The 64743-nt window shown below is 36.5% G+C and overlaps 2 protein-coding genes across 3 annotated transcripts; both read right to left on the bottom strand.

Annotated features, from left to right (window-relative positions):
- Window positions 1-4489: 4489 nt before the first annotated feature.
- LOC148201143 (uncharacterized) lies at window positions 4490-14882 on the bottom strand. Its single transcript, XM_088111920.1, has 5 exons — window positions 14250-14882; window positions 13942-14165; window positions 13685-13842; window positions 5110-5209; window positions 4490-5008 (listed from the first exon to the last, which is right to left on the bottom strand). Exons 1-5 carry the CDS (start codon window positions 14880-14882, stop codon window positions 4495-4497), a joined length of 1629 nt encoding a protein of 542 aa, XP_087968046.1. The 3' UTR covers window positions 4490-4494.
- A 2416-nt stretch (window positions 14883-17298) lies between these two features.
- LOC148201142 (protein ZINC INDUCED FACILITATOR-LIKE 1-like) lies at window positions 17299-32380 on the bottom strand. Of its 2 annotated transcripts, none has more exons than XM_088112273.1 (18): window positions 32201-32380; window positions 31905-32095; window positions 31228-31268; window positions 30869-30929; window positions 30672-30774; window positions 30485-30587; window positions 30323-30376; window positions 30178-30240; window positions 29795-29844; window positions 29610-29685; window positions 19859-20047; window positions 19639-19726; window positions 19057-19142; window positions 18852-18959; window positions 18688-18732; window positions 18503-18591; window positions 18102-18145; window positions 17299-17736 (listed from the first exon to the last, which is right to left on the bottom strand). In XM_088112273.1, the coding sequence occupies exons 2-18, from the start codon at window positions 32059-32061 to the stop codon at window positions 17624-17626; spliced, it is 1470 nt and encodes a 489-aa protein (XP_087968399.1). In that variant the 5' UTR covers window positions 32062-32095; window positions 32201-32380; the 3' UTR covers window positions 17299-17623. The 2 variants fall into 2 exon arrangements, with proteins under 2 accessions (XP_087968399.1, XP_087968398.1); XM_088112272.1 differs by having other exon boundaries at window positions 32205-32379.
- Between the last annotated feature and the right edge of the window lie 32363 nt (window positions 32381-64743).

Here is a 64743-nt window from a genome sequence, read left to right as displayed (position 1 = left end):
CTTAAGNTTTTTCACCCTTGAGGGCTTTTGTAATCGTAATACATCAAGGCTTTTGTAACTGTGATAAAGTTTAGGTTGATGTTTGATTGAAGGCTAGATCTATATATCGTATTTGTGTTTCTTCAAACTAATTTGTTAGACTGTGCTTTACAATATTTTCTATGCTAATTGTATAGATCTTAACTCATCCTCTAGGGTCCTATTACTGCAGTTACGGATTTCATGATTCATGATTGACTATCGAGAGAACCAAATTTCACTTATATTTGTTTCAGTATGACTAGAATAAAATATATAAGTGAGTGTTGAATCTCTTTTACAAATTGGTTCTGTGAGATTAAGTTTGATTTAAATCAAGTTTTCTTTTGTCCTGTATGCAATTGTTTGTCATTTAAATTCTCGGAGTATAAAATTCTGCATGCTTCCAGAGAAGTCAACATTTTTACCTTTTTGCATAGTTTTGAAATTTAAAATCGGAAACCATAGCAACCTTTTCCATCACCACAATATAGGATAGCAAAATTAGCATAGTTTTTATTTTCTAGGCATTAGGCTGTAGCTTTTTTTCTTTGCTATCTGTTTTACTTTTATAATTTTTTTCTAGGCATTTCTCTCCAAAGTAAGTAGGGTATTGATTACCTTATTAACCCTACTATTATTAATTTTACTCTACGCATTTCACAATTCATTACGTGTTTTTACTTTCTAATGAATTCAGTGACTGAATCAATCGGGCATAGTATTGTGTTCTTGGAGAAAAAAATTTATATGACATTCCAACAAGAAATTTACTCACTCAAGGAAGGTTCACGCACAGTAACTGAGTTTTTTTCATAATTGAAAATTCTATAGGAAGAGTTGGAAACCTGTATGCCAATGCCTAGTTGTGCATGTCATGTAAAATGCTCCTGTGCTGTTATAAAAAATGCAAGACACTATAACTATTTAAATTATGCAATTAGATTCTTGACTGGTTTAAATTACAATTTTACTATTATTAAATCTCAAATTCTATTGATGGATCTCTCACCTAATATTAATAGAACTTTTTCTACTGTTCTACGAAATGGCTGACAAAACAATTACAAACTCATCAAGATCTTTGGTGCTAGATCTTAGAACTGAACAATGTGAAAAGCTCATCAGTATACTCCAATATGATCAATATTCATCAGTGCAAGTGAATGTAAGTTCTCATGTTGGTCATTCACTTAATGAGAAATCCAAGACAGGTAAAGCTTTCATTTGTTCTTCACTTAATGCATGTGACATGGACTCTTGGATCATTGATTCGTGGTCTATGATCAATCAATATCTGTGCATCCTTATATTGTTTCAACTTATGCTTTGAAATTAAACTGATGTGTAAATTTTGCATTGCTAAACATGCTCGTACTGTATGGGTTTCCAAAGTCCATTGCATAGGTTCAGGATAAGGTGTTTATTAGTAATTTTTGGAAATAATTGTTTAAATCTTAAGGCACCATGATCTCCATACAGATGGTCAAACTGAGAATTTAAACAAAACCTTAGAAATGTACTTAAGGTGTTTTGTCTTTGATCATACTAAGGATTGGATGAATATGTTGCTATGGGCTCATCAGTATTGGTATAACTCTTCATTCCATCACAGCATTGGCATGTCTCCTTATCCAGTCGTGTATGGAAAATCACCACCTTCTATCATCATATATGAACATAGTGAGCATGATCCAACAAATCTCCAAGACTGTCTAAAAGCTTGTGATGCAATGTTAACAAAACTTAAAAAAAACTACATCATTCGTAGAACTACATGAAATTGCAGGTGGATAAAAAGAGGAGGTATGTACAATTAAAGGTAGGGGACCTAGCATTGATGAAATTATAGTCATATAGAAACATTTCGTTGTTTTAAGAAAGAACAAAAATTGTGCCTTAGGTATTTTGGGCCATCTGAGATAATTAAGAAGATTGGGAATGTTGTTTATAAATTACAGTTGTCAGATTTTACAAAGATACGTCCAATATTTCACATCTCTATGCTTAGAAGTTCGCAGGTGATCCTAAACATTTGATGTAGGATACTTAGGAAGATTCATTCCAAAATATATTGAGTTTTAGAAATTTTTATGAAAATCTTATTTTAAAAATTTTATTCCAAAACATATTTCATATGTTTTGAAAAATTGTTTCAAAAATAACATTCTGAAAATTTAGTTCGAGAAATTTTATTCTGGAAATTGTTTCGGAAATGTTGTTCCGAAAACAATGGAAAACTTGTTCCAAAAAACTTCATACGAAATTCGGGAGTCACTTTTTCGAAAGATAAAATAGTCACTTAAAACTTTGAGCGGGGTGTGAAAAGAAATTGTGGAGGTGTAAAAAGTAAAAATCAACTAAAACACATAAATTATAGGTTTAATGTCTCCGTAGGTCCCTATTTTGGTCATGAATTTCAAATAGGTCCTCTTCCTTTTCGGCGTATCAATTGAGTCCTTGTTTTTGTAAAATTGAATCAATTACAGGCCTGCCGTTAAATTGGACAAACGGCCGTTACAGTATTGGTTACGTGGCATGGTTGAGTGCAGTTACTAATCAGACGTGGCATTTAAAACGATTTTTGTATTAAATAATTGGTATGCACAGATGTATATTCAGTTTTGGGTAAGGGCAAAGTAGGAAATTTGAAAAAATTAAAGGGCAAGACGTTTTAATTGAGGAATGCACATGAGATTGGGGAAAGAAATTGAGGGTTTTTATTATTAGGGTTCGCGTGAGAGGCCAAAAATCGCGATCCTAAGTTCGATCCAAAAATCAGGTGTGGGTCCTTTTGTTGTTGGAAGCAAGAAGCTGAAGCACGTGGTCAGTGGAGGTTAATCTCAAGGAAGGTCAGTGTTTGTCCCCATTGATGTATGGTTTGGTCTCTGGTTTTAATTGCATTTTGGTGGTCCCCCATTGATGTATGGTTTGGTCTCTGGTTTTGATTGCATTTTGGTGGTCCCCCATGTATGGTTTTGCCGGTGTTCGTTGGTGAAGCTTATGTAGTTGGAAGTGGGAGGGTGCGCGTTCTTTGTTCGACTCGAAGTGATGGATAATGAAGTGCAGAAATCGCATTCTTGTTCATCTTCGACATGCAATGGGTGGCGGAATCAAAACTGTGATGTCGTTTTTCGTGGTGGTGGAGTATCTACCATTGATGGTGTATCACCCCTTTGCCTCTGTGGAGAGAAAACAGTGGTAAGAACAGCTAGAACTGCTAAGAACAGAGGGAAGCATTCTGGAGCTGCCCTAAGTACAAGGTAAGAACGTGTAGAAGTAGTGTTTTGTTTGAGTGGAAAGTCGTTTTAATTGTTATTTTTTTCACAGACTGGACATGAAGGTGGTTGCAATTTCTTCAAATGGTGTTGTGAAGACGGTAATGACAAAAGCTATACGAATGTGAAGTGGGAAGAAAAGCATGAGTCTTTGTCAAAGACAGGAGAAATGGGAGGTGGATCGAAGATGATGAGTGATTTGATTAAATCTGTCAACGTTGTGGAGAAATGGATTAAGGTGTTGACAGGATTGGTTATTTTGATTTTTTTACTTAATATTATTGTAATTTCAATATGGATTATAAATCCATAATGTAGTAGTGTTGATCGTATTCTTAGGAAGAAATTAGCCGGGTTTTTCGGTTTGTTAGGATGGAACTGTTTATGTATATGACGAGATGTGAAGGAATGAAGTTGTGTTACTGAAGTGATAAACATAATAAATTGAGGTTTTGGTTTAATGTAGCAGGTTTTAAGGCCTTTTGAAAACTGTTGAATGTTTATTTTATTCACAGCAATGTTACATAATAATTAACGCTCGTCCAACTACCGTGTCTATCGCTCGTCCAACTAGGTCCCTATTCCCTAGCGTTCGGTTTAGTCGTCCTCCCTCGTGTACCGCTCATCCAACTACGTCCGTGCTCAAGACCGTTCGGTCTGGTCGTCCACCCTCCTGCATCGGTCTTCGAACAACCTCCGTGCTGAAGACCGTTCGGTGTGGTCGTCCTCCCTTGTCTACCGCTCGTCCAACTACATCCGTGTTCAAGACCGTTTGGTCTGGTCGTCCACCCTCCTGTATCGCTCTTCGAACTACCTCCGTGGTGAAGACCGTTCGGTCTGGTCGTCCACCTCCTGTATCGCTTTTCCAACTACCTCCGTGTTCAAGACCGTTCGGTCTGGTCGTCCACCCTCCTGTATCGGTCTTTCCAATTACCTCCGTGTTGCAGACCGTTCGGTCTGGTCGTCCACCCTCGTGTATCGTTCTATATAAGACGTCAAAGAAGGAAATTGTAATATATCCAAAACATTGTAATACATCCAAAATAGTTCCTGCTCATTGTAATACATCGAAAACCATACATAGTTGGCATCATTGTCATTCATTAAATTACATAGCAGTAAAACCATAAACCTTGTTCCTTAGACTATTACATAATAAGATCCTTAAACTTGGCATCATTGTCATTTATACACACATCTATAGTTGAGCTTCCTGGTCATTCATACACACTTCAGATAACTGTGATGATGGCATGATTGGTTCTTGGGTTGCTTTGGGGCAACGACTCCTGTTGTGCCCAACCTCCCTACATAGCCCGCATCTCTTCCGCAAACCACCCTTGCTCACTCGTGAATCATCCTTTCTGATCTCCCACTGCTCCAGTCTTCTTTTCCTTTTAGGTCTTCCAGGCATAACCTTTTTCCTAGGAGGCATGACATCCGGATATGGTGTTAGGTCCCACATGTTGTTTCCGTTGATGGGATATACGATTGATGCATAGGTTTCTTCATAGGTGGACTTTAGAAAGCAAGCCGGAATGAACTGCTGGCCATCAATATTAAGAAGCTTCATTGCGGCTAGGGAGTGACAACATGGAATTCCTGTGATGCTCCATCTCCTGCACGAGCATGAGAACTCGTCTATGTTTACAACAAATTTTTCTCCACTTTGGGAGACGTGTCTTACTTCAAAGAGTTTGTGTGCTGACCAGCTATAAAGAAATAAAAAAAAATTTAAACAACACATTTAAGTGTCTGACATAAAGTTTACCAAGGAATGAATAAACATTTATGAAGTTATGAAGAAAGTTACCTAGGTATCCAGTTCTTGGTTGCTTGGGATTCCTTTGTAAATCTGGCCTGGATCTTTGGACAAATTGGTCCTGAAAATGATTGTATCTTAGACCTATTTTGATGGAAGCTTAGCCATGCTTAGAATGACCTGGACCATGCAGACAAAGTTTAAAAAAAAAATCCAGAACAGTATTGGTGCAGCAGATTGAAATCAGCAGTGAGAATGCAGCGGAAATTGAGTGAGATTGGTTGATGGTTGGTGTGTTTGAGTGGAATGAGTATGTGGGGGAACCTCACAGCTCAGAAGGCCTTCCTACAATGGAAGGAAGCTAGAGGAAAGGGAAGAGAAAGAAGAGAGAACAAATGACTCAAGAGCAATAGGGCTGGAAATTAAATTCAGCAGCAATTTACTAAGCTCAAAAGTAAGTCAATGCAAAGAAAAGACCCTCTTATTTATAGGTGAAGAGGAGCCTAATTTCTGATTTTAATTCCCTCCTAAATTCAAATTATTTAGATTTATTTTGATCAAGCAAAGTCCATGCCTCATTCCAGCTCAGCCAGCAAGGTGTATGCTTCCTTCCAAATCAGCCAATTCACGTGGAAAATGCTGGTGCATGCCGTAAGCACCTCCTTTTTGGCTCCTTTGCTTGGTTCTATTGATTTAACTTCTTGGATGGCTCAATCATAGTCTCCAAGATTTATTAATTCCTACAAAACAAAGTATAAGTGCTTTAGTTAAGAGAAGAAGGATTTTTATAAGTAACCTTCCATAGAAGTAAAATGTTAGGTGATCCTTCTTCTTCTTGAATCTTCCTTGCCATTGCTCTAGTAAGAGGTCCAATGTGATTTCTTGATGGTTTTCCATCAGACCCTCCCTCTTGAAAAAGATCTGTCCTCAGATCTGCTTCATCCTGTTGATCATCTCCTGTGAAAGGAATTAAATCGCAGATGTTAAAAGTAGGACTGACACCATAACTTTCAGGAAGGTCTAATATGTATGCATTATCATTTATCTTTTTGACCACCTTGAATGGACCATCTCCTCTTGGACTAAGTTTGGATTTCCTTTGAGAGGGAAATCTTTCCTTTCTCAAATGAAGCCAAACTAGGTCTCCTTTTTCAAAAACTATTTTCTTTCTCCCTTTGTTGTTGTATTCTGCATATTTTTTAGTTTGTTTTTCAATTTGGATTTTAACTTTCTCATGTAACTTCTTGATAAACTCCGCTTTAGAAGCACCTTCTTTATGAAGAAAAGAAGATGATTCTGGAAGAGGTAGTAAATCAAGAGGTGTGATAGGGTTAAAACCATAAACAACCTCAAAAGGAGAAAGATTAGTAGTCTTGTGGACTACTCTATTATAAGCAAATTCAATATGAGGTAGATGTTCATCCCAAGATTTGTTATTTCCTCTTAATATTACCCTTAATAATGTAGATAAAGATCTATTTACTACTTCAGTTTGCCCATCAGTTTGTGGGTGACATGTAGTAGAAAATAGAAGTTTAGTTCCAAGCTTTTCCATAAAGTTTTCCAAAAATGGCTTAGAAACTTCACATCTCTATCAGACACTATAGTTTTGGGTAAGCCATGCAATCTCACTATTTCTTTAAAGAAGAGTCTAGAGATATAGCTAGCATCATCTACTTTGTGGCAGGGTATAAAATGAGCCATTTTACTAAAACGATCTACTACCACAAATATAGAATCATACCCCCTTTGAGTTCTTGGCAATCCTAAGACAAAGTCCATGCTTATGTCCTCCCAAGGGGTATTAGCTATAGGAAGAGGTGTATAGAGTCCATGAGGCATAATTTTGGACTTAGCTTGTAAACAAGCTATACATTTAGAACAATGCCTTTGAACATCTATTCTCATGTGTGGCCAATAAAATTTACTTTTCAAAATGTTTAGAGTTTTATCAACTCCATGATGGCCCATGAGTCCTCCTCCATGACTCTCTTTGATAAGAAGTTTTCTAATGGATCCTTGGGGTATACAAAGTTTTCCTTTATTAAAAAGATACCCCTCAGAAAGATAGAATCCATCAAAAGGCTTCTTAAGACATGATGAATAAGTGGATGCAAATGTTTCATCATTTTCATATAACTCTTTTATGTCATCAAATCCTAGTATTTGGGATCCTAGGGTTACTAATAATGCATGTCTTCTAGATAAAGCATCCGCAACAACATTAGTACTCCCCTTTTTGTGTTTGATGACATAGGGAAATTGCTCAAGATATTCCACCCACTTTGCATGTCTTTTGTTTAGCTTTGCTTGCCCTTTAATGTACTTGAGAGATTCATGGTCAGTGTGTATGATGAATTCTCTAGTTACCAAGTAATGCTCCCAAGTTTTTAAAGCTCTAATGAGGGCATACAACTCTTTGTCATAGGTAGGATAGTTTAAGGTAGGCCCCCTAAGTTTTTCACTAAAGTAAGCTACGGGATGTCCTCCTTGTATTAAAACAGCTCCTATTCCTACCCCAGATGCATCACATTCTAGTTCAAAGGCTTTGGAAAAATCAGGCAAAACTAGAATAGGTGCATGTGTTAACTTGTGTTTCAAAGTCTCAAAAGACAACTCTTGCTTATCACCCCAAATAAAAGGCATATCTTTCTTGACTAGCTCATTTAAAGGAGCAGCTATGGTGGAGAAGTCTTTCACAAATCTTCTATAAAAACTTGCTAACCCATGAAAACTTCTCACCTCTCCTACATTTTTAGGGGTTGGCCATTCTTGTATAGCCTTGATCTTCTCTGGATCAACATGTACACCTTCTTTTCCCACTTTGAATCCAAGGAAAATCACACTTTCTTGACAAAAAGTACATTTGTCAAAGTTGGCAAAAGATGATGTTCTCTAAGAAGAAGCAAGACTTTTCTGACATGATTAAATGTTCTTGAAGGCCTTGACTATAGATTAGGATATCATCAAAGTAGACCACTACAAATCTCCTATGCATTCTCTAAGACATGATTCATTAACTCATGAATGTACTTGGAGCATTGGTCAAGCCAAAGGGCATGACTAACCATTCATACAAACCAAACTTGGTCTTAAAGCAGTTTTCCATTCATCTCCTTCATGAATTCTTATTTGATGGTATCCGCTTTTGAGATCAATTTTGGTGAAAATTTGCTCCATGTAATTCATCAGCATATCATCTAGCCTAGGAATGGGGTGCCTATACTTGACAGTTATGTTGTTATGGCCCTACAATCTGTACACATTCTCCAAGACCATCCTTTAGGACCAACAACACAGGCACACAGCACACAGGGACTTAAACTCTTTTGGATCCACCCTTTGTTCAACAAGTCATTAACTTGTTTCTCTATTTCTTTTGTTTCCATAGGGTTGGTTCTATAGGCTGGCCTATTGGGTAGGCTTGCCCCAGCACCAAATCTATTTGATGTTCTATTCCCCTCAAAGGTGGTAATCCACTTGGTACCTCTTTGGGAAATATATCATCAAATTCCTTTAAAAGTTTTTGCAACCCCTTTGGTAGAGAACCAAGTTCATGAGTGATTGAAACAAATGCCTCTTTGCAATAAAGAAGGAAATGAGGTTGTCCAAGAAAAAGATTTTTGGAAATATTCAAGGTTTGAGGTTGGACAACTTCATGGGCTGAGGCATGGGTTACCAAATTCTTTCTTTCTTTCTTATTTTCTTTTTTCTTTTCTCCATCCAACTTCTTCTTAAGAATTATTTGGTCCTCTCTTACTTGTGAAGGTGTAAGAGGACACAAAATAATTTTCTTTCCCTTGTGTTGAATGGTGATTTTGTTGGTGACTCCATCATGTAAAGCTTGTTTATCATATTGCCAAGGTCTTCCAAGTAATATGTGCCCAGCTTCCATTGGTACTATATCACAAACAATTTGATCTTCATATTTGCCAATGGAAATAGGTACACTTACTTGTTCTTTAACTACTATTCCATCATCCTCTTTGATCCATTGAAGTTTGTAAGGTTTAGGATGAGGAGTAGTGTTAAGCCAAGCTTTTCTACCATTCTAGAACTACAACAGTTGCAACAAGAGCCACTATCCACTATCATTGAACATGTCTTTTCTAAAACTTTGCATCTTGTGTGGAATAGGTTCTCTCTTTGTGACTGTTCTAATTCTACATGTTTACTTTCCAGGAGTCTCCTTACCATAAGTAAGTCACCATCACAAGGTAAAGCTTCTTCTTCTTCAGAAGTGGATGTTTCAGACTCACTATATGAAGAACCCTCACTTTCACTCTCATGCTCAAGGATGTAAGTTGACCTTCTATTGCGGCACTCAGATGCATGTGCCCTTTTTCCCCACATCTAAAGCACTTAGTCTCCTTACTCTTATGATCTCTTGAAGGTTCTTTGACTTTTTCTTTTCCTCTCTCTCTCTCTTCTTCATATCTTGGCTTGGTTAGACTACCCTCCCTCTTATACTCTTTCTTATGGTTAGAACTATGAGGGTAATCTTTCTTGGTGAGCTTTTCCTCTTGAGTTGTTGCTCTACCCTCACACAAAGTTGGACTAACTCATTGAGATCATTGTAGGGTATAAGTTCAACCCTATCTCTTATGTCATAGTTGAGTCCACTTTGAAACCTAGCAATTGTTATCCTAGGTTCTTCTCTTATCCCAGCTCTCAACATGAGTAACTCCATTTTTGTCTATATTCCTCAACACTCATGTTCCTTTGTTGAGTTTATGGAGCTTATCCATTATTCCCTATCATAATAGGTTGGTACATGCCTCTTCTCAAGGCAGTTCTCAACTCATTCCAATATCTGATGGGAGGTAAGTGTCTTAGCCTATAATCCTTGACCAAGGCTGTCCACCAAATTAAGGCATAGCCTTGAAAGCTTAGAGAAGCCATGGTGACTCTCCTTTCATCATCTATTTGGTGGCACTCAAACAATTGCTCAACTTTCATTTCCCACTCTAGATATTCTTCCACATCATCCTTTCCATGAAAAGAAGGTAGATCAATTTTGGGCTCTCTTGGATGGTGTTCTCTCACTCTATGATGTCTTCTAGGAGGCATTTGGTAGTGGTCATCATTGTGATGACTACTATATTGCTCAAGCTCACTATGAGAAGATGATGATTCTTCTCTTCTCCTATGGGAAGATCTCTCTTTCTTTTTGTCTTGATTAATCAAAAGTTGACTAATCATGTCTTTGAGCTCACTAATCTCTCTATCCCTTTGTTCAAATTTTTGTTGAAATTCCTCCCTTAAAGAACTCTCACTATTGGGTTTGATGCTACCTTGCACACTTGATTGACTCATTCTTGTCAAATGAAAGAGGTTTTCACAAGGTTTTCAAAATATTTGACAAGTAATGAATGAAAAGATTTTCACAAGCTTTCTTTATTTTTTGGTGAAAAATTTCTAAAGAGATTCTAGAGGTAAAAGATGTTTCTAAGTAGCTCCCAAGAAGAAGAGGTGAGTCACAAATGGACAAGCTTAGAAACCAAGTTCTTCCTTAGCCAGAGTTTCCTTAGAGTTATCTTTTACCTTAGTTTCTAAGTAGAAATTCTTCAAATTCTTTTCAAATGTTATGAAATGAACCTAAAACCAAAGAAAGGTTGACTAAATGCTATGAAATCCTATATACCACGGAGACTTAAAAAAACAAAAAAAAATTAAGCAAGAAATTAAAGAAAGCAATAAAGATGCAAGAATGTAAATGCTAGACGGCCCTAAGTGAAAGTGCAAGTGACACTTGGAGCCCCTTGACACACTTCCACACTAAGAAAACAAAATTGGACTATTACAATGTTCAATTGTGAACTTGGAATTGCTTCAAGAGCATTTTTCCAAGTTACTTGGCTCAAAAAACAACAAAGAAAAAATACAATTTCAAACAGCAAATTTCGTGATATTTGGTGTAAATAAACTTGAAATGAGGCCTAAAAGTAATGTGAGCTTTGTCTTCTTGCTGCTGCAGAAAGCTACTCAAAATGAAGGTGTGAGTTGCTCTTTTTCCAGGTTTGAAATGCTGCTGTAACAGAGTTTTTCAGCTGCTGTAACAGAGTTTTTCAGCTGCTGGACAGTGGTGTTTGGCTGCTGTTGAGTCTTCCTTCTTGCTCCACTTTCAATGCTCAAACCACTTCCTAGGAGGCTACCAAAGTAGGAGAAGGATTCTGGTGCTGGATGCCCCAATCAGCTTGCACATACACTCCAAAACTCAGCAAAATCACACCAATCAGTTTAAAAAAAAATCTGCACCAAACTATGCTGTTGTTTGCACCAAACTATGCTGCTGTTTTGAAACTTAGGATGCCAAAAAATAGACACAGCAATTTGGAACAGCACACCAATGAAATGTACACAAAAGGAACTTATCAAAGGCACTAGAATGGATGAATAAAGCAAGAAAAACACAAGCACAGTCCAGAAATTCTTCCAATACAAACTGTTTGATAAGTTTCAAAAGTGTTTGATAAAATGCCTCACTGAGTTTCAGCTTTGTTTTTCAAGATTTGTAATCTGGATTGGTTGGTTCTAACATCTTTTTAACACTTGATTCTTCTTCTTTTGATCATGTATTTTCATTTTTAAACATTGAACCAGCTTTTTCACCATCCAGCAATGTAATTTAAACCAAAATTACCAAAACAGTTGCTGGAAAAAAATCAAAAACTGCACAAAAATTATGAACTAAAATGGTGGTTTTGGAACCCAAAATGAGTAGCAGTGTTTCAGCAGCTTGGATGAATGTTCAAACAACTTTAATTCATGATATTAAACATGTTTAAACTCTTAAACAGCTGAATTAACGCTTACTACTCAAATTCACTGGTCCACTTCCAATTTTAACTCAAAATTGATGGTTTAAGTATCCAATCTGCATATAACTTCAATTTTGACCAAATGAACAGTATTAACAACTTTTAATCATCCATTTAGACTTGCTCAAGCTTTCCAAAAGCACAGAAACAGCAGGATTCGAAAATCACCCTTGCTATGGCCAAATTATGCAGCAAAAACCATCAATTAACCAACCACTTTTAGTTTTTCATGGATTCAAAAACTGGACAGCAAAGGAAATGACTCTAAGAAGTGTAAAAACACAGATCTAAGCTAGATTTAATGTGCTTAGCATGACCAAACTCAGATTAGACAATTCAAAGAAACTTAGCACGGTGAAAAGCTTGGATTAAAAGCTGCAACAGTGGAATGCTATTAATTGTGAGCAACCAAGCTATGCAAATTGCATTTCATTGCTTGTAATGGTCTGCTACACTTTTAGCATCATTCACTATCATCAACCAAATTTGTATAAAGCACTAGAATAAAAAAAAAATCAACTGGAAAACAGATTCATGATTTAAAAACAGAATTGAAATTTTGCAGCAGAGTTCAACACAGATTTGAAATCAAAATGGATTTCTAGTGCTTTAGCTTGTATCACCAAGGCTAGAACAAATTCTCATTGCCTTTATTGGTTGATATATAGTTTATCTAGCACTTGAACTCAAGCAAAACGAATTAAACCAGCAGAAAAGAATACCAAAGCAGTGACAGAAATTAAAACTGCAATATTCACTTGCACATGACCAAGACAACACTGAAATTGAAAATTAAAGCTGGAAATGACTCAAACAAAGAAAATTCACCGTTTAAAATGAAAGGACAACATCAACACACAAAGGAAACTCAAATTGAACTACTGGAAAAGTAATACACAGCAAAACAGAAATGAAAAACAGCACCTTTGGAAACAAAACAGAACACTGATTTGGAAAACTGAAACAGAAATTAGATCACCATTGGAAGCAGAAAATGGAAGAGAAACTTAGCTCTGGTTTGCGTGGACAACCAAGGCTCTAGATACCACTTGATGGAAGCTTAGCCATGCTTAGAATGACCTGGACCTTGCAGACAAAGTTTCAAAAAAAAATCCAGAACAGTATTGGTGCAGCAGATTGAAATCAGCAGTGAGAATGCAGCGGAAATTGAGTGAGATTGGTTGATGGTTGGTGTGTTTGAGTGGAATGAGTATGTGGGGGAACCTCACAGCTCAGAAGGCCTTCCTACAATGGAAGGAAGCTAGAGGAAAGGGAAGAGAAAGTAGAGAGAACAAATGACTCAAGAGCAATAGGGCTGGAAATTAAATTCAGCAGCAATTTACTAAGCTCAAAAGTAAGTCAATGCAAAGAAAAGGCCCTCTTATTTATAGGTGAAGAGGAGCCTAATTTCTGATTTTAATTCCCTCCTAAATTCAAATTATTTAGATTTATTTTGATCAAGCAAAGTCCATGCCTCATTCCAGCTCAGCCAGCAAGGTGTATGCTTCCTTCCAAATCAGCCAATTCACGTGGAAAATGCTGGTGCATGCCGTAAGCACCTCCTTTTTGGCTCCTTTGCTTGGTTCTATTGATTTAACTTCTTGGATGGCTCAATCATAGTCTCCAAGATTTATTAATTCCTACAAAACAAAGTATAAGTGCTTTAGTTAAGAGAAGAAGGATTTTTATAAGTAACCTTCCATAGAAGTAAAATGTTAGGTGATCCTTCTTCTTCTTGAATCTTCCTTGTCATTGCTCTAGTAAGAGGTCCAATGTGATTTCTTGATGGTTTTCCATCATGTTTTTTGCCCATCTTTGCATTATGTATACCCTAATTTCTTCCAGCATTGTTATGATTGGTTTAGTCCTGGTGTGAACCAAGACACTGTTGAAAGCCTCACTCATATTGTTGACCAATGTGTCACATTTTGGTGTTGGACTGAATCTGGTCCTTGACCAATATCTACAACAGATGATATATACACATGTTAAAACTGCAACTAATATGGACAAACATAAAATAATATAGAAAGGGAAAAAATAATTAATACAAATTGTCAACCTTGGAGGGATGGCAATCAAATGCTTGAATGCGTCTTCATTTATATCTTTAATGTTTCTCATCTCCCTTTCCCATTTTTGTGGATGAGTGGCAGTAGCTGCCCTCCACATCAGCTGTTTCAGATTTTTACCAGGAAACTTTTTCCTAAAGTTTGAATATAAGTGTCTGACACAAAATCTCTGGTCAACACCTGGGAGTAACTGTTGTATGGCTGGTAGTAGACCCTGTGGTGTTAACATAAAACATTTATCACCATATCAAATTAATGAACCAATATACGAAAGAAGCAATTTAAATATGATTATTACCTTTTGTTGGTCGGAGACAAAAGTAATTGAAGAACATACTTCTCCACCACCAAGATCATCTATCAAAAGTTTCAAAAACCACATCCATGAATCTTTGTTTTCGACTTCTACCACCGCATATGCAATGGGCAACATTTGATCATTTCCATCCCTCCCAACAGCCGTCAACAGCTCACCACCATACTTCCCTTTCAAAAAGGCTCCATCTAATCCAATTATTGACCTACAGCAGACAAAACTGTCTTTGCATGCCTTCAGACAACAGTAAAATCTCTTGAAAATTAACTCACCCTCATTATTCTCAACATGGACCTTAACTGTAGATCCCAGATTTCTTTCCAACAACTCATGCGCATAATCATATATCCTCTTATATTGTTCATTAAAGGACCCATCAATTTGATTAGAAGCAATAGCTTTGGCTCTATAAGCCATAGACCTTGATATACCTATGTTCCACTTCCTTTGAACTTTTTCACGAATATCAACACCCTTCATCTTAGGATTTTCCTGAACTGTTTTCACCAACTTTTTGCTCAACCACTTGGCGTCAACTAACTCCAGGTTGAACTCCCTGCTGCATGTATGAATGTCTTTTTTAGTTCTCAGCTGCCATGATTTTACAGCCTCCATATAACCAAAGTATATGGTCCATGGGCATTCTCCTTTTGCACCAAAGCACTTCATCCTCAATCTTCTATTGTCATTTTTTACAAACTTTATATTCCTCCCATTTTCCAAGGCATACCCTTTTAGAGCATCTAAAATATCTTGCTTTTCTGCAAAAAAAGTCCCCACTTCCCATGTAAAGTCTACCATACTTTTTGGCATACAAAAAATACCAAACCTCCCATAACCTTCACTATCATTAACCTCTTCATCACTATCTGTTGCACTAAGAAATTCCTCAGATTTCCACTCAAAATCTGACAATCCTCTATCGTCATGATCATGACATTCAACACTGACATTATCACGGTCATCATCACTGTCACAAAGACTTTCTACTTCTACTTCGACATTACCATCTACATCACCATCTATATCACATTCAACACTCACATCTACTAGGCCCTCTAAGCACTCATTATTTTCATGTACATCACCTTCTTCAGTAGATGTACTCCAACTACAAAGATAAACTTCATCCTCCACAACTCCTTCACACACATTCAACTCTTGCTCTTCTTCAACCTCATGCAACTCTTGTACGTGACCATGACCTTCAACCTCTACTTCAACAGCACCACCATCTTCTTCACCCTCGTTCACCTCTTGTAAGTCACCATCAACTACACCATTTACTTCAACACCGTCACCATCTTCTTGACAAACATTCACCTCTTGTAAGTCACCATCAACTACATCATTTACTTCAACACCGTCACCATCTTCTTCACAAACATTGACCTCTTGTAAGTCACCATCAACTACACCATTTACTTCAACACCCTCACCATCTTCTTCACAAACATTCACCTCTTGTAAGTCACCATCACCTTCACCATTTACTTTAACAGAATCACCATCTTCTTCAACCTCTTTTTGTACTGTACCATTACCTTCAACTTCTCCTTCATCATTAGTAATGTCTTCAAGCATATGAATGACTTCGGGATCAGAAACTACATGAACAACGTATAAGTGAACTTCACCATTAAGCCTAGCTAAGTTAGCCATATGCATGGCACCTCTGTCATCAATCAATTGTTCCAACCTATTTTCCAACACTAAACCCCCTCCTAAACAGTTCCATAAATCTTTAAAATTCTCATATCCTAAACTTTTGACTACACTGACAACCACAAAAAAACTCCACGTGTCAGGATCAAAGGACAAAGTTGTTGTCTCCCCTTCATACTTTAGGGTACTATCATTAATGAACTTTCCTCCATGGTGGAAGACACACACAATAGCGTCCTCCATTACGCACAACACAACATAAATATATCTACAGACCTATTATGAAAACATATCACGACAAAAAAATATATATTAAAACATGCACAGAGATCAAATAACTTTAAACATACGCACTCAGACAAAGTCAAATAACTTTAAACATACATGGGGGACCACTAAAATGCAATCAAAACCAGAGACCAAACCATACATCAATGGGGGACCACCACCGAATATTGTAGTTTCGATTGAATAAAAACGAAGACAATAAAGCACAAACACTGACCTTCCTTGAGATTAACCTCCACTGACCACGTGCTTCAGCTTCTTGCTTCCAACAACAAAAGGACCCACACCTGACCTACCGAGACACCACTCACTGCATGCACTCTGCCGCTTCAGCTCGAACTTAGGATCGCGATTTTTGGCCTCTCACGCGAACCCTAATAATAAAAACCCTCAAATTCTTTCCCCAATCTCAGTTGCCCTTTAATTTTTTCAAATTTCCTACTTTGCCCTTACCCAAAACTGAATATACATCTGTGCATACCAATTATTTAATACAAAAATCGTTTTAAATGCCACGTCTGATTAGTAACTGCACTCAACCATGCCACGTAACCAATACTGTAACGACCGTTTGTCCAATTTAACGGCAGGCCTGTAATTGATTCAATTTTACAAAAACAAGGACTCAATTGATACACCGAAAATGAAGAGGACCTATTTGAAATTCATGACCAAAATAGGGACCTACGGAGACATTAAACCTAATTTATACTATGTAACCCATTTATGGAAAAGGTAATTTTATAAAAATGAAAGAAATATAAGGGATTCAATTAACAAAAAATAAAAGTGTATTTAATTATGTCTTGGGAGCTTACTTATAAGGAGAACATTTAATTCTAAAGCCTCATTGTTCTCTGTGGCCCTAGCCACCATATTCATACACTCCTTGGGTATTTATAATTCATAAGATTTTATTGATAATTAAAATAAAGAGTTAATTATATATTTGGTTCTTTATTTTTTTAAAATACCTTAACATTGATTAATGTTCGACTTTTTTAATTATATCATTGATATTAAAAACTAAAATTCTAGAAGAAAAAGATATGAAGAGATTAGATAATTTAATGCATGATTTTCTTAAACCATGTGAATTTATTTTTTCCTTATAAATGATATGAGAAGTAGTATATTATAGTATGATTACAAAACAATACTAGTAAAAAAGTATATTGCATACTACATTGAAACAATTGAAAAAAAAAGGGGCTGTAAGGCTTAATTGGCCTTTCCCTATACACTTCCCTAGGTTTCTCCTAACCAGTTAAGGCAAGTTACAAATTGAACTGGTTCCATTAATTTAACTTCAATATGAGAAAGTTCATGCATCTGGTTATCATCTCTGCAATAGATAGCAGTTCCTGGGAGATGCTATATGACTTGAGTAAAAATTATTGATTTCACTGTAACTGATCTGACTGTGTTTTCTTCTTCTCAGCAAGAAATGGTTTGAACATCATTATTATTCCAATTGCTTCAATTATGTTCAGGACAAAGAACACCATATTGGTGCCTGCAGTCAAATAAATGCACATCAGTAAGTAAACTCCTAGCAAAAGAAACAATGCCCTTAACAGCTGCATTGACATCATGGTCTAGCTAGCGGGAACGGCTAAAGGGTTTGGACTTTACCTAAAACAATTAGTTCTTAAAAATATTTTTTTGAGGTATTCTTTTCTTGGAGGCCTAAAGGAAGGACTTTACCTGTTTGAGCCTTGAACCGCCCTATTATTAGCTAGACAATATTTTATTATTCCACTGCACACATGCTGTCTACTCAAACATATCTCGTTCTGCATTTACTTTTTTCTTTGTTTAGATAGTAGAAATAAATGCAACATCTCATGTGCACACAAATAAATTAGTTGAGCATCATACCTGAGAGGAATGAAGCATCCATCCGCTTTTGTGACCAAGTTAATCTGCATTCACCATCATCATATCAGAAAATTAGATATAATTCTTAATGTATGATACTTTGGTAAGAAAGTATGTGGTTAAGAACTACTGATGAAAACTCTGTCAAGCCAACTGCTAATGGATCAAAGTGGAGAGCAGTAATTTCTATTAAATATCTTTCTATGCCAACAAGGGTCAAGGGATACATTGACAGGTAACATGATACCTTTATCTTTCAATCTAGTTCACTATGAAAAAACCATATCATAAAGGAACTTAGAATGGATTAAATGAAAACCCTGCAAATTGACATGTCAGTATATTTGACATTTTTTGAACTGACAGGTAAATCTAGTAAAAGCTGAAACAGGAACACTCACACTGCACCACCTGTAGCAGGACCAATAGCTTTGAATAGGGACATGCCTGTCATGGAAATGCCATTAGCTGCACCTCTTTGGTGTTGCTCCTGTTTTCCAAATGAAAATGTCATATATGTCACAGTCCATCAACAAATAGTCTCAACCATTGTATTGAATAAAAGTTGCAATAATCCAAAAATTACCACTGCTCGGTTTTGTAGGAGGAACAAACCAGTTATAATGGTGGCCTAAATTCAACAAAAAAGAGTTCAATCAGTCAAATTTGTAACATGTAAAAACTTTTTTGAATCAATTTAAACACTCAAATCACTATTAAACAGTTAAATGAACAGAGAGGTTCACTTACAGACAGAATATTCTTTAGAATTGAAGCAGTAACTATGACTATGGTTAGTGCAACACCTGACAACAATGCTATGAAAGGGTAGCTTTGCAAAAGAGGTATTGATAACATCTGCATATGGGACCAAAGTAATAGGACATTTTTCAAATAACAAAATTTGAAATGTTAAAAACAGCGGTATAATAGCTACAATTTGATGAAAACTAACCCCTGTAATGCGGCCAATTCCAACAGGTCCACAAGCTCTTTCCACAAATGGATAGACCGAAATTTGGTAAATGATCATTGCAACACCTAAACATTGGAGAAGTGAGTTAGTAATTATTATCAATTGTACAATAGGAAAATGAAGATCAACACTAAATGCAAAATTTTTCTATAGCTTTGTCACTCTCAAACCCAAAATCCAGACAATTTTGTAAAACTTTAGAACTATAGGAATAACTTTAATGTGGTTCAAGTGGTATCCTACAATGTCAATACTGTTTCAAACTTTTTATGATACAAAATAGCCTATCTTTCATGCTTCCTCTTTTGTAAAGAGAAAGATATAATAATCTTGCAGTCAAAGTTATAGCATCTTGGTGTTGCACTAGAAAATTTTGGCAAGTAATGAATAAATATGAAATTTTTTTCTAAACATTAGTTTACCAAAGTTTGGCAATCCAAATCCGTAAAATTCACATAAATGCATAAAATCTATGTGCAGTATTTGCAGATAAAAAATTAGGAAGGAAACATGTTATTGAAATAAGCAACATTGCGAAAATTGTTAGTTCCAGAGATTCACCTGTTATTGAAAGAACATTGCCAACATCATTTGTTGAGAAGTTCAACCCCCCCAGCTTTCGAGGACTGACACTCCATAATGAGAAAACCTAAAGAAAGCAAGATGAATGAATGTAGTTCACTTAAGCAGAAAAAGAATAAAAATCAGGAAAATCTAAATAACATATATCAAAGGAAATGCGTAGACCATTTGTAACATCATCAAGATCAATGAGTGATACCTCTTGATAAGCAATATCATGAAGTGAGAAAACACAGTAAATTATGATAGATGACATCAAGGGCCGATTCAAGAGGAGGTTTTCATTCTTCTGAGTTGTCATGTCTTTGCCAGCTCCACTGTTTCCATTTTCCAAAGCTTCAGCATCTTCCACGGATTCATCACTACAACTGTGGGTGTGAAGTGTTTCCTGTAGGTATTTTAAACAATTATATTGATGATGGTGATAGGGGGAGCTATTCAACCCTTAATATCTATGTTTTTATGATGAACAAAAGAATAGTTTTATAGTTTCTTGCACAACAAATAGCATAACAATTGTTTTATCTTTATTGTGTTTGTGCTTGATATGTGAATTCATTGTTTGTAAATGAATCATGCCTAAAACATATTGAACATTTCATTTATGGAAGAAACAATCGGTTAAACAATATATATAATCTGTTAGATTTCTCCAAATATCATTGTATGATTAACAAGGGCAAACAACTGTATAGTAATTGTTGTAATTTGAGATAATATCTTTAGGATCTTCCTAATTAGAGGAAATAGATACATAATCTTTTATTTTATTTTTCCTAGTTTTCCTAGTTTCCCTGTTTCCCTTTTTAGGAGAACTAAATTATTACAAATAAAGGGTATGAAAATGTATTTTTTTATGATTGAGAATAATAAAATAAGTGTTATTTTCAACTTGGTGTCAGAGTTCCTGATCTTGGGGCTCGATTCTGCTGCAACAAGTCACACCGCCGCCGTTGTCCGACTACCGATGCTGCCGCCGTCACTGGTTGGGGTTGTTGATAGGAAAGAAAGGTGCGCCCAACACCGGCGATCACAACGCCGGAAGTCGCTCCGTGAGAGGAGCCGCCACGCGCCGCCATCGTCGCCGGCGCGTGTAGCCCACGCGCCCACCTCTGACGAGACCCACTCGCCACCGCGCCACAGATAGGGTCGCCGGAGCCCCCTGAGTCTATTCCTACGGTCGGTGACGACTCATTTTGGTGGTATTTGAGTAGATCTGAGTTTTAAGTTTTGCTCATTTTTTTCTTGGTGTGACCCACTTGCCGTCACCACCACAGAAGAGTCGCCGGAGCCTCCTGAGTCTATTTTTAGGGTTGGTGACGACCCGTTTGGCCTTATTTGAGTAGATCTGAGTTTGAAGTTTTTGCTCTTTTTTGTTGGGTACGTGATGTCTGAAGAAAAAAGTATTCCTTTGGGGGTGCCTAATGACCTACCAAATATAGGAAGTACCTCTTGGTTGAATGGTCAGAATTACTTACAATAGAGCCAATTTATTCTAAAGATTCTCAAGGGTCGTTCAAAACTTGATCACATAGATGGAGGAGGACCAAGACTAGACGATCCTCATTTTTCAATTTGGGACAAGGAAGATTCATTAATTATGACTTGGATGTGGCAATCCATGATTCCTGAGATAAGGAAAAATTATATGTTTCATTCTTCTGCAAAAGAAATATGGGATGATTTACAGAGTACTTTTTCTTTAAAAAAGGATCTTGTTGCTTACTATGACATCAGGAACAAGATATTTAATACAAAACAGGGCTCCCTTTCCGTATCAGAATATCACGGAATCCTAAATGGTCTTTGTATGGAACTCGATCAGATCTAAACAATAAAGATGTGTAAAACAGATGCTGCTGCTCTTGCTGAATTCATTGAAGGGGAAAAAACCTTTAAATTTCTCTAGGGCCTGAATCATGAGTACGATCCAATCCGGGTTCACATTTTTGGAAGAGAAAAATTACCACCCTTGTCAGAAGTTTTTTTATGGTAAGAGGAGAAGAAACTCGGTGAACTGTCATGCTTCATGGAGGGATCTCCAACACAGGCTCTACCATGACAATTGGAAAGGGAGTCCACAAGGTAACAAATGCTGGGGGAAAGATGTTTGAAAGAGGTACTCATGGGGATTATTGTTCATACTGTAAAATATCTGGAGATACCAAGGAAACATGCTTCAAACTCCCTGGAAGAAAGAATGTTCTCGAGCGCATGGGAAACAACAAAGGGCCTACTCAAAGATGGGTAAATCATACTACCTCAGAACGGGAAGCTACCAATCAATCTAGTTCTTCCCAGTCTAATCCACCACCACCACCAGATCTTGATATGAAAGCTTATAAGGAGAAAATCGAGCGCTTGGAAGCAATAGTTGAATCAATGAGTAAGCCCTCTAGATCATGTACTCTGTCCATAAAAGGTAAGATTTGTCTCAATATTGTTGGTCATGTGTCTCAAGGTATTTGGATCCTTGATTCGGGTGCAACTAATCATATGACACCTTTCAATGGGTATTTCAACTCATATGGAAAAAGCAATAAAGAACAACTTATTATTGTTGCAAATGGTCAGGGTATACCTGTATGCAGCTCTGGGAATATATTTTTGGACTCATTTATTATATTGAAGGATGTTTTACATGTTCCTCAATTAGCTAATAGTCTTATCTTTGTGCAAAAACTCACAAAGGATTTAAATTGTTCAGTAATATTTTCAAGACCAAAGTGGGTTGTATTTTTTAACTGCTAAGGAGCAAAGTGGGTTGTATTTTTTAGAGTTTGATGACTAAAGCAACACACAAATCATGAGTCAACAAGCTACATCTGAGATGTGGGCAAAATCTCAAATATGGTTTCATCATCAAAGGCTTGGGCATCCTTCATTTAGTCTTATCAAGTCCTTGTTTCCCCATTTCTTTACCAAGGAGTATGTTGAGTCTTTTAATTGTGATATTTGTCAATCGTCAAAACACCATCGTGCATCTTATCCTATTAGTAATAAAAAGAGTATTTCTCCATTTGATTTAATTCACTCTGATGTTTGGGTCCTGTCATAGATTCTATTTTCGAAGCCAAATGGTTTGTTACCTTTATTGATGATTGTACTCGTGTCACGTGAACATACCTTATGAAAAATAAATCCGAAGTTTTTCAAATTTTTGTTAATTTTTTCCGTCTTGTCCAAACTCAATTTGAAAAAAATATCAAAAGAATTAGGTCTGATAATGGTACTGAATATGTGAATCATGAATTTCTCAATTTTTGTCTCATAATGGTATTGTTCATGAACTAACTTGTGTTAATACCCCTCAACAAAATGGGGTTGCTGAAAGAAAGAATCATCATCTTCTTGAAGTAACTAGAGCTCTTCTTTTTCAAATGTTTGTTCCAAACAATTATTGGGGAGAAGCTGTGTTAACTGCCACATATCTCATCAACAGGTTACCCACTTGTATCTTAAATGGCATTAGTCCTATAGAGTCTCTATTGTCTTTTGTTCCTTCTTCTTCCCTAATAACAAGTCTACCTAGTCGAGTCTTTGGATGTGTTGTTTTTGTTCACTCTCATCATCCTAATCGTGGTAAATTAGATCCCAAAGATCTTAAATGTGTCTTTATTGGGTATCCTTCTAATAAAAAAGGTACAAATGTTATCATCCTCAGAGTCGTCGCATTTATCACCATGGATGTCACCTTTCATGAAACAAAATCCTTTTATGTTAGTCCACCACTTCAGAGGGAGAAAGCACTTGAAGTGGATGAACTCTCCTTCTTGTCATTACCATGTTTGTCTTTGTAGGATGCCCAAGACCTGAGCAATGAAGCTACCATAGTCCACAGTGAGGAAGAAGAGGAAGACAAATTTTTTGGCAAAAAATATGAAAGAAGAGAACAACCTACTTCGACTCTCGAGCAAGAAAAATTGTCTAATCCAAAGGTGAGGATCCCTGAAGATATCAATGAGGAAGAGGTAAGTATTACTGAGGATTTACCCATTGCATTGAGAAAGGGAAGAAGATCATGTGCTAAATATCCTATTTCTCAGTATGTTTGCACTAACAATCTCTCTAATAAGAACAAAAGTTTTATTGCTGTCATTGATACCACAGAAATTCCTACCTCAATCCAAGAGGCCATGAAACTTGAACATTGGAATAAAGCCATGAAAGAAGAGATGAATGCATTAGAAAGAAATTCAACTTAGGAGATTGTTGAATAGCCAAGAGACAAGAAGGCAGTAGGGTGTAGATAGATATTCACAGTGAAACATAAGGCAAATGGGATAATAGAAAGATATAAAGCTAGATTGGTGGCAGAAGGATATACCCAAACATATGGGATTGATTATGAGGAGACATTTGCCCCAGTGGCAAAGATGAATACAATTCGAGTTATTCTCGCTTTGGCTGCCCATTTTGGATGGGACTTACACCAGCTGGATGTGAAGAATGTCTTTCTTCATTGAAATATAGATGAGGAAGTGTACATGGAGATTCCCCTGATAACGGTTGAAAAATCGTTATTTTTATACTTAATTTTGATATTAAAAACACCCTTTTTGACTTAGAAGCATGCTTGAACTCATTTTTTTGCTTTAGTTTTGTGAATAAGAGAGTTGAGGTTATACTTGATGATTTTATCACTAAATTCCCTTGATTTTGTAGGCTATTGGAATGATTTGAAAGAAGAGTTAAAGTATCAAATAGTTGGAATGCACAAAAGTCAACCAGAATGCAGAATAGTCAACCAATGCAGAAAAGTCAACTAGAATGCAGAAAAGTGAACCAGAGTGCAGAAAAGTAGCGTTGAGCGCCAGTCTAGGTTGAGTGTCAGTTTAGTGCCGCAGTTACCGCTGAGCGGCCTTTTTGGGCGTTGAGCGCCAGTTTTGTGGGCTTGGACCTGTTTTCTGTTATTTTTTAGTTCTATTTAAGGACTTGCACGTCCTAGGGATTATATCTTTTGATGGCTTGAGCACAGAAACACATTTTTCACCCCTTGGGGGTAGATTTAGGGGTGGTGATAGCTTTTCTCTTCTCTTTCTAGGTTTTTTCTATCTCTTCCATCCTTTCATTCCATTGTTCATCTATTTTCACCATGTCTATGGTGAACTAAACCTCCATTGTTGTTAGGGATTGATGTAACCTTTGTAAACTCTCATGTATTGAATTGATTCTTGATTATATATGCTTTACTTCATTAATTGTTAAGGTTTTTCCTCTACACTCTATGCATTCTTTTTTTAACTCATTCAATTGCATGATCATTGATTTTGTCGATATGAACACATACGGGCAAATCTAGATCTGGGAATCTCTCCCAAAAGCAGTATTACCTAGACATAGGGATATGAGGGTTGGTTTCCTTTAAGTTTATGTGCGAATGTAATGCACTATTAATTGCTAGGAAGACAAGACATTGTGAACTAGTAATTAGGATTAAGCTTTCTTCACCAAGACATCGGGTTTAAGGTAAATTAGAAAGTGGCATTAACATTAATGAAGAAGACGAATTCATATATGGATGAGAGTAAATTAGGTGAAATCTAAAACCCAACAACAATACCATAAACTTCATTCATTCATTTTTGTGTTTAGCCTCAATTGATCAAATTGCATTCATGTTTATTTTTATTGCATTTGCATTCAAAAACCGCAAAATTTATTCTTTAGAGTCTTAATTAGTTGGGTAATCACATAATTGTTTAGTGCAATGAGTCTCTTGGGAAACGATACTTGGTCTTACCATTTATTATTACTTGATACGATTCGGTACCGTTGTCGGAGATCAAAAATCAAGAATCAATTCAATACATGAGAGTTACAAAGGTTACATCAATCCCCAACAACAATGGAGGTTTAGTTCACCATAGACATGGTGAAAGTAGATGAAAATAATGAAAAGAATTAAAGATAGAACCTTAAAAGTTGAAGATCGGAGCTTCCACATCCAAAATCCACCTCTGAGGGGTGAAAGGAGTGTAATTTCGCCTCTTTCTGTCCAAAGATATGGGATTGATTATGAGGAGACAATTGCCCTAGTGGCAAAGATGAATACAGTTTGAGTTATTCTCGTTTTGGCTGCCCATTTTGGATGGGAGTTACACCAGCTGGATGTGAAGAATGTCTTTCTTCATGGAAATCTAGATGAGGAAGTGTACATGGAGATTCCCCAATGTTTTGAAGTAAAAAATGAAAGAAACAAGGTATGCCTCCTGAAGAAAGCATTGAATGGTCTTAAGCAATCCCCTAGAGCATGGTTTGGAAGATTTACAAAAGCAATGGTTTCCTTGGGATACAGATGTTAACACTTCGTCAAGTGTACCGAATCGTTCAAGTAATAATAAATGGTAAGACCCGTTAACACTTCGGTAAGTGTACCAAATCGTATCAAGTAATAATAAAATAGTAAGACCAAGTATCATTTCCCAAAGGACTCACGGCCTAGACAGTTATGTGATTTCTTGATTAAATTAGACTTGTAACAAAATCATTGTGGTTGAATTGTGAAAAATAAACATGAATGCAAGTTTTTGATCAATTGGATTGAAAGATGCAAAAGTGATTGATGTAAAATATGGAATGATGATGTTGTTGGGGTTTCCGATTTATCCTATCTCACCCTCATGTATTCATGAATTCATCTTTGTTCATTAATGTTAATGCCACTTTCTAATTTACCTTAAACCCGATGTCTCGGTGAAGAAAGCCTACCCCTAATCACTAGTTTACAATGTCTTGTCTCCCTATCAATTATTCATGCATTACATTCGCACAAAAGCTTAAAAGCAACTGATCCTCCTATTCCTATGTCTAGGTAATATTGCTTCCGGGAGAATTTCCCCAGTTCTAGATTTACCTATATGTGTCCATATAGATAACATCAATGATCATGCAATTGAATGAGTTAAATAAAGCATGCATAGAGTAAAGAGAAAAAACCCTAGCAATTAATGAAATAAAGCATATATAATCAAGAATCAATTCAATACATGAGAGTTTCAAAGGATTACATGATTTCCCCAATAACAATGGAGGTTTAGTTCACCATAGACATAGTGAAACTAGATGAAAATAATGAAAAGAATGAAAGATAGAACCCTAGAATTTGAAGAAAGGAGCTTCCGTATCCAAAATCCGCCTCCAAGGGGTGAGAGAAGTGTGATTTCGCCTCTTTCTGTCCAAAAATATCAACCCTAGGTCGACTAAACCCTTATATAGTTTATTAAAAATACAAAAAATTGGCCCAAGCCCTATTAAATAGTGCTCAACAACAGTTCTGGCGCTCAGCGACAAATGCGACACTCAGAATGACGCTGAGCGTTGACGCTCAGGCGCGAAATAGTGTATTCAACAGCACAGTCTGACGCTCAGCGGTAAAAATACCGCTCAGCGGTAGTTGTGATACTTGAATTGGCCCTCAACTGTAGCGCTTAAGCGTGAGACAATGTACTCATCAGCCAGATTGGCGCTCAACGGTGCAAATGGCGTTGAGCGGTGGCAACGGTTCTTCTTTTGTGCACTTTTCCTTCCTTTCCTAAGTCCAACTCTTTGCTACTTCAATTTGTTTCAACCAATTCATCTTAATTCTTGTCAAAACAAGGAAAATCAAGCATAAAACTCATCCAACTCTCTTATTTCCAAAACTTAAGCAAAAACATGATTTCAAGCTAGTTTCTAAGTCATAAAGATTATTTTTAAGGTCAAAATTAAGTATAAAAATAACGATTTTTCAACCGTTATCAACAGACAAAGCCAAGGAGATCATACTCTATTCATAAAGCACTCTTCTACAGGTAAACTCACTCTATTGCTTGTCTATGTGGATGATATGATTATTGCAGGAGATGATGAAATAGAAAAGTTGACATTAAAATAAAAATTGGCAGCTCAATTTGAAATGAAAGACCTTGGAAAACTCAAATATTTTCTTGGAATAGATGTTGCCTACTCCAAGAACGGAATTTTCATCTCCCAAAGGAAATATGTACTTGATCTCCTCAAAGAAACAGGAAAGTTGGGATGTAGAACCTCAACAGTTCCTATAAAACAGAATCACATAATTGGAAGTGAAGAAAGTGCTCCTATAGAGAAGGCCCAATATCAGAGATTGGTGGGAAAATTAATTTATCTATCACACACAAGACCAGACATTGCTCAGTTAGTGTAGTGATCCAATTTATGCATGATCCAAGAGAGAGAGACATGCAAGTTGTTGACAAAATTCTCCAATACTTGAAGTCAAGTCCAGGAAAGGGGCTATTATTCAAAAGGGAAGACACATTGACTATGAAGATATATACTGATGCTAACTATGCAGGTTCTATTACTGACAGAAAATCTACTTTTGGGTATTGTGTATTTCTTGGAGATAGTCTGGTAACATGGAGAAGAAAAAAGCAAGATAGAGTATCTCGTTCTAGTGCAGAAGCTGAATTTCGAGCCCTTGCTCAAGGAATGTGTGAAGGACTCTGGATGAAAATCATTTTGGATGATCTTAAAGTCAAAGTGGAACACCCGGTGCAACTACACTGTGACAATAAGTATGCTGTGAGCATAGCCCATAATCTAGTACAGTATGACAGAACCAAAAACACATTGAAATTGACAGACATTTCATCAAAGATAATCTTGACAAAGGCTTTGTGATTACAACTCATGTTCCTACAGAACTTCAAATAGCAGATATTTTTACAAAAGAGCTTACTCCGGGTAGATTTCAAGATCTTGTAGGCAAGTTGGGAATGATTGATATTCATTTATCAACTTGAGGGGGAGTGTTGTAATTTGAGATAATATCTTTGGAATCTTCCTAATTAGAGAAAATAGATACCTAATCTTTTATTTTATTTTATTTTTCCTAGTTTCCCTATTTCCCTTTTTAGGAGAACTAGATTATTACAAATAGAGGGTATGAGAATGTATTTTTTATGATTGAGAATAATAAAATAAGTCTTATTTTCAATTGTAATCGATTACATAAGTTGTATAATCGATTAAAACAGGAAGTTATGCCAATATATGTTTCATTAGTGTATTGATCTGTTTAGAATGAAAGTTGGTTTGAAAATTTGCTTAAGTGTTGACATAACCGATTACATAAGTTTCATAATCGATTAAGTATGTTTTATGTGTCAAAATCAATTTCATTTAAACCTTGAACTATTTTAACGGTCAAATGAATTTATTGTTGGCTTATAAGAATTATATAATCGATTACATGCACATAATCTATTAAAATCAAAATAAGAAAACTTGGGAGAATATGTTAAAGCAGAAGGAAAAACTTAATAGATTACATAAATTTAGTAATCAATTAAAATGCGTCATGATTTAAAAAATCCTATAAATAATGTCTTGCACGCTGTTTCAAAACAATTCAATTGCAATCAATTTCATAACTAACTATTTCATTGAGTTTTGATTACAGAAGCGTCTAAGAAGTGTCTTGAAGAATCAATGATCAAATTTGGGTTTTACACATCAAGATTTTATCAAGAAACTGGGCTGAATTGTTCTGATTGGATCTGCACTACTGGAGTGTACTTAGAAGATCAATATAGTGGAATCCCTTCAACTCATGTTGTTGAAGGAAGACTGGATGTAGGCTTAGCCGAACCAATATAAATTGCTTGTGTTAATATTTTTCTATCCTTTTCTCTTTTACCATTGATTCAACTTTTGTTGTTTTATTGATTTCAAGAAAACCAAAGATTTTGCAAAGCTTTTGAAAAGATCAATTTTTTAAAGCAAAATCCAATTTACCCCTTTCTTGGCTAGAGATATAAGTCATCTCTTTTCTAGTAGATGAGGTAGACAAACTAGATAATATAGCCAATGAAGATGGTTCTACACTATACAAAGTCATCAAAAAATTGTTACAAGACTAAAAAGCCACAAAACATAAAGAAGATAGAAACATACGTAATCAATGAAGAACCTTAGAAACATACCGGAATCCAGAAGCAGCAAATAATTACTAAAAATGCTACTGCTGATATTACAAGGTTGGGCAAGAGGTATGGAAACCTGCACAATGATTTATATGCTTTGGTAAATGAAAATCAGAGAATTATTAAAAGGATAAAATGATAAAAACACAAAGAAGAAAGGAAATCGAATCCAAAAGACCACTTACTTATCCCAAATGGAACCCTTTGAAAATAAATGTGGGTACTTCTCTACTGGCTACAATGAAAATTTTCCCAAAAGTATTAGATAAACATGTGATATATCTGCACAATACCCACTCACACAGAAACTTGAGTACTTATCAATGCAAAATATGGAAAAAAGAAAACAGAACATGCATGAGACCATTTTTCCTAGATGCATGAGACCATACTGTAAAAATTTCTATTCCTCAATCAAATACAGAATTTCAGGCATTGACTTTCTAAATAAGCAAGAAGTCTTTCAATTGAAAAACAAACTCATCTTACAGTATATACAAAATTAAAGGCTTTTTATGCAGGTGCATCCGACAGTTATACTCCAGATGGTAAAGATTATAGAGAAAACCTGAGCCAAATAGCCTCCCAATGCTGGGCCAATGATTAAACCTGTGCCCCAAGCTGCACTGACCTAAAAGCAAATCACACTTTGAATTATTCTTGGGAAATGTAGTTTTAAGAAGTAATAGTATAAAATAGATGATGATGCTAACTGTTGATAGTCCTAGAGCATGGTGTTCATCTCGAAAAATTTCAGTGGCATAGGCCTGTTAAATAAAGGAGTTAGCAAACAGACATGTACAACCGGAAGTTTGAACTAAATTGAGCAAGAAATTTATGAAAGTGCTAACTATTTAGTGTTTAAAATATGATACCTTCACTGGTCCAAGCATACCATTTAAACTTCCAAGAAGAAATCTTGTAGTAAGAGCCATCCAAAAACTAGTACTGAGGCCAAATAGTGTGTTGAAAATGACACTGAAATCAAGTAAGCACTGAGAATTATAGGAAGCTGAACAAATAACTTAAAGAAAGAACCAATCCTTTGAGAGATATACTTACACCACCACAATCCCTGCAAACATTACAGGCTTTCTACCATAGCGATCAGCAACAACTCCCCATAATATAGATGTCAAACATCTGCCAAGCATGAATGAAGACCCTACAACATTTTCATCACACAGGCTTCCCTAGTAAGTAACTTGCAAGGATTGTTGAAGACTTCAAAAAATTGATAATGATAGAAGTAATCTTACCAATATAACCAGCATAAGAACTGATATCAGCTTCTGTTTTCGCAATATTAAAATCCCTTACCTGAAAATAATCGTTCCATCATTGAGGAATCTGGATATGTATTATACTCATCCATGACATAAAGTTAAACAGTAATCACAACTTTAGTTTTGTAAGTATTTCAGAACAAATAAAAAAACAGAACTAAGAGTAGTAATCACTTAAAAACGGACTTTAGCATATTCCAAGTACTCAAAGTAAATGTATTCTAGAACTTCCAACAATGATGTTTAAGCATTCAAGTAAATGTATTCATAGAACTTCCAACAATGTCACAAGATCAAAATATACATCGAGTTCAATTGATAGCTAAACTCACCATGAAATAAAGGAATGGAAAGAGAGATGATATAGGCAGTGCTGCAGAGGACAGAATAAAGTACTATCAGAGCAAACTCAATAGTTTCAAATGACCAAAAGAAACAGAATAATGGCAACTGGTAAAATAGAGAAACAAATGCTGATTTTCCTTCCAAAATATTATGGGATCAGAAGGCACTGCTCTTTTTAGCCAAGGTACACAATATCATGCATTCAAGATAGAGATGAAATATTCATGTAAACTTAATCAGACACCACTAAGGGGGGTCCTTTTCCTGATTGATTTAGTTAAAACACTAGTATTACAGCTTTAGCTTAAGATTAAACTGTTAAGGTAACCTGTCAACTTTATTTTCAGTTTCAGCTTTGAATAAGCACCAAATTTTATGCCTACCTGGCTGAACTTTTAGCAACCCCTATGGCAAACTTTCTTTGAGTGATGCAAAAGAAGATAAGAGCAGTAAAAAAAGTTAGATCATTCTCATGAGAAAGGCCCTTTCACAGTTAACACGAAGTTAAAGAATCTAAACATTTAGTCAGAAGCTAGAACAGTTGCTGTAGCATTAGCAAACATTGCACTCACAAACACCCCAGAAGTCCCCAACAACAACACAGAAACAGGAAGCACCAACTTTTCCAGAAGTTAAAATGCTAAAAATAATGTCAAATGTTTACCATTGGACAACACCAATGTCCATATGATAGCAAGATTTTTAATGGGTACGCCTTGTCCCTCACTCAACTCTTTGGCCTGATCCACTTTGCAACCGGGGCAGTTATCGTAGTACTTCTTCCTCCCCAACAATGGCTGCTTCACGTTCTCCTCTCTCATGTTTGTGATATTGTTTCACTCAGGTCCCTTTTTCCTTTTACATGCATCAATCATTCAAACCCAGAAAAGATAATCAGAAAAGATAGCCACTTGCTAAGCGCACAATGGAGAATCACAAAGGGTGAGGAAACAAACATACATACATGCACACAATCAACAAAGGAAGAACTTTAGGACCCGTTCTTGCTATAATGCAAAAGTAGGAACATGACAACACAGGCTCTGTTCTCTCTCACATGTTATATGATGCCACCTAACAAATAATCCAGAGCCGTAGACGAACAAAACTAGTGGCATCATTGCACACGTCAGAGTGAAAAAAAATGTGCAATGGGGGTAGTGATGAAGGTGGAAAAGTTGTATAAGAAAGAATCGTTATTGGGTGTGAAGCTATTCAATCTACGTATCTAAGATCATATATGTGATTAAAATAGAGAAAATGAGTAATAACAAAACAAAGGGGTCTTACATCTAAAGACAGAGATAGGAATAGGAACAAAATGATGTCGGAAGTGAAGACAACATAAAAGTCAAACACGGATTCGTTCCGAAATTTTGAAGTGATATCAAATCTGTGACATACCTATGTATGGCTCTAATTTGATTAGGTAAGGTTCGAAATAAAATTTGTATAACATGGTTATTTTTTGGTTTAAACACGTTCTTGATCTTTGATCTTTCAAAAAAATGGTAAATTCTTGACCAAGTAAATTAATACCTTATATGCTCTAAATTTAGTTTTGTAATAAAAATGAAATTTTTTTATTTTGTCTGTCTGAAAAAATACAGATAGACTCTAGCATATTATAATTTAATAATAAAATGTTTTTTTAAAATTAAACATTTAATCTAATTTAATTTTATAAAATTTTAAACTGAAATCTGTATCTACTCATGTACAATAAACTCTGTCTTATAGTTAGTCATGTAAACTATTTTGGAATATTTACGATAGAATTTGTTTCTAAAATAAAATTAAAAGATTTAGATAAACATAAAAGTAGTACTTATTGTTTGACTTTCTATACAAACTAAATCATAACGTTTTTCACACGATTATGCCAATAATGTCTTATTCATTTAAGAATTTGTAATTTATCTCAAAACATTGTATGGCTTTAATTACTTACAAAAAGTATTAATTATTTCTTTTAAAGATTAAAAGAGAAAAATAAATAAGAAATAAAGTTAAAATACTGACTTTTTTTTAAAAGAAAATAATTAATAATAGTAATAAATACTATTTGTATTCTTATAAAATCATTATGACTTTTATTCATTAGTCACAATCAATAATCATACATATAATAAATTATTTTGATCTGGATATGGTTGGCCACATATTCATAATTACATGTTGTTAGATGATGTATCGTATAAATTATTGACCGAGCGGTCGGTGACTAAGACCGATCTCCATTCGCCTTTGGTTAACCCGGTCAAAAGGTTTGGGCCGTGAGTGGGCCTACAATGCTAATAAGCTGTTTCAAATGGTAATTGGGCCAATAATCCAGTGAACCATAAGATATCTGGTTAAAGATATTTGATAAACCAAATCCAGAAATATTTGGTTGAAGATATTGATAAGTAGGGTTTTCAGGTAATTTGTTTATATCTTATTTTGTTTATATTTTATTGGGCTTTTATTAGTTCATGATCCATGAGGTAAATTATAAATACGAAGCCAGGGCCACAAGCTAGGTACGTTCCACTTACGCATGATTCACTCTACGCTACTCTCAAATACTCAATAGTTATAAACATTCACTAAATATTACCAAGAGTGCCTTTTGCAGGTACCTCCCCCCTCGCCCAGAAGGAGACCGATTGGTTTGCTCCAATACTGATCGACCTATAGCAGAGAGCTGAAGACGAACGCGCGGTTTAGGCAGAAGGAAGGCGAGCGATTTCGGAGATTGGAAGCGGGAAACGCATGTCAACATATTAGTCTATCGGTCCCAGAAAAGTATACCGAAACAGATCACCAATAGAAGAGAATAAACTTTGGCTATAACATCAGCCACAAATGAAGTTTCTTGATGTTACAACTTTTTCCTTTAGTCAACAATTTTGCACGGTAATGAAGTAATGCAATTAAAACTTCAATTCATGGGAATTTTAAAAATTAATATTTAAAAACAACAAATCCAAAATTCCTTTCACATTATATAATGACTGTAGGGTATTTTGAAGACTGGTTTACTAAAAAAAAATTATAACACTAATAAATTCATGTCACCTTCAATTGTGTTTCGGTTGAATTGGTCGAGGATCGGTCGTCTTTCTTTACTCTACTCTTTTTTGATTGTCTAATCCTCTCTGAGAACGCAATTCACTCTGACACTCAAGTTAGATATCTTTTTCAAAGAAGTCTTTAAATGGCGCCCACCGTGGAGCCGAGCGGCATCCCCATGAAGCCACGAAAAACCAGACACGCGCTTATCGCTACTTCGGATCAATACCATGTTTTGCAACTAAGAGTAAAAAATTCCATAATTATATCTAAATGCATGTCTTTTGTTTTGAGAACTTTTAGGAAGGTTCAGTCTTACATTCAACCTTGTCAGGTTCCAATGACTTTTCATTATAATTTATAAATTATAATATATTGAAGAGTGTATTTTATTTTGTTTAACTCATATTTTTTAGAGTAAAAATATGCTACACATGAAGGTTCAAACCTACGTTCAACCTTGTTAGGTTCCAATGACTTTTCATTATAATTTATAAATTATAATGTATTGAAGTGTTTAATTCATTTTGTTTAACTCATATTTTTGTGAGTAAAACTATCTTGAAAAGGAAGGTTCAGTCCTACGTTCAACCTTGTCAGATTTCAATGATTTTTTATTATAATTTATAAATTATAATATATTGAAGCATTTACTTTATTTTTGTTTAACTCATACTCTTGTGAGTAAAAACATCCCGCACAGGAAGGTTCAGACCTACATTCAACCATGTCAGGTTCTAATGGTTTTTTATTATAATTTATAAATTATAATATATTAAAGGGTTTATTTCATTTTGTTTAACTCATATTTTTATGAGTAAAAATATCTTGCATAGAAAGGTTCACATCTACGTTCAACCTTGTCATGTTCTAATGACGTTTTATTATAATTTATAAATTATAATATATTGAAGCGTTTATTTTATTTTTTTTTAACTCATATTTTTGTGAGTAAAAATATCCTACAAAGGAAGGTTCAATCTTACATTCAACCTTGTCAAGTTCCAATGGCTTTTTAATATAATTTATAAATTATAATATATTTAAACATTTACTTTATTTTGTTTAACTCGTATTTTTGTGAGTAAAAGTATGTTGTAGAGCAAGGTCCAATCCTTCGACCAACCTTGTCAGGTTCCAATGACTTTCCATTATTATTTATAAATTTTAATATATTGAAGTGTTTACTTTTATTTATTTAAGTCATATTTTTGTGAGTAAAAATATTCTGCACAGGAAGGTTTAATCCTACATTCAACCTTTGTCAGGCTCCAATGACTTTTTATTATAATTTATAAATTATAATATATTGAAGCGTTTACTTTATTTTGTTCAACTCATATTTTTGTGAGTGAAAATATCCTGCATAAGAAAGGTTCAGTCCTACGTTCAACCTTGTCAGGTTCCAATGACTTTTCATTATAATTTATAAATTATAATATAGTGAACAGTTTGTTTAACTCATTTTTGTGAGTAAAAATATCCTGCACAAGAAGGTGTAGACCTACGTTCAACCTTGTGAGATCCAATGACTTTTCATTATAATTTATAAATTATAATATATTGAAGTGTGTACTTCATTTTGTTTAACTCATATTTTTTCGAGTAAAAATATCCTACATAGGAAGGTTCAATCCTACGTTCAACCTTGTGAGGTTCTAATGACTTTTTATTATAATTTATAAATTATAATATATTGAAGCGTTTATTTCATTTTGTTTAACTCATATTTTTGTGAGTAAAAATATCTTGCACAAGAAGGTTCAGACTTACGTTCAACCTTGTCATGTTCTAATGACTTTTTATTATAAGGATTAAATATGTTTTTAGTCCCTCAACTATCAAGCGATTTTGTTTTTCGTCCCTCTTTCAAAATTTGTACGCTTTGATCTCTCTCCTTTAGAAAACCATAATTTTTGGTCCTCCAAAACAAATAACGTTAAAAATCAAGTGAGGTGGCTAACGGTGAAGTGCCACATCATTTTTTTCTAACATTGAGTCAATCTGGCCCTCATCGTTCCGTCACCATCACCATTCAGTCATCATCATTGTTCGGTCACCATCACCATTCAGTCGTCATAACCGTTCGACCATTACCAATACCGTTCGGTCGGTACCAATACCGTTCGACCATTACCAATACCGTTTGACCACCATCACAATTCAGTCATCATAATCGTTCGACCATTAACAATACCGTTCGGTCATTACCGTATGGTGAGGGACAAATTGACTTAGTGTCAGAAAAAAAAGTAATGACGTGGCAATTCGTTAGCCAACTTAGCCTAATTCTAATATCGTTAGATTTGGAGGACGAAAAAAATTATAGTTTCCTTAAGGAGAGGGATCAAAGCGTACAAAGTTTGAAAGAGGGACGAAAAACAAAATCGCTTGATAGTTGAAGGACTAAAAACATATTTAACCCTTATTATAATTTATAAATTATAATATATTGAAGTGCTTATTTCATTTTCTTTAAGTCATAATTTTGTGAGTGCAAATATCTTGCATAGGAAGGTTCAATCCCTTACCGCTTGGTTGATTGGACCACCAACGTTCAGCCTTATCAGGTTCTAATGACTTCTTATTATAAAAATAAAATATTGAATGTTATTTAACCGAATATTTTTGTGAGTAAAAATATCCTGCATAGGAAGGTTCAATTGGTCAGTTGGACCACTAACGTTCAACCTTATGAGGTTCTAATGGCTTCTCATTATAAAAATAAAATATTGAATATTATAATGCATATTTTTGTGATTAAAAATATCCGGCACAGGAAGGTTCAATCCCTTACTGCTTGGTCTGTTGGACCACCAAAGTTCAACCTTGTCAGGTTCCAATGACTTCTCATTATAAAAATAAAATATTGAATATTTTATTTAATGCATATTTTTGTGAGTAAAAATATCCTGGACAAGAAGGTTCAACCCCTTATCGTTTTGTTAGTTGGACCACCAAAGTTCAACCTTGTCAGGAAGGTCCAATCCCTTACCGCTTTGTCAGTTGGACCACTAAAGTTCAAACTTCTCACGAAGGTTCAATCCCTTATCGCTTGGTCAGTTGGACCACCAACATTCAACATAGGAGAAAGTTCTGGAGCTCTTAAGCTCTAAAAAGAATCCCTATCGCTTTTCGTTCAACATAGGAAAAGGTTCTGAAGCTCTTAAGCTCTAAAAAGAATCCCTACCCCTCATCGTTCAACGTAGGAAAAGGTTATGGAGCTCTCAAGCTCTAAAAGGAATCCCTACCGCTTGTCATTCAATGTAGGAAAAGGTTATGAGGCTCTTAAGCTCTAAAAAGAATCCCTACCGCTTGTCGTTCAACGTAGGAAAAGGTTTTGGAGCTCTTAAGCTCTAAAAAGAATCCCTACCGCTTGTCGTTCAACGTAGGAAAAGGTTTTGGAGCTCTTAAGCTCTAAAAAGAATCCCTACCGCTCGTCGTTCAACGTAGGAAAAGGTTCTGGAGCTCTTAAGCTCTAAAAAACATCCCTACCGCCCGTCGATCAACGTAGGAAAAGGTTCTGGAGCTCTTAAGCTCTAAAAAGAATCCCTATCGCTCGTTTTTCAACGTAGGAAAAGGTTCTGGAGCACTTAAGCTCTAAAAAGAATCCCTATCGCTCATTGATCAACGTAGAAAAAATTTCTTCAAAGAACTTCTATCGCTCGTCACTCGGCCTAGAGAAAAAGTTCCAAAGAGAATTTCTAGAGCCCTTGATCAACATAAGAAAAAGTTCTTAAAAGAACTCCTATCACTCGTCGCTCAACCTAGAGAAAAAGTTCCAAAGAGAACTCCTAGCGTCAACTACTAAATAGGTTCAGTCTCTTTCCGCTCAGACCACCTACGCTCAACCGTGTCAGGTTCCAATGCCTTTTCATTATAACATTAGATTATAAAATATTGAAGTGTTTACTTTATTTTTTTTAACGTATATCTTTTGGAGTGAAAATTTCTTGCACAGGAAAAAGTTCCAAAGAGAACTCCTAGTGTTTACTACTCAACCTAGGAAAAAGTTCCAAAACTAACTCCTAGCATTTTATGCTCAGTCTAGGGAACAATTCCAAAGAGAACTCCTAAAGTCCGCTGCTTGGTATAGAAAGGAATGAAGACTAGCGCATCGAAAATAGAATCCCTAACACAACGTGAGCGACCTCTCTTAAACTCATAATAATACATGCCCACCTCTTTCAAGAAAGAGCTTGCTTGGGCTTGGGGGACTTATGTACTATATGAAATATACCGATCAGAGGTAATGATCATTTATGGGCAGTTAACAGGTATATTAGTAGGTATTAATGGTCAGATTACCTTACACTTTACAAATATACAGTATTAGTAATTGATTATTAGGTTTGATTGCCTAAAAATATATATTGTATTAATGGTTAATCAAGGGGCTTGGCTGCCATAAGTCCTATAAATAAACAATCGATGTCCAAGTAAAGACATCCTTTTCTAAGCTTGATCTATCCTAATAAAATAACAACCTCTTTGAAAAAGATATTTGACTTGAGCGTCAGAGTGTCTTATGGAGGTCAACAACCCATCAGAGTTGACTGCGTTCTCGAAGAGGATTGAACGATCAAAAGATAGCAAAGCAAGGAAGGACGATGATGAACAAATTTTCAATCCCCGAAAACGGAGTCAAAAACTTGTTAACCCTCGGCAAGTGTAACCGAATCGTATCAAGTAATAATCCTGGTAAGACCAAGTATCGTTCTCCCAAAGGACTCACGGCCTAGACAGTTATGTGATTTATTGATTAATTAAGACTTGTAAAGAAATTGTTGTAAGTTTCAAATGCAAAAGGCTGAAAAGTAAATATGTATGCATGTGATGATCAATGGGCAAGAAGAAACAAAACACATGAATTGAAATATATGGATGAATATGTTGTTGGGGTTTATCAATTTCATCCTATCCACTCTCTTGTATTTAGGAATTCATCATTCTTTTCATTAATGTTAATGCCACTTTCTAAATTACTTTAAACCCGATGTCTCGGCGAAGAAAGCCTAATCATAATCACTAGTTTACAATGTCTTGTCTCCCTAGCAATTAATCATGCATTATAGTGAACAGAAGCTTAAAGGCAACCAACTATCATACTCCTATGTCTAAGTTTGTAATATACTGTTGGGAGAGATTCCCAGATCTAGATTTCCCCGTATGTGTCCATATCGGCAAAACCAATAATCATAACATCGAATGAGTTAAACAATGCATGCTTTGAGCAAAAAGGAAAAACCCTAACTATTAATGAAAGAAAGTATGTATCATAAAAATGATCTTGAAGAACAAATTCCATACATGAGAGTTTCAAAAGGATTACATTGATTCTCCAACAACAATAAAAGTTTAGTTCTCCATCGTCATGGAAGAACTAGATGAATAATGAAAGAATGGAAGAGATAGAAAAATCCGAGAAAGAGAAGAGGAGAGTCGTCACCATCTCCAATTCTACCCCCAAGGGGTGAAAAGTGTGTTTCTGCTTTGTCCCAACCAAAGATACAAACCCTAGGACGTCCTAAAGCTTATATACTATTCTAAAAAAATACAGAAAATTAGGCCCAAGCCCATAAAAGTGTCGCTCAGCAGTTTTTACCGCTCAGCAACAAGTGCGACACTTCGGTTTTGCCCCTCAGCTGCTGTTTTTGCCCCTCAGCAGTGATTTCGGCACCTGAAAAGTGGCGCTCAGCGCAACTCGGCGCAATTTTTTCCTACACTCTAGTTGACTTTTCTGCATTCTGGTTGACTGGTTGACTTTTCTGATTGACTGGTTGACGTTTCTAGTTGACTGGTTGACTTTCTGGTTTCTGGTTGACTTTTTCTGCATTCCAACCAGTCGGTACTTTAACTCTTCTTTCAAATCATTCAATTAGCCTACAAAATCAAGGGAATCTAGCACATAACCATTAAATTCACCTTCAACTCTCTTATTCACAAAACGAAAGCAAAAACATGAGTTAAAGCAAGTTTCTAAGTCAAAAAGGGTTGATTGATTATCAAAATTAAGTATAAAAATAACGGTTTTTCAACCGTTATCACAACCCTAAACTTAGAACTTTGTTTGTTAAGCAAACAAGATGTAACTCAATCTTTCACCAATCCATACAATGGTTCACCATATTCAACAATCCTTCTTTCAAGAAAAGTAAGTACTCAATTTAGTTCATCACAAAAACTTCAATCAAGAGGTGCACATGCTTTAGTGTTTGATAACAGTTGAAAAACTGTTATTTTCATGCTTAAAATTGACACAAAAAGCAACCTTTACACTTAGAAACTAGCTTGAAATCATGCTTTTATCCATATTTTCAGAAATAAGAGAGTTGGACAGGTTTATGCTTGATTTCAGTGTTTTTGTGCAGGTTTTAAGGTGAATTTAGTGAAAGAAGTGAAGAAGGAGAGAGATGGAATCAGAAAAGTCAACCAGAAACCAGAAAAGTCAACCAGTCAACCAGAAAAGTCAACCAGTCAACCAGTCAACTAGAATACGACAAAAGTCAACCAGACGAGTTTTGGGCCAGTTTTATGCGATTCTATGATCTGTTTGGGCCTGGACCCGTTTTCTATTATTTTTATGTCCTATTTAAAGACCTAGATGTCTTAGGGTTGGTATCTTTGGCAGAAACGAAGCAAACACTCTCTCTTTCACCCCTTGGGGGTAGATTGGGAGATGGTGACAACTCTCCTCTTCTCTTTCTCGGGTTTTTCTATCTCTTCCATTCTTCCATTATTGTTCATCTAGTTTCACCATGAATATGGTGAACTAAACCTTGTATGTTTGTTGGGGAATCAATGTAATCTTTTGAAGCTCTCATATATGGAATTTGTGCTTGCATCTTAATCTAAGATTTATGCTTTCTTTCATCATTAGTTAGGGTTTTTCCTCTTTGCTTAATGCTTGCTTTGTTTAACTCATTCAATGCATGATTATTGATTTTGTCGATACGGGAACGTACGGGGAAGTCTAGATCCGGGGAATCTCTCCCAATATTATATTGGTTGTCGTTAAGCTCCTGTGCTAGAAGAACTAATTATTAGGAATGCTAGGAATCGTATGAACTCGTAATTACGGATAGGCCTTCTTGACAAGGTAATTTAGAGAGTGGCATTAACAATGATGATTTGAATGTCTAATTCCTAAAATATATGAGAGTGGATAAGATGAAATTGACCCCCAACAACATATTCATCCATATATTTCATTGAAAGTGCTTGTCTTTTGTTTTAGCCATTGATCAACCTCATGCATACATGTTTATTTTTGTCTTTTTTGCATAGTAAAATCCAATTATTTTGTTCTTAAGTCTTAGCTAATCAACAAATCACATAACTAAACTAGGCCGTGAGTCCTTTGGGAGAACGATACTGGGTCTTACCGAGTTTATTACTTGAAACGATTCGGTCATACTTGCCGATTGTTCAACAAGTTTGTGACATCATATTTTAGTGATCATAAATTTGTCCATCAGTGTTCTTGCAATCACATAATATCCAACAATGCTCTTTTCATGAATGATCAATCAACTAAGCATAGATGTTCTTATGTGTTCATGGAATCTATCCTCACTAGATAAAGTGTTTCACTCAAACACACAAGTGTATAGGAGATATTCACTCATTCACTTTACTATCACAATGTCACATGAATAAACTTTGCCTTTCATTTAACCACAATCAAAAACACTTACAAGCAAACATCATCACAAGGTCTTTTCTATGGCTTATAATGTGGCTGGGCTAACAAGAAAATTGGTTTTTTTGGATCACAAAACCCTTGAGTTAAGAAAATCATCTAGACACAACCATTCTTTTTCTTCTTTTCTTTCTTTTCTTTTTCTTTTTCTTTTCACATGCTTAACTTTTAGCTCAATGCTTTTCGTTTTCCCTTTTTAAACTTCCCAACAACCCTAAACTTGAACATTTATCAATACCACAAGATATTTTCAACTCAACTCAAGGTAAAGCTTTTCAAAAAGGGTTTTCAAATCATGTTCAAGGCTAAGGGTTCAAAGCATAGAACACATAATGCTCTCTTTTAGTGGGCTAAAGTCATGCATTTGGCTAACAAAAGGGTTACCAACAAATGGCCTTGATCATATGATGCAAACAAGCAAGTGATTCAATCATAGAAAACCTGGGCAAAGTCATTCATGCTTTCAAAGTAATAGTATTCAATCACAAAAACTTTGGAGCTTAAAACCTCACATATAAGCTTATTAACATTCCACATACACATCCTGCTTAGCATCATAATCACAATCACAATCACAACATCATGCGTTTGTTCACATAGCTCGTGAACCACCTATATAAGCATATAATGTGCACAATCTCAACATCAATCAAGATCCAAACATCATCAAGAAATACTCATCATGCAATAAGTCATACGCAAACCATCATAACAGATAAAGTTCAAATTGAGTACATCAAACCATATTCTAAAAACAGAAGCAAATAAGTTCAACAAAACAAAAGATAAGAAAAATCTTGCTCTAGTGCTGATAGCATCCATCAGTAGATGCTATCTCAGCTCCTCATCAACTCATGCTATCATCAGAGTCTTTCTCCTCTCCTTCTTCAACATCTTCAAAATTATCATCCTTCATAGTTGGAGCTTCAGCTGCTCCAACTCTACTGGCTTGTGCCTGATAACAGTTGAAAAACTGTTATTTTCATGCTTGAAATTGATACTAAAAGCAACCTTTAACACTTAGAAACTAGCTTGAAATCATACTTTTATTCATATTTTCAGAAATAAGAGAGCTGGACAGGTTTATGCTTGATTTCAGTGTTTTTATGCAGGTTTTAAGTTGAATTTGGTGAAAGAAGTGAAGAAGGAGAGAGATGAAATCAGAAAAGACATCAAAAAGTGAAAAAGGAGAAGCTGCAACAGCCGCTGAGCGGCAGTTTACCGCTGAGCGGCAGTTTACCGCTGAGCGGCAGTTTACCGCTGAGCGGCAGTTTACTGCTGAGCGGCACTCAAAAGCTCACGGGGGATCCGCTGAGGGGCAAAATGGCCGCTGAGGGGAAGAAATCAACTCACGCACTTACCGCTGAGCGGTACTTTACCGCTGAGCGGCACACTTATGGGCTTGGGCATAAATTTTCTGTAATTTTAGAATAGTATATAAGCTTTAGGACGTCCTAGGGTTTGTCTCTTTGGCAGAAACGAAGCAAATACTCTCTCTTCCACCCCTTTGAAGGAGGATCTGGGATGCTCAGGCTACCTCTTCACCTTTCTAGGGTTTTATCTTTCATTCTTTCATTATTATTCATCTAGTTTCACCATATGGTGAACTAAACCTTGTATTGTTGTTGGGGAATCAATGTAGTCTTGTGAAACTCTCATATATGAAATTTGTGTTTAAACATCTTATTTGAGATACATGCTTTCTTTGATCATTAGTTAGGGTTTTTCCTCTTTGCTCAATGCTTGCTTTGTTTAACTCATTCAATCATGATTATTGATTTTGTCGGTATGGGAACGTACGGGGAAGTCTAGATCCGGGGAATTTCTCCCAATAGTATATTGGTTGCCGTTAAGCTCCTGTGCTAAAAGAACTAATTATTAGGAATGTTAGGAATCGTATGAACTCGTAATTGGGGATAGGCCTTCTTGCAAGGTAATTTAGAGAGTGGCATTAACAATGATGAAAAGAATGTTGAATTCCTAAAGTATATGAGAGTGGATAAGATGAAATTGATAACCCCAACAACATACTCATCCATATATTCCATTGAAGTGTTTGTATTTTGTTTTAGCCATTGATCACATTCATGCATACATGTTTATTTTCTGTTTTGCATATTAAACTTCACTTATTTTGTTCTTAAGTCTTAAATAATCAACAAATCACATAACTAAACTAGGCCGTGAGTCCTTTGGGAGAACGATACTTGGTCTTACCGAGTTTATTACTTGAAACGATTCGGTCACACTTGCCGATTGTTCAACAAGTTTGTGGTGCCGTTTTTCGGTGTTCATAAATTTGTCATCAAGTTTTTGGCGCCGTTGTCGGGGACTCGTGGTTTAACTAGTTAATTTGTGTGATTATTGATTACCTTTGACTTTAATTTTGAATTTCTGTTTTTATTTTTCTGTTTTTATTTTTTCTGTTTTTATTTTTTCTGTTTGTTGTATTTTATTTTATTTTATTTATTTTTATTTTATTTTATTTTATTTTATTCTCTGAATCTTATATCTTCTCCTATATCTTTTTGTGCTAACCAAATATTCTAGGGTTTTGTGTTCTTGTGTATGCAGGAGACAATTCGAACTAGGAGCAAGATAACTGCAAAACCTCTTCTTGAAGGTTTAGATGAGAGTAGACGGAGGAGAAGAATCCGAACATCTAGAGAACTTTTCCCTCCTCCGGAAACTCTGTTGCAACCATCACCACAAGGTTCTGACCATAGCACAGAAAATATGGAGAACAATAATATCAGAAGAACTCTTGCTGATTACACCAATACAGCTGGACCTCAGCACTTTAACAGTATAGCTAGACCTAGAGTCAATGCAGCTAACATGGAGGTCAAACCAGCATTGATCCAACTGGTGAAAAGCAATCAATTCAATGGGTTATCTCATGAAAGCCCATATGAGCACCTCACTACATTTAATGAGATCTGCAACACAGTGAAAATCAATGGGGTGCCAGATGAAGCGATCAAACTTAGCTTGTTTCCTTTCTCATTAGGAGGCAATGCTAAGCTTTGGTTAAATTCTTTTCTAGAGGGGCGTTTCACAGAGTGGGAAGCAGTGGTAACCAAGTTTCTAAATAAATACTTTCCACAATCAAAGGTGATGAAGTTGCTCCAGCAGAAGTGAGGATTGAAGGCAGTGGAATGATGAATGGAATCATGAGCGATGTTGAATATGGCTCACGAGAAGCAGTGGCAGCGGACGAAGATGTGATTTAGCAGCAGCAGTATAGTTAATGCAGTGGAGGCAGATCTGGATGCAGAGATGGATGTAGAAATGGATGCAGAGCTCTATGGTGAGTGGATTATCTAACTCAGAAAGCCTTCCCTGGAAGGAAGCTAGAAGGAGAAGGAAAGCTCAATAAGAGGTGACTTTTGGCAGAGTTCTGGTTGCTGGAAAAATGCATCAGCATAGTAAAACTCCATATATTCAAAAGTGAGCTACAAGCTTTGCTTATGAGATTTTATAGATCAATCTCAAAGCTTAAGCAAGCCTTTACACGTTTCTTTTTAGATCTGAAATGCTAACCATGTGCTAAATGTGTGGCTTCTAGAAAGCCTTATGAAACACGTGAGTTTTACATGTGGAGAGAAAAACTTTACTAATGCCACCCCTTAGAAGGATAAGCACACCCCTTCTTGTGTGGAAATGTCCATTTTACCCTTCTCCATGTTTTGGCAAATTTGTAACATCTTCTTGTTCTCCAATTTTCCATCCAAAAATAGCAAATAGTATTTGACCTTGGGGAGAATACTCATCTTGGAGCTTTTTGGCCATCCCTCTTGTGATGGGTCCTATGGTGCTAGACCTTCTTGTATCATCCCCTCCCTCTTGAGAAGGATTTGTCCTCAAATCCAAAAGGTCTTCATCTTCACTATCAAATCCTGAAAAAGGTTTAAGATCAGATACATTGAAAGTAGCATGAACACCATATTCAGGAGGAAGATCAAGTTGATATGCATTGTTATTAATCCTCCTTATCACTCTAAAAGGGCCATCTCCTCTAGGATTGAGTTTGGATTTTCTTAGTTGAGGAAATCTTTCCTTTCTAAGATGAACCCAAACTAGATCACCTTCATTGAAGATTAACTCTTTCTTGCCCTTGTTGTGTTGCTTGGCATATTTCTCATTTTGTTGTTGAATTTGATTTTTAACCTTGTGATGTAATTCTTTGATAAACTTAGATTTAGATACCCCATCTTGATGAACAAAATCAATAGAATTTGGAAGGGGTATTAAATCCATGGGTGTCAAAGGATTAAAACCATAAACAACTTCAAAAGGAGACAATTTAGTAGTTCCATGAACTACTCTATTGTAGGCAAACTCAACATGAGGAAGTACTCATCCCAAGATTTGTGATTTCCTTTAAGAACTACCCTTAGTAAAGTGGAAAGAGATCTATTGACTACTTCAGTTTGACCATCTGTTTGAGGATGGCAAGTAGTAGAAAAAGATAACTTAGTCCCTAATCTAGACCATAAGGTCCGCCAAAAGTGACTAAGAAATTTTGTATCTCTATCCGAAACTATTACCTTAGGACCCATGAAGTTTAACCACATCTCTAAAGAATAACTTTGCAATGTTGCTTGCATCATCTACTTTGTGGCAAGGTATAAAATGAGCCATTTTGCTAAATCTATCTACCACCACAAAGATAGAATCAAAACCCCTAGAAGTTTTGGGAAGACCTAACACAAAATCCATACTTATCTCTTCCCAAGGGGTGGAAGCAACATTCAAAGGAGTATACAGTCCATGAGGCATTGATTTAGATTTAGCTTCTAAACAAGTTATACACTTAAAGCAATGCCTTTGAACATCCCTTCTCATGTGAGGCCAAAAGAATTTTTCTTTCAACATGCCAAGGGTCTTTTCTACCCCAAAATGTCCCATTAATCCTCCCTCATGTGTCTCTTTAACAAGGAGTTTTCTATGTGAACCTTGAGGAATGCAAATTTTTCCTTCTTTAAAAAGATATTCTTTCACATAGAATCCTCCTTGAGGTTTATTGAGACATTCCTCATAGATATGAGCAAAATCAAGATCTTGTGAATATAATTCAAGAATGTTATTAAATCCAAGAATTTGAGCTCCCAATGTGGCTAATAGATTAATTTTTCTTGACAAAGCATCAGCCACCACATTGGATTTTCCTTTCTTGTATTTAATAACATAAGTGAATTGTTCAATGAATTCCAACCACTTAGCATGCCTCTTTTGTAACTTGTGTTGACTCTTCAAATACTTAAGTGATTCATGATCACTATGAATGATAAACTCCTTGGCAACAAGGTAATGTTCCCAAGTTTGAAGAGCCCTCACAAGTGCATAGAGTTCTTTGTCATAGGTGGGTAATTACAAGAGGCACCATGAAGTTTTTCACTAAAGTATGCAATTGGGTGTCCTTCTTGTAATAATACTGCACCTATGCCAAATCCTGAAGCATCACATTCTAGCTCAAAAGTTTTGGAAAAATTTGGCAAAGCTAGAATGGGTGCTTGTGTGAGCTTCTCTTTGAGTAGCTCAAAAGCTTTTTGTTGTTTATCCCCCCAATGGAATGTAACATCTTTTTTCACCAACTCATTGAGGGGTGAAGCAAGACTAGAGAAGTTAGGAACAAATCTTCTGTAAAAGCTTGCCAACCCATGGAAGCTCCTTACTTCTCCTACATTCTTTGGAGGAGGCCAATCTTGGATGGCCTTTATTTTTTCTGGGTCCACATGAACCCCATTTTTGGTGACCACAAATCCAAGAAATATGACACTATCAACACAAAAGGTACACTTGTCAAAGTTTGCAAACAATTTGTGTGTTCTAAGAATTGTTAAAACAACTCTCAAATGATTTTCATGAGTTTGCAAATTTTGACTATATACCAAGATGTCATCAAAGTAAACAACTACAAACTTCCCAATGCAATCCCTAAGGACATGATTCATAAGTCTCATGAATGTGCTTGGAGCATTTGTAAGACCAAAAGGCATAACTAGCCATTCATATAATCCAAACTTGGTCTTAAAGGCAGTTTTCCATTCATCACCTTCTTTAATTCTTATTTGGTGATAGCCACTTTTTAAATCTACCTTTGAAAATATTTGTGCTCCATGCAATTCATCCAACATATCATCAAGCCTAGGAATGGGATGTCTATACTTGATTGTGATGTTGTTGATAGCTCTACAATCACAACACATGCGCCACTTCCCATCTTTTTTTGGTACAAGTAACACTGGTACAGCACAGGGACTTAGACTCTTTTGAACTAAGCCTTTATCTAGCAACTCTTGGACTTGTGTCTCAATCTCCTTAGTTTCTTGGGGATTTGTCCTATAGGCTGGCCTATTAGGAAGAACTGCCCCTGGAATGAAATCAATTTGATGTTCAATTCCTCTTATGGGTGGAAGCCCTTTTGGAATTTCTTGTGGGAATAGATCATCAAATTCTTTCAAAAGTTTTTGAATGGATGGAGAAAGAGTTGAAGTCTTTGAATCACTAGATGTGCATGTAAGTGTCCCTTGACAAAGAAGAAGATATGAAGGTTGCTCAACTTGAAGTGTATTGATTAAAGTCTTTTTGTTTAAAAGGACTTCATGTTGAGTGACCTTAGGTGGCACACTTGTTTCTATACCTCCCTTTCTTTTTGACTTTTTCTTTTGATCATGTTCTTGCTTTCTTAAAATCTTCATTTGTGCTTGATCCTTAGCCACTTGGGTAGGAGTCAAAGGATGAAGCACAAACTTCTTGTCCTTTTGATGGATAGTGATGGTATTGGTTAGACCATGATGGATAGTTTGATGATCAAATTGCCATGGTCTCCCCAATAACACATGACATGCTTCCATGGGAACTATATCACATAAAACTTCATCTTTGAAGTTCCCAATGGAAAATGCCAACTTCACTTGATTCTTGACTATTATATCCCCATCTTCATTTAGCCAATGAAGTTTATAAGGTTTTGGATGGGGTATAATATCAAGTTTCAACTTCTCAACCAACCTTGTGCTACAACAATTGCAACAAGACCCACTATCAACAATGAGAGAACAATGATTTTCTTGAATTTTACATCTTGTGTGAAAGATGTTCTCTCTTTGTGATATATGTTCAAGACTTGGTTGGTTGCTAAGTATCCTTCTCACCATGAGAAGTTGTCCATCATCAGCATATATTTCCTCTTCCCTCTCTTCTTCCTCACTCTCACTTGTACTAGTTGGGGTGTCACTTTCACTACTATAAATGTCCTTGCCTTTCAAAATAATGTTTCTTTTTGTAGGACATTGAGTAGCTACATGACCCCTTCCTAGACATTTGAAGCATTTGATTTCACTTGTTCTTGTGTGTGAGGGTGTCTCTTTCTTGGGTCTCTCTTCTATTTTGGCTAGAGGTTTAAATGGCTCTTTTTCTTTAAAAATTTTCTTTTCAAAAGTAGGTTGAACTTGAATTCTTTTAGAAGAAGATTTTCTCAAGTTTTGTTGTTCTACCTTTATACACATTTGAACAAGATCATTCAAATCTCTATAAGGTAGAAGTTCAACCCTATCTCTTATGTCAAAATTGAGCCCACTTAAAAATCTAGCTAAAGTAGTTTCTGGACCTTCTACTATGCCTGCCCTCATCATATACAACTCCATCTTTTGTCTATATTCCTCACTTGTCATAGACCTTTGTTGTAACCTTTGGAGTTTATCCATGAGTTCTCTATTGTAGTAGGAGGGAATGTGTCTCCTCCTAAGGGCAGACTTGAGATCATTCCAATAGTGGATGGGAGGGGCTTGATGTCTAAGCCTCTCTTGGACCAAGGCGGTCCACCAATACATTGCATACCCTTGAAAACTTAGGGTAGCTAGAGAGACCTTCCTCTCTTCACTCACTTGATGGCATTCAAACAATTGTTCTACCTTCATCTCCCAATCAAGATAAGCCTCTACATTGTCCTTCCCATGGAAGTGAGGCAACACCACATTGACTTCTTTAGGGGGTGGGGGTGCATGAGAATTTCTCCTATGCCTTCTAGAAGTAGAAGGCTGATGAGGGTAATAATCACCCAAACTCATAGACATCCCTCCCTCTTGAGAGTTTTCACTCTGGCTTCCCCTAGACTTACTTTTCCTTATCATTCTCAACTCATCTTGAATAACAGCATTTTGAAGCTCTCTATTGGCTTTCTCTTCATTCATTTCTCTTCTTATTTCCTTGAATTCATTAACTAAAGTTTGAAGAGAAAAATGTTCTTTTTCACTATCACTAATCCTAGGAGAATGCCTTCTAGACATTATGATGGACTTAAATGTTATTCTTGAAGTAAAGACTAGAGCTTTTCACTTGAAAGCAATATTCCAGGTAAGGGAGGTGATTCACTAGGAATGCTTAAGTACCAAGCCTTATCCTTGCCAAATATGCTTCTAGTTACTTACTAGAGTCCTTAGATCAAAATCACTCTTAAATCCACTTAAGTCTTAAAGACAACAAAGAAAACACAAAGCCAAGAAAAGACACAGCCTAACTCTAAATTCGACCCCTAAGAGAGCTTCCTATTCGCACAAGATATATGCTATCTAGTTGAGAATGGGACAAGCAATTAAAGTGAGGTCTCCTAGGTGAGGCTTAGACTTTGGATCTAAGACACACTCACCGTCTACCAAATTTAAAGTGATGAGACTTTTAGTCAAGTTAGCAAATGAGGGAAGAACACTTATGAGCTCTTCCACTTCACTTGCTTGAAATGGCCAACTTACAAAATTGAAAAAGAAAGTAAACACCAAAAATACAAAGGAAACACAAAATTTGGGAAAACAAGGATGTGGTTGAATGTGGCAGCTTTGGTTGCTCTCAAACAAGTAATGAATCAGCTTGGATTCATGCAATTCTCTCAGCTGCAAGTGAATTATGCTGTTGTTGCAGCAACCAGTTTGATGCAGACCAGTGAAGAATTTGGGTCTGTTGCACCAAAAAAATCAGCCTCAAGGTTGATCTTTCCTTGCTCCAATCCACTCCCTAAGATGCTACCAGTGTTGTAGGACCACCTGAGATAATTCTGCACCCAACAAAGAGCTCATACAGACCACCAATGATCAATTATTAAGCCATAAAATCAACACTGCTGCTGCCAGAATATTAAACCAGAATGCACAACTGTAGTTTTATCAAACAGCTTATGTGCAGGTTTTTCAAACAACTTAAATCAATCAATTAATCGGTTTCCCATGAATGGTGGCACTCAAAATGAACTTAGGAAAGGATCTAGAGTAGATTTGAAAAGCAAGAAACAAAGATAAGTTGCAGCTTTGATCAATTTCGAAACCAAATGTAAACTAGGCAAAGTGTTTGATAAAATGCCTAGAAGAAAGCTGAAAAAAATGTGCATCAGATTTTAAATTTTGCTTGGCACTGGTTCACACAGCTTTTTACAATGCAGTTTATGGTAAGATTTGAATTGTGCACTTCTTTTAATTCAATTGAACCAAGCTTTTGCTACCAATTCTGAACTAAATTTGATGCAGTAATTCAATCAAGCTTTCAAATTAAAATTCTGCAACTATACCAGAAAAATATACTTAAAAAATTGGTGGTTTGAATGGTCATTTTGCACAAACAAATCTGGACTCTTAATTTTATGATTTGAGCAAATTTGTTTTACCAAATATGACTTGTGCAAACTGCCAGCAGAGGCTAAATGCTTTTAAATCAAAATTTGACTATTGCAGTTGCTATTTCACACCAAATTTGGCCAATTCACCATCCAATTTTTTAGCAAAAGAATCAAACTGATATGTAATCAATTAAAATGACTCTAGGACAGCAAATCAAACTTAAACAAGACTCTAGGAATGACTGAAAAGATATCCAAATATGAGTTCTAATCTGGACAGATTCAAAATAAAAAAAAATTCAGAAACATCAATCAAAGATAGGTGCAGTTCGGTCAAGCTGCTTGAATGAGTTATGGATTCTGCAGAATGGTGCAACCAGATTGATTGTCTTGGACAATTCCTTGTTTATATGGTATGCACACATCACATTACAGTAATTCCATTATCACCAATGTTTAACTTCACACGGTGCATTTCAGAAAACACATTTTAAATCAGATTCAAACCAGATTTAAATTCTGCATTAACGGGAACTGCACTGTGATGGAATTCAAGATGCACAAGCTCATTCATCATTGCTCATCTCATGTGCTTCTATTGAAAATCCAATCAACACAGCAGATTTATCCCAAACCAGTTTCAACTCAGAAATTTGACAAAATAAACCACAACACAGTACTAGACATGACAGAATTGGATTTCTAAATTAAAAGACTCAAAGCAATGGAATGAACCGATTAAAATGATTAACAATAAAGCAATTAAAAGCTGGAACAAAGAAATCAAACATTGGAATCTACTGGAATTAAAATTGCAATGAAACAGTGTGCACAGAATGAAGACACGAAAGGAATGTTGATGACATAATGGAATGAAGAAAAAAATTGACTTAGCTGGAGCGTGATGCAGAACCAAGGCTCTGAATACCACTTGATGAAGTTGCTCCAGCAGAAGTGAGGATTGAAGGCAGTGGAATGATGAATGGAATCATGAGCGATGTTGAATATGGCTCACGAGAAGCAGTGGCAGCGGACGAAGATGTGATTTAGCAGCAGCATAATAGTTAATGCAGTGGAGGCAGATCTGGATGCAGAGATGGATGTAGAAATGGATGCAGAGCTCTATGGTGAGTGGATTATCTAACTCAGAAAGCCTTCACTGGAAGGAAGCTAGAAGGAGAAGGAAAGCTCAATAAGAGGTGACTTTTGGCAGAGTTCTGGTTGCTGGAAAAATGCATCAGCATAGTAAAACTCCATATATTCAAAAGTGAGCTACAAGCTTTGCTTATGAGATTTTATAGATCAATCTCAAAGCTTAAGCAAGCCTTTACACGTTTCTTTTTAGATCTGAAATGCTAACCATGTGCTAAATGTGTGGCTTCTAGAAAGCCTTATGAAACACGTGAGTTTTACATGTGGAGAGAAAAACTTTACTAATGCCACCCCTTAGAAGGATAAGCACACCCCTTCTTGTGTGGAAATGTCCATTTTACCCTTCTCCATGTTTTGGCAAATTTGTAACATCTTCTTGTTCTCCAATTTTCCATCCAAAAATAGCAAATAGTATTTGACCTTGGGGAGAATACTCATCTTGGAGCTTTTTGGCCATCCCTCTTGTGATGGGTCCTATGGTGCTAGACCTTCTTGTATCAAAAGGTGAACAAAGGCAAGCAAGAGATTTCTTCATTCAGGCAGGGCATGGAAGAATCACTGGGTCGTGCATGGGATAGATACAAAAGCTTGCTACGAAAAACACCCACGCATGGATTCGATGAAGTGGAAGTAGTCCTTACCTTCCTTGGAGGTCTTGGTTCACAAACCAAGATGATGCTTGATGCCTCAGCAGGAGGAAACATTAAATGGAAAACTCTAGAGGAAGCAACAGAAATTATTGAAAATATGGCTACTAGTGACAACGAGCTCAACAGTGAAAGAGGAGCTCCTATGCAACAGAAAGGAGTCCTACAATTACATACACATGATGCCTTGCTAGCACAAAATAAAATTCTAACTCAACAGATGGAGACTCTTACTAAAACACTTGCACAACTACCTAAAGAGTTGAAAACTGCTGCACAGGTACAATCTCAATTGTGTGAATTATGTGGAGGCGACCATATCAATGGTCAATGTGCCTTTCCAGCAGAAGCCGTGGAAGATGTGAATTACATGACCAATCAATACCGTCAAGGGAACTACAATCAAGGGTGGAAACCACACCCAAGCATTGGTCAAGGGCAAACTGGACAAGCTGGTCAATTCAATAAGCAGCAGCAACCCACCTTATGGTGGCAGATTTCTATGCTTAATGAAAGGTCCATAAGGATGGAAGACACTCTTAATAATTTCATACAGAAAACTGAGTCTACCCAAAAGAGCACTGAAGCTGCTATCAAGAATTTGGAGATTCAGATGGGGCAGATCACCAAGCAGGTGGAAGAAAGGCCAAATAGAAATTTTGGGGCTAATATTGAGGTTAACCCCAGAGAAGAATGCAAGGTGGTAGAGAGTGCTAAAAATGAGATAGTTGAGTTAGACAAAGGAGAAGCAGAAGAGAAAAGAGAAATAGAAAGCAAAAATACTTCTCCTTTTCCAATACATCAAGGGAAACAACTGGATTTCACAGAATTATTCAAGATGGTGGATAATGATGCACCTTGGGAGCAGATTCTACAACAAATTAAGGTTTACACTAAATCTGATGAAGACGTCTCTACAAAGAAAAGACGCAGAGATGATGAGGCAAAGAAGTATAAAACTGTTAAAAAGGAGTCATTCCCTCCAAAAGCAACAGATCCAGGAGGCTTTTCTATCCCTTGTACCATAGGGAAGAAAAGGATTAAAAAAGCTCTTCTTGATTTAGGTTCAAGTGTTAACTTGATACCTTACTCTTTACTGGAGCAAATCGGCGATGTTAATATGAAACCTGTAAAGGTTAATTTAGTAATGGCTGATGGATCTTCAAAGGAACCATGTGGGATTGCAGAGGACATCATAGTTTGTGTTGGAAAACTCCAATTCTTGGCAGACTTTGTGGTGATGAAGATGGAGACAGAAAAGATACCTATCATTCTTGGAAGACCGTTTATGAAAACGGCCAAAGCTATTATTGATGTAAATGAAGGTATAGTGGTGCTCCAGGATCGAGAGGAGAGAGTTGTTGTAGATGTCTTTAAAGATGAGACGCAAACACAGGAGGAAGAAGCTAGTTATAAAGCTGTATTTCAAGATGCACACATGACTAGCCATAAAGAAGAAAAGCCCAAGGTTACAGGTAACCATTGTTTGTTGTTTCAGGTGCATAAAGGAGAACAGATTGGAAGAGGAGGAAAAGTTCCTGATGACTGGAATAAAGGAAGACCCCAACTTGGTACACCTGTGAGAATCAAAAACAAGTTGTGGGCTGTGAAAGGCTATAAAGAGAAGGAGATGATAGAGATAGAGTCTCCACATTCTAGAAAAATCAAAGCAGTACACAGGAAACAACTGATGAGTTGGTGGGAAAAGAACATCAACTATGAAGAAGGAATTTGAACTTTACAGGGTCAAGCTAATGACGTTAAAAGAGCGCTTACTGGGAGGCAACCCAGTGATTTAAAAACTTTTGATTTTGTTTTGTAACTTTTAATTTGTGGACATTATTTTTGTAAATACTTTATTGGATATAGCATCTACTGAAGGATGCTAGGTGGTTAAGTATCTACTGAAGGATACTAAGTTTGTAACACCTACTGATGGGTGTTGGCAAGTCTGTAGCACCTACTAATGGGTGTTGGTAAGAAAATTTTGCACCTACTAATGGGTGTTGGTAAGGTTGTAACACCTACTGATGGGTGTTGGTGGATTTTGGGTCAGGCTCGTGACGTTAAACAAGCGCTACCTGGAAGGCAATCTAGTTGATTGATTGTTTTTTTTGTTTCATTTTAGTTGCATAATAGGTTTTGCATAAGTATTCTGAGAATTGAATTGCAGGGAACCAGTGAGGGGCATGTTTAGGAGGCACGTAGGTTAAGAAAAGAAGGAGAAGAGCACTTCACGAAAGTGCCGCTGAGCGGCAAGTTACCGCTAAGCGGTACTATCGCAAAGTGGGCTTTAGTTTCCCCTTAGCGGGACCCGAGTCCATTAGGGTATTTTTATACCCTAAGCTGCGCATAAGCTTCTATTTTCAGGCTCTTCTCTGCACACTCACTCACACATACCTTTTCCAAGGTTCTCCACATCTTTTACCTCTTCTCTTTTGAAAATTTTCTCTTCCACTCACTTTCTCACAAGTGTTTCATCTAAGTTTGGGGTTGGAAGAGAGCATCTTAGCTTGGAAGCATTCTCATTGCATCTAGTATCTCCACCCAAGTAAGTAAAAGCATTTTGTTCATTCTAGGGTTCTTGATTTTGAATGTGATTGTCAAAGCATGAATATTTAGAGGTTTTGATTTCTATGCATGATTTGATGATATAATTGATGTTTGAACCGATTAAACTGCATGATTTTGATCTGGAAAACTGAAAAATTGCATTTGGGTGGAGTTAGGACAGCTTAAAAAGAGGTTTTTCAAAATTCTGCAGAGTTACCGCTTAAGGGTAAATTGCCGCTAAGCGGCACTCTGCCAGACTTGAAATTTTTGAAAATTTGTGTTCTGGAATGTGGCACTGGTGGCGCTGAGGGGTAATTCTGACCCTCAACGGTGGTTTAGCTTCGAAAGGAGTTATATTCTGTGTTTTACTAAGGATTAACATCATGTTCTGTGGTTTTGTATCTGTGTTTGATTGCAGGAATGGCATCCTCCTCAGGAAAAAGATTGAAAACCATGGCAACCAAGAGGAAGGAAAAGGAACCAGAACAGCCCCATTCTAGTAGGTTCCTCTCTCGGAAACATGAGAAGCACTTCAAGGTGGTGCAAGACAGGAGACTCTTTATGGAGAGAAAAGTTGGAATGATACCTAATTTTGCTCCTCAATTTGGAGAGCAATTGTTAGGGAATGACTGGGAAAAGCTAGCCACATATCCTGCGCCTGCCAACATAGCCGTGGTAAAAGAATTCTACACCAATGCAAAGAAGATTGGTGATTATCCAGTTGAAAATTATCTGGGCTATGTTAGAGGCCATGCTATCAGGTATGATCCTGATTCTATTAATAACTTCTTGGATACTGCGTGGGCTGGTGAGCAGTGCCAGTTTGCTCTTTGCATGGAGGAAGGGGCTGATTTTGAGGATGTAGAGAGAGTGCTATGTATACCTGGAGGACACTTCCAAAGGAATAGATCTGGTTCAATGGTAAACATTAGGAGGACTGATTTGACTCCTCTTGCAAAGTATTGGATGGCATTTTCTCATGCCAACATTCAGCCATGTTGACATGTGTCAGATATTACTCTCAACAAGGCACTCTTCATCTACTATGCTATCAGGAACTTAAATGTTAATATTGGGCAGGTGATAGTTGATGAGATTAGTGCGTGTGCCAATACCTCAAATAATAAAGCACCCCTAGGACATCCCTCCTTAATCACTCACCTTTGCAAGATAGCTGGGGTGGACACTTCTGTTCCACCATTTGAAAGGCCAAGAAAAGCCATTGATGAGTGATAACAGTTGAAAAACTGTTATTTTTATGATTAAAATTGACACTAAAAGCAACCTTTACACTTAGAAACTAGCTTGAAATCAAGCTTTTGTTTATATTTTTGGAAATAAGAGAGCTGGACAGGTTTATGCTTGATTTCAGTGTTTTTGTGCAGGTTTTAAGGTGAATTTGGTGAAAGAAGTGAAGAAGGAGAGAGTTGAAATCAGAAAAGACAACAAAAAGTGCAAAAAGGAGAAGCTGAAGTCACCGCTCAGCGGCAGTTTACCGCTGAGCGGCACTCTGGAAGTCACGTGAGGTCCGCTGAGGGGCAAAATGGCCGCTGAGGGGAGAAAACAAGTCACGCACTCACCGCTGAGCGGTATTTTACCGCTGAGCGGCACTTTAATGGGCTTGGACTTGACTTTTTGTAATTTACGAATGATATATAAGCTTTAGGGTTTCCTAGGGTTAGGCATCTCTGGCTGGAACGAGGAAAACACTCTCTCTACCACCCCTTTGAAGGAGGATCTTGGATGCTGAGGCTTCCTCTTCACCTTTTTAGGGTTTATTCTTTCATTCTTTCATTGTAATTCACTTAGGTTCACCATGAATATGGTGAACTAAACTCTGTATGTTTGTTGGGGAATCAATGTAGTCTTGTGAAACTCTCATATATGGAATCTGTTTTTACATCTTTTAATTAAGACTTATGCTTTCTTTCATCATTAGTTAGGGTTTTTCCTCTTTGCTTAATGCTTGCATTGTTTAACTCATTCGATGCATGATAATTGGTTTTGTCGATACGGGCACGTACGGGGAAGTCTAGATCCGGGGAATTTCTCCCAATTTTATATTGGTTGTCGTTAAGCTCCTGTACTTATGAACTGATCATTAGGAATGCTAGGAATTGTATGAACTCGTGATTAGGGAGAAGCCTTCTGGAAAGGTACATTAGAGAGTGGCATTAACAATGATGATTTGATTGTTGAATTCCTTAAAATATATGAGAGTGGATAAGATGAAATTGAACCCCAACAACATATTCATATCTATATTTCATTGAAAGTGTTTATCCTTTGATTTTTGCCATTGATCAAAATTCATGCATACATGTTTATTTTCTGTCTTGCATTTTAAACCCCGAATATTTCGTTTGTAAGTCTTAGTTAATCAAGAAACCACATAACTAAACTAGGCCGTGAGTCCTTTGGGAAGAACGATACTTGGTCTTACCAAGTTTTATTACTTGAACGATTCGGTCATACTTGCCGATTGAAAACAAGTTTGTGACATCATAATTTGGTGTTCATAAATTTGTCCATCAATGAGGCTTATTACAGACAGTACTGTGGAGGTGAGGAGGCAGCTCAGCCAGTTCCACCACGTCGTGCTCGTAGAGAGAGAGGGCAAGCACAGAGCCAGACATCTGTTGAGACACATGAAGCAGAACCGTTCCAGATGAGGGACATGTATATGTCTCTTATAGGTGCTCAGTTACAGTCCATTCATAGAGGGCAGGTGGATACTGCTGAGATGATTGTGGGGATGTATGATACACCTCCAGCTCATAGGTGGACTATGGAGGAATTCCATAATGTGGTAGCTTGGCCAGAGGAGCCGGTGCAAGGAGGAGGAGCTGAAGCAGCTGAAGCTTCAGTTAGGGAGATGGAAGAAGATGAAGCTGATGATGATGATGCATTTGAAGATGAAGATGATGAAGAAGAAGAGGAAGATACAGAGGACAACTCAGATTGATGAGGAGTTAAGATAACATTTACTGATGAATGCTATCATGAACTTATGCTTTTGTTGGTTTAAGTGTTCTGTACTTATTTATTTTTTGTTTTAGACTAGGGTTGATGTACTCTATTGGAAACCTGGTTTGTTATGATGGTTTGCTATTGACTGTGATTGTGTGATAAGTAATGCTTGATGATGATTATTGATTGATTGATGTTGAGATAGATGTGCACATTAAATGCTTATACAGGTGATTCACAAGTTTTGTGAACAAATGCAGGATATTATGATTGTGATTGTGAGATTAAGCAGGATGTGTATGCCAAATGTGAATGAGCTTATTTGAGAGGTTTTGAGCTCCAGAGTTTTTATTGATTGAATGCTATTACTTTGAAAGCATGAATGATTCTGCCCAGGTTTTCTATGATTGAATCAATTGCTTGTTTTGCATCATATGATCAAGGCCGTTTGTTGGAACCCTTTTTATTGGCCAAATTCATGAAGTTAGCCCACTAAAAGAGAACACTTTGTGTTCTATCCTTTGAACCCTTAACCTTGAATATAAATTGAAAACCCTTGTTGAAAAAGCTTTACTTTGAGTTAAGTAGAAAATCTTTTGTGGTATTGTTAAATGTTCAAGTTTGGGGTTGTTGGGAAAGCATGAAAAGAAAAAAGGAAAAGCATTGAGCTAAAAGTTAAGAATAAGAATGTGAAAAGAAAAGAAAAAGAGAAAGAAAAGAAAAGAAAAAGCAAAGCTCAATGTAAAGACAAGTTGGGAAAAATAAGAATAATTGTGTTGTTATGATTCTCTTAACTCAAGGATTTTGTGATCCAAAAAAAACCAATTTTCTTCATTAGCCCAGGCACGTTGTAAGCCATTAAAAAGTCCTTTCGATGATGCATGCTTGTAAATGTTTTGATTGTGGTTAAATGAAAGGCAAAGTTGATTCATGTGACATTGTGGTAGTGGAGTGAATGAGTGATTACCTCTTATACACTTGTGTGTGAGTGAAACACTTTACCTGGTGAGGAAGTATTCCATGAGCACATGAACATCCATGCTTAATTGATTGATCATTCATGAAAAATAGCATTTGTTTGATATTAACTGACTTTGTGAACACTAAAGCATGTGCACATCTTGATTAAAATCTTGGTCAAAAGTTTGATTGAAGTCTTTGCTTATCTTGAAAAGAAATTTTTGAATGAGTGAACCATCATATGAATTGGTAGAAGATTGAGTTACATCTTGTTTGCTTGAGGACAAGCAAAGTTCTAAGTTTGGGGTTGTGATAACAGTTGAAAAACTGTTATTTTCATGCTTGAAATTGATACTAAAAGCAACCTTTAACACTTAGAAACTAGCTTGAAATCATACTTTTATTCATATTTTCATAAATAAGAGAGCTGGACAGGTTTATGCTTGATTTCAGTGTTTTTGTGCAGGTTTTAAGTTGAATTTGGTGAAAGAAGTGAAGAAGGAGAGAGATGAAATCAGAAAAGACATCAAAAAGTGCAAAAGGAGAAGCCGCAACTGCCGCTGAGCGGCAGTTTACCGCTGAGCGGCACTCAGAAGCTCACGGGGGATTGATGGACAAATTTATGAACACCAAAATATGATGTCACAAACTTGTTTTTCAATCGGCAAGTATGACCGAATCGTTCAAGTAATAAACTTGGTAAGACCAAGTATCGTTCTTCCCAAAGGACTCACGGCCTAGTTTAGTTGTGTGGTTTATTGATTAGCTAAGACTTAAAGACGAAATATTTGGATTTTTATATGCAAAAGACGAAAATTAAATATGTATGCATGAAGTTTTGATCAATGGCAAAAAGCAAAAGATAAACACTTTCAATGAAATATGAATATGTTGTTGGGGGTCAATTTCATCTTATCCACTCTCATATATTTTGGGAATTCAACATTCAAATCATCATTGTTAATGCCACTCTCTAAAGTACCTTTCAAGAAGGCTTCTCTCTAATCACGAGTTCATACAATTCCTAGCATTCCTAATGATTAGTTCATAAGTGTAGGAGCTTAACGACAACACATATAATATTGGGAGAAATTCCCCGGATCTAGACTTCCCCGTACGCGCCCGTATCGACAAAACCAATAATCATGCATCGAATGAGTTAAACAATGCAAGCATTATGCAAAGAGGAAAAACCCTAACTAATGATGAAAGAAAGCATAGATCTTAAATAAAAGATGTAAAAACAAATTCCATATTTGAGAGCTTCAAAAGATTACATTGATTCCCCAACAAACATACAGAGTTTAGTTCACCATATTCATGGTGAACCTAAATGAATAACAATGAAAGAATGAAAGATAAAACCCTAAAAAGGTGAAGAGGAACCCTCAGCATCCAAGATCCTCCTTCAAAGGGGTGGAAGAGAGAGTGTTTGCTTCGTTCCAGCCAAAGATCCAAACCCTAGGACGTGCAAGTCCTTAAATAGGGCATAAAAATAACATAAAACAAGTCCAAGCCCATAAAAACAAAAGAAAACCGGTCCAAGCCCACTTAGAATGGCGCTCAGCGGTATTTTACCGCTGAGCGGTACTAGCGCATGATCCATTTTGCCCCCTAGTTGCTGTTTTGCCCCTCAGCGGTGATTTCGGCACCCGAAAAGTGCCGCTTAGCGGTATTTTTCCGCTCAGCGCCACTCAGTCAGACTTTTTCTGCGTTCTGGTTGGTTTTTCAGCATTCTAGTTGACTGGTTGACTTTTCTGATTGATTGGTTGACTTTTCTGGTTGACTGGTTGACTTTTCTGGTTTCTGGTTGACTTTTCAGCACTCCAATCATTCGGTATTTCAATTCTTCTTTCAAATCATTCAATTAGCCTACAAAATCAAGGGAATCTTGCACAAAACCATTAAATTCACTTTCAACTCTCTTATTCTCAAAACTAAAGCAAAAATATGAGTTCAAGCTAGTTTCTAAGTCTTAAAGGTTGCTTTTGGTATCAAATTTAAGCATAAAAATAACGGTTTTTCAACCGTTATCAGGAGGCCATCCCTACATCAAACACCATTCATAAAACCACAAGAAACATCATTTAGCATTAGTGAACCATAAACAACACCCTAAAACCATTCTTAATCACCGCTGAGGGCAACCAAAACCCCTCAGCGCAACCTGTGCAACAAAACCAGCAAGCAAATTAGTGAAGAATGCTTTAGGAATGTGAAGAAATTAGACCCTAATAGCAATGCTCTCACCAAACCCCAAACTTGGATGGAACCCTAGTGAGAAAGTGAGTGGAAGAGAGGTTTTGTAAAAGGGGATGAAGGGAAAGGTGTAGAGAACTCTTAGAAAAGTGTTTGAGAGTGTGGGAGGAAAGAAATATGAAAATAGAACCAAAACTGCACCCTAGGGTATACAAATACCCTAATGGGCTCAGGTCCCGCTAGGGTAAGATTAAAAACCCAATCTGTAGTGATACCACTCAGCGGAAATTTCCGTTGAGCGACACTTGCATGACATGCTCTCCTTCTTCCGAGCTTGCCCTAAGTGCCTTATACTCATGCCTCTCACTCACTTCATGCATTTAAGTTCTCAAATCACTCATACATTCAATCCCTAACATGCAACTAAAGCAGAATCAAAACAAACAAACAGAAGATAGTAAATCAATCGGGTTGCCTCCCAGGTAGCGCTTGTTTAACGTCACGAGCCTGACCCAAAATCCACCAACACCCATCAGTAGGTGTAACAAACCTAGTATCCTTCAATAGATACTTAACCACCTAGCATCCATCAGTAGATGCTATACCCTGTAAAAAATTTATAACTAAAACAAAAATAACAAAAGTTCACAATTACATCACCAAACCAAAAACAAAAGTTCTTAAATCACTGGGTTGCCTCCCAGCAAGCGCTCTTTTAATGTCATTAGCTTGACCCATCAAAGCTCAAGTTCAATCTTCTTTTTCTGCTTATTTCTACTGAATTTCTTCAGAAATTTGATCAAACCAGGAACCTATTGCAATGTCTCAATCATAGGAACTTTAATCTTCAATTTCTTGAAGATTTCCATAAAGCGCTCAAAGTCCTTCTCTTTCCTATGATATTTCTTTGGATGATGACGGGGTTTTTCATATGATTCTTTCTTCTTTCCTCTCATCCTCTTTTTCTTACTTTTCTTCTCCCTCAATTTTCTCTTTTTCTTTCTCTTATTTTTTTCTTCCCTTCTCTTTTTCTACTCAACTTCTCAATCTTCACACAAATTTTCTTTCTCTTTTCTCTCTCAACCACCTCTCTTTCTTTCTCTTCTTTTTCTTCTTTTCTCTCTAACTCAACTTTTTCAACATCTACTGATGAGTCGTTATTTCTGGAATTATATTTAGTTTATTGCACTTAAATAAACCAGGGAATTGTATTTAATTGTCTGTCATTTTCCCCGTTTTCCGAATTCTGCTTAATTTGGTCGGAAATTCGTAATTGTGCTAATTTGGGTTTTCTGAGCTGATTAAGTGCATTTCTGGTTGCAGGGCAGTTGTGGAAACATCATCTGGAGCATTGGGATATTGAGTGACACACTCAAAGGCTCAACATTTAGTCATTGGATTCTAATTAAAGTTGTAATTTCGTTTTCTAGAAGCCCTTAATTAGAATTAGGTGTTTTGGACCCTTTTAGGGCTAATTCTGTAAAAATATTTTTTTGTAGGACATATGCCTTTTAGGTTAGGGCTTTCAATTTTGTGTGTGGACCCTACCCTTATTAAAGAGGGACACACGGCCCTTGTGCCCGGCCGCCACTTGCATTTTTTGGCCACACTCTTTTGCTGAGTTTTTGCTGGAACGTTGTTTGATGACATGGGATGAATTGGAGACAAGCACGTTGTTCTCGGCCAACTTATTTTCATGGCATTGGTTCTTTATTTTCATTTTTTTATTCCAGTGTTGGTGTGCACATGTTTTATTCTGCTACTGTTACATTGATTTTAAGTTTTCAATTCAAGACGATGCTTCGATTTCATTATCTTTGATGTTTGGTTTCTTTGAGAATGCTGAGCACAGGGAGGAGTGTGTGTCTCAGCCTGGGCAGAAGAGAGTTGCCACCTTGCACACGGGAATCAGCTTTTAGGATTTTCATTGTTTTTAGAGATTAGGATGCGTTTTTAATAATGGGGAGAAGTGGGAAGTCCAACACACAAGTGAGTCATCTTCATTTTCTTTTCTTTGGAGAAATGGATGCAGCGAGGAACGTGGAGCTCGTAAGAATATTCTCGGTTTTGGCTTTTATCAAGAGGAGGATTGTGATTTAATCTTAGGAGTATGCACGGTCACGTCAAGTCTAGAAGGAAGAGCCCCCTTGGTGCAGCACGTTTTGCTGGAAGAAAACGCTCGCTGATTGAAAGGGTGTGGTGTCACGGAAGCATTCCAGGAGCACGTGGAGATGGGAAGAAGGGCATGGTGTGCACGGGAATATGAGGTGGAAGTAGATTAGGTTGGAGATGTCTTTTCTTTGATAAATGAAGAAGTAGATTAGGTTGGAGTAAGGAGTGGTCACATCAATTGAAGCATTTGGAGGGCACAAGTAGCAGGTGTACGGTGGTAGGCTTTGAGAAAAGGAATTTTATTCAATTGCTTTGGAGCATAAGGGAGCAACTTCACGGTGATGAAGTTCATTTAATTTCTTGTACAAAGCAAGTTGATTGATTATTGGATGACGCGCACGTGCTAGGAAGGTTTCTTTAATCCTTTTCTTTATTCACACTTGCATCAAAAATGTTTTATATTATATACATTGAAATGCATTTAGAAGCAGCTTGCTCGTTTTATTTCAAGTTACTGGTCACACAATTTCTTTTAGTACTTCTT

This window comes from Vigna umbellata, chromosome 4 (genome assembly GCF_029865625.1).
Source record: "Vigna umbellata cultivar VRB3 chromosome 4, Vumbellata_1.0, whole genome shotgun sequence".
NCBI lineage: Eukaryota > Viridiplantae > Streptophyta > Magnoliopsida > Fabales > Fabaceae > Vigna > Vigna umbellata.
Note: the sequence above shows the minus strand (reverse complement) of the source record. Positions and strands in the feature narration are given on the sequence as shown.

Excerpts from the sequence above, each read along its gene's own strand:
- LOC148201143 (XM_088111920.1), bottom strand. The coding sequence starts at position 14,882 with ATGGAGGCTGTAAAATCATGGCAGCTGAGAACTAAAAAAGACATTCAT. Across the intron at positions 13,843-13,941 it reads TTGATTGCCATCCCTCCAAG|ATATTGGTCAAGGACCAGAT; the intron begins GTTGACAATTTG and ends CATCTGTTGTAG. Across the intron at positions 5,210-13,684 it reads CATAATGCAAAGATGGGCAA|AAAATAGGTCTAAGATACAA; the intron begins AAAACATGATGG and ends TAAGCTTCCATC.
- LOC148201142 (XM_088112273.1), bottom strand. The coding sequence starts at position 32,061 with ATGAGAGAGGAGAACGTGAAGCAGCCATTGTTGGGGAGGAAGAAGTAC. Across the intron at positions 29,845-30,177 it reads TGGGAGGCTATTTGGCTCAG|CCAGTAGAGAAGTACCCACA; the intron begins GTTTTCTCTATA and ends TTTTCATTGTAG. Across the intron at positions 20,048-29,609 it reads TTTGCTGCTTCTGGATTCCG|GAAACACTTCACACCCACAG; the intron begins GTATGTTTCTAA and ends AAATACCTACAG.